Genomic DNA, 72089 nt, shown 5'->3' with positions numbered 1-72089 from the left:
ATTGAACGACAATCAAAATCAAACAGGCTGTTCGAAAGCTTGTGAACAAATTATGAGTAGGGTCTGCCAGTACAAACAGAAGTATTTCTGTTTGTACTGATTTTTTCTGAATATCCTAAATCTAAATGTTGAAATGAAAACTTAATAATCTTAAAAATATCAGTAATGAGTTTCAAGAAAAAATGAAAGCATTCCCCAGAATATCCCTCAGTCAATATATATTCATGACAAAGATTTTTCAACACATATTTCCAATTGTATGACACCCCCCTAGCCATACATGCTAGCGCTGTAGAATCCTTGTCATTTGTTCTAACTTTCCCTGCTCGTTTCCCTACCAACTATTTTTTCAATAGACTGATTGAAGTGTAACTCTTCACTCAAACCAATCTCATCAAACAGAAGAGCGCAAATGTTTTTCTCATCGGCATTTTTGGAAATACTAAACTCTAGAGACTTATTCCAGGGGATACTTTCAAATTGGATTGCCAGTTCCTTAAAGTTCTAGGTGTTGGCAAATTGGGGGCATTTAGAAATTGCTTTGTTGCCCTTTGGTGATGCATAGTACCACAAGAGGCACATCTTTCTCAAATCATCATCATACCGTCGGTTGTTTTTCTTTATGAAATTCGATCGTAACTCATCGGCAAATAATGAATGTGCCTCTTTGGATAGATATCTCTTTGGCTCAGTTTTTAATTTATAAACTGAAGCTTTATTGCTGGACATAACAGGCTTATCTTTACAAAAGCAATGAGGCACTTTTTTCCTGTAGAGCCTACAAGGTGTTTAAACTACTATTTAATTTCTGTATTTTTTTATATGTTCTGGGAGAGTATCTACTATAATTCTTCTTCGAACCACTTGATTAGTTTGTTTTTGGAATTCTCATTGAATGCTTGATACCTATCGAAATTGAAGGTATGTCTAACCGTGATTTCTTCTTTTCAATGTTAGTTATACATGTTACCACACTGGATGTTGAAGGAATATCTGTAGAAAATAATATTATAAGAATGGGTTAAATATCAGAACTATTCATAATATAAAATAGGGGATTTAGTTATCAGTCATGAATTAAGTTTGTTATGTACCAATTGATTTATCACACAATACTCAAACTAAAAAAAAATTATGACAATATCAAAGGTGTGCCGTACCGTATAAGGAAAAAAAATAAGGCAGTTCATAAACTCACCGATACAATTGCTCCGAATTCTTCACAGAAATTGTTCGAAGTGATCACCATTCGTTGATTGGCACAAAGTCTTGACCGGCGTAATAACGAATGGTTTCACACAGCCACTTCACATCAGTTTGCCCACGCATAATTTCTCAAGCATTTTTAAAGGAGTTTATACCACGGGACTTACTTGCCACACGTATAAGGCGTAAAGGAGAAAAGACTGTCAGAATGTGGGGTGGTTAATTTTTTCTGAAGCTGGAATTTTCGTGATGGATGGCCTATATAATTTTGCCAGCATTGAAAAATTTCTCGATTAATTTAATATTAGTCTCATTCAATGGTCTCGTTTAGGACCTGACCTGGTTTTGACCACCAGTCAGCTGTCCCTCTTGAGATCAGCTTCAGAAAGAGCTGATTTGACCTCTGCATTTAATTTGGGTGTCTTCATGAATTCGATTCCTTTTTGGAGGACTTCATTCCATACCAAAGCTATGTTTTTGTTGATAGGAGGCGAGGTGTGCCCTAAAAACGCCAATTTTAATTGGATCTAGCCTGTCTACCTCCTCTTCCATCTGCGGTGGGATTCTGTGCCCTATAGAATTCTACATGTCGTTCTCTACACTAGATAACTATCGTTGAAAGCGACAGTCGCTTGAATTCGTATTCTGTGTATGTATCGCTTACTGTTCGGGTGATTTCGGCATTATACTACTCGAACTGATAAGATTGACTGAAATCTAGTAACTTTTCGTTTCTGTTCGTTGCTCGTTTGTTCAAATTGCATATTTGTATTAACTCATTAGTTGATGCCTGTCTCTTACCTAGGAAATATGTTCTCGATTTCAATGCAGTGTTTTTGTCTGAATATGTACCTTTTGACAATGAAAACTGCACAGTACCATGAGTAAATTTTCAATTTTTCCACTACATCGTAATTTGTCATGATTTTTAACAATCAAAAAAATTTTTTGGAGGATTATAATTTCTGTTTCTCACAACATTTTTTGATGAATCATCATTTTGTCATTCACTTCCATTAAGTAGAGATATTGATTATAAGTACCTTCCTACTGACTATTGTTTTTTTGTTGTGATTTTATGTTTGTTTTTCGTGAAGAAAAAATTGTAACATATATTTTTATATCTACAAAAGAAAATTACTTCTTTGTAATTATGTATTTTGTTTGATGATTCCGTTTTGTCCACACTGTTCTCTTTTAGTGCCTTGAAGAAGTTTATATATTGAACGAAACGTCGGCTTAGTACACAAGTGGTTTTCTTGTTCGAGACCTTCAAACCTATCAAACTTCCCATTGGTTCAAGTTATCGTAATCTGATACTTCTGAAGATTTTACCGGAATTTTCACTAAATAAATTTTGTGTATTAGTCAGATTTACTACCACTCAAAAAAAAAAAAAAACAATCTCATATATAGGAAAAAATCATTTACTCTATGTTTTGAAATAAAATATAATCTTCTTCATCTTCTTCTCTTGATGTTGATGGTTGGGAATCCGAGACGTAGCTCTTATTTATATCTAGGGAACGCAATACATCGTCAGGTATTGCATAGGAATGGCAACACTTTCCTGCCTTCTTCAGTCCAAATCTGATGTAAAGAATGGCATTCACGGTTATCACCGTCATACGATTCCGTGGTTTGCTTTTCACCAAACTCATCTGACTGAATACGCGTTCGATATCTGCATTCGAATAAGGCAATGATAAGAGTGATATTGCAATCTGGCCTAATTCAGCAAAAGGTTTGTTATCAGCTGCATCTTTATACCCAATTACTTCACTCCAGAACTTCTCCATAGAAGATGGGGAATTCCATTCAATATTTACAATGTTGCTCGATTGAGAAACAAGTTTTTCAATTTTTGTTGCATCCACTTTAAATTCTTCGGGTATTTCCACGATGGATGGTTTAACCACCTTCAAGGTTTCCTCTACTGCAAACATAGATAACTTCTGTAGCAGATCAAAATTAACTGGTAACCTTGCACGCAGTTCCATAATAAGTTTAAGTGTGAATCTTATACATCTTCGCCGTAAATGACTAGCGGCATCAGGCTGAAGGTTATATTTCAATATTTGATTTTTTTTCAAAAGCGTATCCCATGTAAGGTCTAGGGTAATATATCAACTTTTACTGTTGGATTTAGAATGCGCCGACTTATCGAAGTTACTAAATTAGTAAGGTCTTTATAGAGTTAACAACTTGTACTTCTTGTAAGATGGGTCTAAAGTACAATAAGTATAAATGATTGAGAGGATCATTATACATGTTGTATAACATTTCCGCCGTGTAACAATGTTCATCACTCCTGACAACTTCAAACAGCAGTTTTAATTCAATCCATTGATCCAGAATACGACAGACGGCTGGTTCAATTGAAATCCATCTTGTATTACACATCTGCGGAATCGTCAGGGCATCGCAGCCACCATTAATAGTTTGATAAATGGTTTTGTAGAGGTGTCTTCTGTTAGAAGAATGGCTAAACCAGTTATAATAAGTTTCCCTTATTAGAAATTACGTGGTAGAGTTACTGCTAAAGCATTACACAAAGCCAACTGAAGTGAATGACATACGCATCTGACTAAAACCAATGTTTCGTTGCCAGTAGCTTCTTTTAAAAGTGCATGCACACCGTTGTTTGTCCCTGTCATCACCGAAGCATTGTCCGTGCCGATTCCTATCAGTTTTTTCACGTCTATATTCAATTCTGTCAGTAATTTTTTAATGCCATTGACAATGCCAATCACAGTACCATGTTCAACTTCAACCAACCCCAAGAATGTCGAAATAATCTCTTTTAAGGAACGACTAAAATATCTTATTGAAATTCCCAGTATTTTGGCAACCGAAATATCTGTTGATTCATCTAGTAAGAGAGTGTACTGCTGATCTTCTGAATCTATCAATATTTCTTTCTTGAAATGTGGTGCGAGCACATTTTTTATTATATTGGTACATTTAGTACCAATTTCAGGTCGCTCCATTTGCTGTCGCCAAATCGGCTCTTACATACTTCCGATAAATAAATCGAGAGCTATAATTGCACAATGTTCACTTATGAACAAAGCTAGTGAAGCTCCTGCTCTTTGCATGCTTAGATCTACTTTAACCATAGGAAATTCTATCTCTTTTTGACCTCTCATGGGTTCTGTTGTTTTTTTGTGCTTGGAAGTCGCTATATGTTGTTTTAAACAATAAATTTTGGCAATAATTTCGCATTTGCAGTACTTACAAAACGCCTTCGTCGTGTCCGAGGTCGTGTCATTCTCTACAGGCTGCAACCACTCTTTAAAATCTGACATCTTTTCCCATTCTGGCCGATAATGTTGATTATACTTGGGTGGCATAATGATGTTTGAATGATAATTAACCACAAACCATATAATAACACAGTATATTGATAATAATAACTATGGTTTAACTTGAAACTTTTAGTTCTCCACGGTCTTCATGAATATTCGTCAACGTCAGCGAATAGCGAAACATTTCATGATTCTGTTATTCCCCAAACTCGAAGGAGACAACTACAAACGGCACCTACCGACTTATCCACCAACTAAGCAAGCATTGCCCATTGGCGGAACCTGTATGTAACAGTTAGGTAGGTCACTACCTTCCATACTAGTCAAAGCAAATTACCAAATCTTTGAAATTACATAGATACCCTTGCTCGCAGAATAAAATATTTTTCGACATTGCCAATTATTCATATTCTCATTACATTTTCCAACTAAATAATTTGCTTAATAAATATGATATCTGCTAAATCTCTAAATTATATGCTAAAGATCAAAAGAATATGCCAAATTAAGCATTGAAAATGCCAAATTGGCAACCCTGCCTCGGTTTTGCACATCCAGTCTGTGAAAGTCTGAAAGTACACAGATTTAAATGATTTCTAGCAATCGTCATCAAATTTAATTAAAATTAACTATAAAAATGAGATTTCAAATTATAGATTCAATAGTTACCTTTCTCCATTCGTCCTTTGTTTTCTCTCCATATCCCATGGAATTCAATTTCTGGCTTAAAGATTGCCAAAGTGCTTTTTTCCTCGGGGCCATTGAATCAATTTGTTAATAATTCCGGATTTTTCTCGCACATTTTTAAGGACACTTGTTAGTGTTCTATCCTTATTCTCATTTTGCAGGTTATATTAATAATAAACAAAAACACCGAACACAGATCAACCGTTGCAACATAGAACACGTGGATAAGCGTTAAATGAGGCAAATAGAAATGAAATCGATACGTCTAGACCTATCGTTTCGGGGCGATTGGATTGGACCACAGATCAATAAAAAACATAAATAGGCCTCAAGCCCGATTTCAATGGAATGAATTTGAGGATCAGATATACAAAGCAATGTTTGTTTATGTTTTGAAATTTGACAGTTCAATATAAACAAAAGGCAGAGTCGTGCATTTTTAGGGGTACGGAAACGAAATAAATATAACTTGTTTATAAACTGAGATCAATAGGAATTTTTTCAAGAAATAAGTAATATATTATACATAATTGGAATTATACAGTTTCAGCTCTCTTGATATTAATTAATGTCCAGATATTTTCTTAAAATTAAGAAATCACATGATTTCTAATAAGAACTTAAGGTCCTGTGGCGAGTTATATATATTTCGAAAAGCTGTAGATATATTTTTCACCTTCTATGAGAAAATGTAACACTTAGAATTACATTACACTGATCACATTTGGTGTTCATCTCCACAAATATTCGTGAATTACCTCAGTGTGTCCAAGTCGAAGTCTTAAAAGAATGTTTCCTATTGATTTGAGCTGTAGATAAAAATATTCTCATCTGTAAGATCAATAATACTTCTTCAAGAATAGTTTTTATAAATGGATGAAAATTTTTTACGATTTATATTTATGTCCAAATAATTCTAATCTGAGCGGAGGAAAACCTAATATATACATAATAACAGACATAAAATTTTATGCAATATTTCATTTTTGTTCAAATTTCATGCCAATTACGACAATAAACGAGACAATTAGAACATACATTCAGGAAATATGACATGATGTATTCATCAAAATATGATATCGACCAATACACCACAAATCAAGCAAATCATGTGTATTATTCAGCTGATCAGAAAAGACATCCGTTTTCCATATAACGATTTATAAATGTTTTTTGTTGAAAGGAGGCCAATGGATATTATGCAGAAAATAAAAATTATTTTATTTATTAATTTAAAAACCCAGCGCCATTTCATTGATTTTTGAAGAGAATAGTTTTTGTTAGCCGGGATCTCACTCTCACAAATTTTTCATCATTACTGCTGGACACTTCGTGAAATATTCTTATTTTAAAATATGCCTGCAGTATCATTTTGGCAAGAGCATAGCCATGATTAGAAAGTGGTTCCTCGTCATAGAAGTGATCTCCATAATTTTTAAAAATGTCTCCTGGTAAATCGATCATTGTTCTCATAATCATCAGTTTCACAACATTGTAATTATTTGAAAACAAATTCACTCTTGACTTCATGAGTCTGAATGATTTTTCACCCTGCTTACAAATATTGATCACGAACATTGAGGCCTTCGTCAATTTTCCACAAGTCTTCCTAATTTGGAGTTTCGAATATGTCTTGTCATCTTCCAATACTTGCAAGCATTTCGAGCACATTACAGATGACTTGAGCTTTTTCACCACAAACCCAGAAATATATTTAACAATTTCCTCTAAGTAGTCTGTCAAGTCCCAAATGTTGGAATTGAGGTAGCCCTCATCAAGGATAAATGCCTCCATGTCAGTTAACTCCTGATTTGGTCCATCTTTTAACAGTTGACTGCTTGTACAGTGTAAGATGGAAGTGGAATCCAGCGAGATGGCATTTGCTGTTTCGGATCCTCTTATATCTGAATGGATTATGAGACGTCTCATTGTAAAAATGAACTATTTTGCACTTGGATTATTGTTGAATCCGCTTTTATTTCTTATGCAACTGAAAAAAATTTCCAGGTGATCCTGCGATAATTTATATGTCAGGAGGTATTTCAAACTTCCGGAATTCAACACATAATAATCTAAGTAAAGGCTCTTCAAACTTTTTATGCAAATCACTAAACCCAAGAATCCTGTTTTCCTCCTGCTTGCAATTAATAACTCTCCATTTATCTTCAACTCAGAAATATATTTAAGTGCCATATCCAAAAACTCAAAATATTTTGATTCAACAGCCGGTGAAAGAGGTTTTTCAAATGGTTTTTTCGTTAAAATATTTCTTGAATTAAAAATATCGAATAAATTATTGAAAATTTTACAAAATTCGGCAGTACCCTCACATCCTTCGAAATCTTTCATTTTGAGATCTTGATTCAAAAAATTTAGTGCCTCTGCAACACTATTGCTAAGTGTTGCAAGCCAAGCTCACTTTCATCTTTTCATTGAACCATAACAAATGTCTCTTCTTCAATTTATTGGCAACATTTAGACCCTGATCTTTCTGAATATTAACTAGTTTTTCAATGTAAGTCCAACATATTTTTTGGCCTGTACTATTTTCTAGCACTCCATTACTGCCAAAAGAATTCCTCACCAATTTGATCATATGGCTAGGATCAAGAAATATATATATTTTATTTTTTGTAATGGGATGGAGGAAATATGTTCTTGAAGATGTCACAGATAAATCGGCTCCTAATTTACTGGCCATACTCCAGTTGGTTGGTGGACCATCAAAAGTAACTGAAGTTACAATCACACCAGTTCCATGAATGAATTCCAAGCAGCTTAGGAGTAGAATTGCTTTCTCATTGGCATCTAAGGCATCCACCAAGAAATAGGCTATTGGTATCTTCCAACGCTGATTCAAAGCAACCAACATGAACACAATAGCTTCTTTTGCTTCCTCCAAATTATCTGAATCCATTCCGGTACCAAGATCAACAAAGCCATAATACTTTTTTCCATCCCATTCAATTTGTTTTCTAATTGCCATATCATCAAATACAATATTGCACATCAATTTATACCCCTGAGACTCTGCTTCTTTTGATTTTTTCCTTAATGCTTCCAATGTCTCCCTAGAGAAACTTGCAGAAGCGTCTATGGTTTCATACCACTTTTTCAACGTTCGTGAGTGAGGTAAATTTTTATTGAATTTTTCCCTCACATATTCATAGGCCTTTTTTGAGTAGAAACTCAGGGTTAGAGCAAATCTCCTCAACTCAGGTGAATATTTTCTTGTTTTCTTCTTCAGCAGCTCCAAAAATGTGTTGCTTGTGGATTCTGGTACTGAGGCCTGAAATTTTATAAGTTAAACAATCATATTATATATAATTTGTAAAAATTCTTACATTAATTATGTTTCCAGCATTTTCAGAAATCATTCTTTTATTTTTTAAATGATTAAGAAGAGATTTCAATGAATGTATTTTGTCTCTCAACATTTTTTCCCTTTGCCATGAAATTTTGCATCTTTTCTTTGGCAACTCCAAATTTTTTTTGATGATCTTCATACACTTCTTTCTTGTACCATGTCTCATATCTTCCATTGTGATATCACCCAAATAGCTCAGCCTTTTTCGTTTTCTAAAAGAAAGAGTGTAGAATATGTTTTCTCCTTTCGATTCGAAATATTACCTTGGATTTGAATTTTGGCTCTTGTTTGTTCTTTTAACACTGGACACAGAAGCAGGAGATCTGAATATTTCTGTGGAATCTATTGATGTGGCTGATGCAGGCGATCTGAAATGAAAAATTAAATATCTAATACTTCATGTCTTCTATAAATTTTCCTTAAAATGTTACCTATTTTCTACTTTCATAATGGCTTTTTCTGTCTCTGATGCTGTCAATGTGGTAGAAGAAGCAGGAGATCTGAAAAATAATTAAATATATTTTCTGCTCTTTCCCGAGTCACAATATGTGAGTTGTGAATAAAATATGAAATAAATTAGTGTGTTTCTACCCCAGTCAGTATAAATAAAACAGTTACCTTTCTGAAGGAGAGTCAGCACTGACATCCATCATAGCCTTTTCAGTCTCTGATGCCGTTATTGTATTAGAAGAAGAAGATCTGAAAAATAATTAAATACATTTTCTGCTCTTCCAGAGTTCAATATTTCTTATTTGTGTCAAAAAGTTAATGTTGTATATAATAATAACGTGGCTATGACCCAATGAACATGAGGTCATAAACTCTATACAAATAGAGGTGAAAACAGCCTCCTGCTAGGTCACAATATGCGAGTTGTGAATAAAATATAAAATAAATTAGTGTGTTTCTACCCCAATTGGTACAAATAGAACAGTTACCTTTCTAAAGGAGAGTCAGCACTGATATCCATCATAGCCTTTTCAGTCTCTGATGCTGTTATTGTATTAGAAGAAGAAGATCTGAAAAATAGTTGAATACATTTTCTGCTCTTCCCGAGTTCAATATTTCTTATTTGTCTCACAAAGTTAATGTTATATATAATAATAACGTGGCTATGACCCAATGAACATGAGGTCATAAACTCTATACAAATAGAGGTAAAATCAGCCTCCTGCTAGGTCACAATATGCGAGTTTTGAATAAAATATAAAATAAATTAGTGTGTTTCTACCCCAATCGGTACAAATAGAACAGTTACCTTTCTAAAGGAGAGTCAGCACTGATATCCATCATAGCCTTTTCAGTCTCTGATGCCGTTATTGTATTAGAACAAGAAGATCTGAAAAATAATTAAATACATTTTCTACTCTTCCCGAGTTCAATATTTCTTATTTGTCTCAAAAAGTTAATGTTGTATATAATAATAACGTGGCTATGACCCAATGAACATGAGGTCATAAACTCTATACAAATAAAGGTAAAATCACCTCCTGCTAGGTCACAATATGTGAGTTTTGAATGAAATATAAAATAAATTAGTGTGTTTCTACCCCAATCGGTACAAATAGAACAGTTACCTTTCTAAAGGAAAGTCAGCACTGACATCCATCATAGCCTTTTCAGTCTCAGATGCCGTTATTGTATTAGAAGAAGAAGATCTGAAAAATAATTAAATACATTTTCTGCTCTTCCAGAGTTCAATATTTCTTATTTGTGTCAAAAAGTTAATGTTGTATATAATAATAACGTGGCTATGACCCAATGAACATGAGGTCATAAACTCTATACAAATAGAGGTAAAATCAGCCTCCTCCTGGGTTACAATATGTGAGTTGTGAATAAAATATGAAATAAAAAAGTTTGTTTCTACCCCAATCAGTATAAATATAGCGGTTACCTTTGTAAATGCTAGAATTAAGAAACTTTGTTTCTGACCATGATGAAAAAAATGCTTTGATCTATTTGAAAAATTCATATTAATACTTATTTATTTAGCGTATGGCCTAACAATCCTAACATACAACAAAATTCAATACAATACGAAATTAATACCTACTACCCATAATCAACCCACGCCACTGTACTCACCTCTGGAATGTTACTGTTTGTAAACAATCATGTTCTTCACGTCTTGCAAATAACACAATATTTCGGCATTTTTCTGAAGTAAATAAACTTCAATATAACGACAAGGCAAATAAAAATGAATTTCGAATACTAGCTCTGATATACTAGCGCAAATATCTTGAAAATCACAGAAACACCGAAGGTTAGGTTAATGTTTATAAACAGAAGGGAGGGGGTATATAAACATTGAGATCTTTTCCTCAATTTTGCCTCTGTTTACATCTGACAGGGCCTATCTATGTTTTTTATTGATCTGAGGATTGGACGCTTCAAAACGACACTGACTGAGCACAGAATGCAAGACGTATAGAATTGACGCGATGCATAGAATTCTACACCTCACAGAATCCCACCGCTGAACTGCCTCTACCAGGTTTTCAGGTACACCTGAAAGAAATATGTTGAATGAGTTTCTTTTCTTTGTGAAGGTTTTAATACCAACAATGACATAAGTATGGATTGGGGACGACCATCTATTTTAACAACAGTCATCTGCCTATTGATAAACATTTATCCTTTCATCGACGGGCATCCGTTATACCACGGGCATCTGTCTGTAAACAGGTATCCATTGAAAAAGATATATCTGTTAACAGGAATACTAGAGGCTTCGGGGTTCATCAGAAACTCAGAGATCTTCGAGATTCCTGTTAACACCAGGAATCCAGGAGGCTTCAGGGTTCCTCTTGCTTAAACATATTTAATTTTTCGATTTATAGATACACACATTATCACTCTTTGGTGACTGTTCTTTCTTCCTCATTCTCTGGGAATGAGAAACTCTCATCTTCTGAGTAAGCGTACTCGCTTCGTTTTCGATTCTGGCGTCATGAGAACGTGACTTTTTAATCCTTCTTAATTCTTTCTCTAATCTTCGGATTCTTTCTTCACCATCACTGCTTTCACTAAAGGAGGATTCGAAGGAATCCATAGCTTTTCTTTTTTTAAAACTCATATTTTAGCTTAAGAGAAAACGAACAATTTTGAACGCGTGCGGTTCTTCCTACACAAGAAAAAAACTATGGCGGCTCAAGTTTCAACTGGCACTGAGGACGCATAGAGCATGCGTGCGCAGCTTTTTAGATTGGAAAATATGATTATATGGTCATATACTTTGAACACTATATATGTTTCATATGTATATTTACTATACATATAAAACAAGAACAGTATAAAAAATCGGTACGAAATATAAACAGTATCAAAATATAACTAGTCAGGAAGTAAACAGCACAAATATAATGAGTATAAAAATATAACCAGTATAATTCAGATCTTTTAATAATAGCGCCCAAACATTTTTGTCGTCTCCTTCTTAAATTAATTTATGTGAAGCTCCTTATGCTGAAATACCTGAAATTCCTTCAGGAATACGAAATAAAACCAACTGCTTTGAACTGTATTTCTTGGTTTAAAGGTAACTATGTTCGTTTTAATGTTTTATTGTTTACGTATTACATTAATTGAATAAGGTAGGTGAGTGTACGCTCCTGCCGGAATCAGAAGGCGTACAGGCGCTGGCCGTTCCGCTGTTCCGCAGACTGTTTCGCCTCTCCCAACAGGATTGCGGTGGGGTACGTTGGCTGTCAAACTTTCAATGACTTTCGTCTCGATCAAATGGCAAGGGGCATATTCGGGGGAATGTCCTCTTGACCGTTCCGTTCTGTGTTCTGATGGATGCCACTCTTGGAACTCCATCAGCTCCGGTGTGGATAGCTTCTATTCTTCCCAGCTTCCATTGCATGACTGGGGTATTATCTTCCTTCAATAAGACCAGAGAATTGACCTTCAGGGCTTCGTGATTGGATTTCCATTTTGTACGTTGCTGAAGCTCGCTGACGTACTCTTTGGACCACCTCCTCCAAATGTGCTGTTTTACTTGAGTAAGGTGTTGGAAAAGCGACATTCTGTTAACTGACAAATGTGATAAATCTGGCTCTTGGAAATAAGCTGATGATCGTCCGATTAAGAAGTGCTGAGGTTTTAGAGGAAGAAGGTCATGGGATGAATCGGATAATGGGGATAATGGTCGGGAGTTTAAGATGGCTTCTATTTCAATAAGTAAAGTATCTAACTGTTCGAATGTCAATATTAAATTCCTAGTTACGCTGCGCAAATGATATTTCATTCTCTTCACTCCTGCCTCCCATAGGCCACCAAAATGGGGAGAATATGGGGGTATGAATTTCCAATTAAATTCATTACGATTAAAGAATTCTTCTAGCTCATCTTTATTATTTGAAATAAATTTGCCTAGTTCAATGAGATCCTGGCTAGCTGCCTTAAAGTTTGTTCCATTGTCGCTGCATATTACTGAAGGTCTTCCCCTTCGTGACACAAATCGTTTGAGAGCTAATAAGAAAGACTCTTTAGTTGAGTCAGTTACAAGCTCGATGTGAATTGCTTTGGTAATCGCACAAACGAAGAGACAAACGTATGCTTTGCTCATCTGAAAACCGCGACCTGACTTACTCTTAATGCTCATGGGACCTGCGTAATCAACTCCTGTCACTTGGAATGGTAGTTTAGGCTCTAAGCGCATTTCCGGTAGGGGAGCCATTATAGGAGTCGTTGGCTTCGGGTTGTATCGAAAACAAGGGATGCATTTATGGACAACGCGTTTGACTAAAATTCTGCCAGATACGATCCAAAAATTCTCGCGGATAACCGCTAATAATATAACGCGTGTTGGGGCCCAGCGTGTAATAATCGCAAATGTGTTTCCTCTGCAATCAACTTCGCTAGGTGACTGCAAGAACTTAATATGGCAGGGTGTTTCTTCTCAAATCTGAATTTCGAATTGCTTAGACGACCGCCTACTCTTAAAATACCTCGGTCATCTAGAAAAGGATTCAGACTAGCATGTCTTCCCTTTGAGACTGGCTTTTGTGCCTTGATTTCAGCAATTTCATCTTTATAATACTGAGATTGTGACATTGCAACCAACTTTAATAAGGCACGATCAATCTCTTCGCTTGTCAAGTTTCCCGATAAAAGCATTAAATTGTCCCTTTTGGACCTACAATTCATTTGAAACATCATGATATATCCTACCACTCTTTTCAATTTGAATAATTTTGAATAATTTTTTATTAGGTACTCTTCTGACATCTCGATTAAGAAGGTTTGAACACGTTTGAAACGCATGTCAGGAAGGTTTTCTATCAACAGGTCATTTTTTTGCCATGATTTACTATCCCCTTTCAGAAAGGATGGACCTTTCCACCACAATTCATTATTTATGGGTAATTTTGGTTTCACTCCCCGAGACAATAAATCGGCGGGATTTTCTTTTGTAGATACATGGTTCCATGTATCGTTTATGGTCAACTGTTGTATTTCCGCTACTCGATTACTAACAAAAGTTTTAAGTTTATTTGGAGGCTGCTTTATCCAACCTAAGACTATTGTCGAATCGGACTAAAGATAGCATTCACTGAATTCAACATTATGAATTGCGTCTCTCGTTTTTTTTTAAAGTTTAGCAAGGATCCATGCTGCCATCAATTCTAAGCGGGGCAGCGTTATGGTCTTCAGAGGAGCTACCTTTGATTTCGCACATAACAATTCCGTGTGAATAAAGCCGTTCTCATCGATCGACCTAACGAATAAACAACCGCCATAAGCTTCCTCGGATGCATCCGAAAAACCCATGCAGTTCAATCCGCATGGGATTGTCGCAAATTATTCTTCTATCGATTAAAACGCTATTAAGGAGTGGCAACTGATCTAGGAATTTGCGCCATGAGATAAACAATGAAGTGGAGACACTCTAATCCTACGAGATTTTTTCTAGCCACAACCTTTGCAACATAATTTTCGCGGTAATGACGCACGGAGCTAAAAGCCCAAGAGGGTCAAAAATTTGCGCTATGTTCGAGAGAATGGTCCGCTTTGTTATCATAGACTTCTCATCGGTATCTTCCGAAATATTGTAAATTAATTTGTCTGAACTGGGTCTCCATGATATTCCTAATGTTTTTGTGTTTTCGTGCTCGTTAATGTTTATGACATCAAACGCAGACTCCTTGTAGTCAACGTATCTCAGAACTGAAGGATCATTCGAATAAAATTTACGCAATTCGAAACCGCCTTGTTTGAGTATATTTTTTATATCTCGACATATACAAGCGGCTTCCTCTAAACTATTGGATCCAGTCAATAGATCGTCTACATAAAAATCGGTTTTGATGATGTTGGCAATTCTTGGAAATTCTGACACGTTATCCGCGGCTATGGTAAACAGGCACCGAATTGCTAAGTAAGATGCCGCTGTCGTGCCGTACGTTATCGTTTGCATTTCATAAACACCCAAAGCTTCATCGCTATTCTTTCGCCACAGAATTCTGTGCAATGGTCGTTGCTCTGGCGTTAACAGAATCTGCCGGTACATTTTGGCTATGTCCGCACAAATAACGAACTTATGGCTCCTAAATCTTATTAATATCGAAAAGAGGCTATCTTGTAATTGCGGTCCTACATTTGATTTAGGGAAATTCCTGAGCTTGAAGGTGCAGACGCATCAAATACAAGTCGTAACTTCGTTGTAATACTATCTTCTTTAAGAACACCGTGGCGAGGCATGTAATAACATATTCTATTTGGTTCTAATGAATCGACTCTTTTCTTGTGTCCTAAGGATTCGTATTCTTCCATGAACTCTCAATATGATCTCTTAAATTCCGGTTTAGTTTGAAACTTCCGTTCCAAGGCAAAAAAGCGTTTTTTCGCGACTTCTAGGGACTCGCCAAGCTTTGTTATAGGTTCTTTAAGAGGCGAAGACACTACGAAACGACCGTCTTAGTGCCGTCTTAGTGGTTTTTATAAAATGCTCTTCGCATCTTGGGACTAAACTGGCTCAGAACCGAGATTTTCGATTTCCCAAAACTTTGATAATGAATATTGAATTTCGGATTCTGGGGAGTACAAATTAGCCACATGAAAACTAGTGGTTCTACCTTGATGGGACCAGAGATGATCTATCCCAGTTTCGTTTTTTGTAGTATTGGGCGATTCTTTCCTAAAGATATTTGACCTACGCTAAGCAAATTCCAAAAAACATCAGATCCCAATAACATGTCTATTCTTCCCGGAGTGTGATAATTGGGATCAGCCAGACTAATTTTTTCTGGGACCTTGAAGTTCGACACATCTATTGGTTCTGACGGTATGTCACCAGCGATTTCATTGATCACAAAGAAACATTTTTGAATGCTAAAGTCATTATGAGTGCTCTCGAACCTTAATACGCACTTTGAACTTATATTGGAAGACAAGTTATTTAAGCCTTGTATAGAGATATTCACAGGTTCAGTTCTGAATTTAAGGTTTTTACACAGCTTTGTTGTTATGAAACTAGATTGAGCACCGGAATCTACTAACGCTCTGACGATGTGAGTGTTACCTTCGTTGTCATCTACCTGCACGAACGCTGTCGAAAGAATAACCTGAGAAATTGAACTACAAGCTGAAAGATTTATTGTTCGTCTGTCTTCGGTGGTCTTTGCGGCGGCGGATTTTTCCTTGTCGTCCGAGCTATTTCCAATATTTTCCGTACCCTTATGCAGAAGAGTGTTATGTTTCGACCCACACTTCCTGCAATTTCCGCGGCGGCACTCTTTCTTGAAATGCCCTTCTTTAAGCAATTTGTACACAACTTTAAACAATGTATTTTCTTTTCACGATCGATGGGTGCTAAAGCTAAGAAGGTTTTACAGTTTTGTATGAGATGACCGTCATTGCATATTACACAGCTAACTGAGTTAGTTCCTGAATCGGTGCTGAGAAGACCTCTCGTTTGAGAATTTCGTCCCGAATTGAAAGCTTCACGTTTGTCTGCCTGATTGTGCGCTACCATCTCAAGCATATCGGAGAGTTGTGACATCTAATTAGGTTGTTATCAGGTATACTAGTGACACAGATTGATTTAATTGTGCTAAAGCTCTTGAGTTTTTGGAAAATACTGTAATGAATCCCAGTTTTCTGAGGAAAATTGGAGTTCATTTCAGTGCATTCCTTTCGTTTCACATTTTCCGCCTTTGAAAATATTCAATTCTCAAATATTACGTACGTTCATTCCGATAGGCAGAGTAAATGTAAAAAACCGTTTATCTGTGTTCAACGTTGTTTTTTCTTGCATGCCGTTGAAGATTTCGACGTTTTTCTGATGTTGATATGCGATAAACCGGAGCTGACGACGTTTTTCATTCTTGTCGCATTCTGGAATTTTCAGATTTTTAACGTGTGGGGGGATTTGCCTATAAAAGCAAATTTTTCCCCGCGACGGTCACTTTTGCTCTTTTACTTCAGTCTTTCACTTGGTGACTTCTACTTTTGATTCTGTTACTTCAGTCGTTTTTACTGCTTTTTTACTTCAGTTAGTTTTATTATCCGTACTTTCTGCGATTCGACGTTTAAGAATAATTTTGTGTTGCTAGCATCAGTGATATTAAGAATTGATATTTAGTTTTTCCTTTGATTTTCGCGAGTGCCTGAAACAAAGGAGGTAGGTCCCCGTCTTTACCGTTCAGTTTCTTTGTTAGACCTACACCGGTTACTTCTTTGACTTTGACACTGCTGTACTGTATCGCTTTCTGTTATATTTTTTCGTTCTTTACCCCGTTTCACGAGTCTGACTTTTCCCTTCGCTATCAGTCATGGTGCGGAAGCCCTTGGGGTACTGAAGGGAAAGTCCGGTCAACCTCCCTGTCCGCGTCATAAGTGTTGAATCCGAAATCCCTTCTTTTCTATCAGTCATGGCGCGTTATAGCCCTTGGGGTAGAGAATAAGAGATACCGCTCGTCGTCAGTGAAATCCCGTAGTTGCGCTAAAAATAGACCATCGAACTTAGGCAAATTTATTTTTGGCAACCTTACATTATTACCTTGAATGAGATTTCCGTTCAACATTTGCGATGGAAAAACACCAGATTGAGGAGCTTCATGCTTTTCATTGTCCTTTAAAATCTTTTTGGCAATTGACACTTGATGAAAGTAATTCGACTCAAAGTTTTCTCTTTCCTCGTATTGAGCTTGAAGTAAATCATCCTCAATTGAGTTTTCTATTACGTTTTGCAATTCACCAAATTCGGATTTTACTATTGGAACCGCGTCAAGTATTTCTGCAATTTGAATCAATTCACTGAAGGTTAATTTATCGCTAACAGTTTTTCAGAATTTCGTGAAGTTAGTTAACCTTGCTTTGATAGATCCACGTTCTTTAATTTCTGAAGTTAAACTAGCCATTATGCAAATCAAAAGGTAAGGAAATGATAAGAGAGGACGCACTTACTGGACGATTTGTTTTCATTCGTTGTGGACGCTCCAGACTCCAGTTCTAATTGTCTGCAGGTGTTCTCTCCGTTCTCGGTATTGTAAACTGCGGGAACGCTCGAACTCGCCTAGACCGTGTCGACTGTGTGGAGCCTTTCCAATCTTGTTGACTGCGTTTGGCGTCTTTGATTCGTTTTTCGGTGAATTGTCTTGTTTGTTGCTTGTTTCTCAAAATAACCACGCTCTGCTACCAATGTTTTGAACTATATTTCTTGATTTAAAGATAACTATGTTCGTTTTAATGTTTTATTGTTTACGTATTAAATTAATTGAATAAGGTAGGTGAGTGTACGCTCCTGCTGGAATCAGAAGGCGTACTGGCCGTTCCGCTGTTCCGCAGGCTGTTTCGCCTCTCCCAACAGGATTGGGGTGAGGTACGTCGTCTCCCGTCTTTCTTCTCTTTCGTTCGTAACAACCAACACTGTCTCTATTTCCTCGGCCTCCACATCCAACTACACCACAAGAGAATGGCATAATTATTCACATCCTGCTAAAATACTATGTGACTTGCCAAAGTTATTAAAAACTTTTATTACCATTACTAACGTAAATTCAACACTGTAAGTGGAAGAATCAATAGGACTAGCACCACCAGAACTCGCAAATTGAAAAAAAAAATGCTATTTCAATGTATGATTATTAATTAAAAGTAAAATAATTTTCCACATTATGCTTTGTTTGCGTACGCAACACCTATGTTTGTCTTCCACAATTTTAGTTCAACGTCTAACTGTCAGCCATTGTAAACTGTGTAGTTTGTGCTATCAAAAATTAATATATCAATATTGTTTGGTAGTCTATTTTGCATCTGCTTGCAATCAAGAAAGATTTGTATCTTTCTCGGATATTGTCAACTTCGTTTTCTCCTATTCCTATGCCTGTTTCATTAAATGAATATCCAACGTGAAAAAATGCCGCTCTCATTAGATATTATCCGATAAATTTAACAACATGATATCTTTCTCTACAATTTTTCCTAATCGCATAGGTGAAGTAATTTTTCAATAAATGCACTGTGTTCTTTTCATCCACCAGCAAATCGAAAAAAAAAAAATTATACTCGGACTGCCACGTTTATTAGAAACTGATCTAATGTTGCATAAAGTATGAGCCACTTCTGCTCGAAATTGTGCTTGGTTCTGGGTTCAATAACTTGCACCCTGGCTGCTTTTTAGAATGCACTCTTTTGTAAAGTAACCAGGAGTTGACTAAACTCATATCTAAAGCTCGTTTGCAACAGCCGAGAATTCTCTGGAGAATTCTCTACAAAATTCTCGCAAGAAAAGGGCGGAGCTTATTTAGTACGCAACTGAACAGAGAATTCTACCGAAAGTGCATATGTAACGGTACATAATTCACGGCGCATGAAATCTCGAGTAAATTTTCTAGAGAATTCTCGGCTGTTGCAAACGGGCTTAAGAGAAATTTCTGATGTACCACTTACGACTCTTCATGTATTTTTTATATCTTCCCATAAAACTATCCATCAGATCTATACCTCCAATGTGTCTGTTGTACTCAGTTATAATATAAGGACAATCCACTTCTATCATATCTTCTGACTTTCAAAATTGGAGTTTTTCCAGCAAATGGGTATACTATGGTTACATATTTATGGTCCTTTCAGATAACAGATGAAACGTCTACACCATCAATTGTTGTCACAAATTCATGACTTGTTCCTCGGTCAACATTTTTCATTGTTGATTCTGTGGATAATATACAATTTGGTACCCTTTTTTGCCTATTGTACGCAAGGAATAAATTCCCTCCTTTGCCAAATGTACCATTAGAAGAATTGATGTGTAATAGTTGTCATGATAGAGTCTGTAATTTTGTTGTCGTGGAGTAATGCTGGGAAGAATTAACACCAAATTAGATATTACTTCAAGGTCAAGTTCGCCAATGGGCACATCTTTCCTCTTTTTGACCAGCATAAATTACCAAATTATAGGCAAGTCCAGAAATACCTGACACAACGAAGAATTTGAATCCTGTAAGGGGTGGATTTATTTAGTCGAAGTCACTTTTACCATTTATTTACATCCTTACAATCATTATACAAAATATACAGAGAAAGTTTCTTCAAGCTTTTCGCGCACTGAGTATCCACGATACAGCGACACTGTATTTTAACGCATTAGTGAAGCGGTACGTCCGGTCGGGAACTTGAATCCAACCAGGTTGCTCCGCAACGGAGGCGATCGGTTTGGATCCCGGGGTTGGTGGAGTTGGGTTAAGTTTTCTCAGTCTGTCTTATTATTTGTGTTCTGTGCTGTCAGGCTTGTTCCGCAGCGGAAGCTAGTTGGTGTCGAGCTGACAGCTTGTTTGTGGAACTATGATTTTTTAGAACCCTCTTTCAAAGGGCTCAGAAGATGTGGCCGTTGCCGTGCGCGCGTCTACCGACGCGCCCTCTATACAGTACTGGTGGTGAATTTGCATACTACTGGTAGTCGCTGGAGTATCCACTTCGGGCGAACTCCTTCCCTGCGGAGCGCTGGTGAACTTTTTTCGGGGTGTTCGCCTTACAATCCCCATTTGTGATACTTCATCGGCATATATTGCTTCATATAATGTCCTACTTTGCCTCTATCTGAGAAAGTCATTAGATCGAGAATAGGACGACCCATGGTCATAGGAGGAGTTATCATTTGTTGATATAGGCCGTTGTCGTTCTGTTTGTAGGCTACGTAGTTTTTGTTGACCTGTTTAACCTGGTGGTCCTGATGAGGGCCGCGTTCGTGTGGTCTGGACTGAAGTCCGTGGAATATTCAAACATTGCGCAGTCTGTTGGTTTGACAAATTTTCTTGATGTAGGGCTATTATTCTTGCCCCGTCAAACTGAGAAATTGGATGTCTCAGCATTTTCCACAGAATATTCTCAATATTACAACTCGCGTTATTCGCTGAAAACTGATTAACTTCCAATACACCTGTATTCTCCAAAACAAGAAACATTTTTCGATGGTTTATTGTTTTCATTTAACTGATAAGATAGTGAAGATTCGACACACAAAAAATTGTCATGTTACATTCAACAAGTTGAGAGTTGATAGGGAGGGCCAAGACTTTTGTCTTGGTTGTTTGGCTTTATCAACTTGTGTCTGGCTTCAAATATGTGACCTGCTACCGACGTAGTTTTTGTTGATCTGTTTAACCTGGTGGTTCTGATAAGGGCCGCGTTCGTGTGGTCTGCTATCAACTGGCCTGTGTTGATTCTGTAAAATATTCCTGTCGGGCCTTAAATGAAAGCCACGATGGTGGAGGTTGTTTGGCTTTATCAACTTGTGTCTGGCTTCAAATATGTTACCTGTTACCGACGTAGTTTTTGTTGATCTGTTTAACCTGGTGGTACTGATAAGGGCCGCGTTCGTGTGGTCTGCTATCAACTGGCCTGTGTTGATTCGGTAAAATATTCCTGTCGGGCCTAAAATGAAAGCCACGATGGTGGATGTTGTTTGGCTTTATCAACTTGTGTCTGGCTTCAAATATGTGACCTGTTACCGACGTACTTTCTGTTGATCTGTTTAACCTGGTGGTCCTGAAAGAGCCGCGTTCGTGTGGTCTGCTATCAACTGGCCTGTGTTGATTCTGTAAAATATTCCTGTCGGGCCTTAAATGAAAGCCACGATGGTGGATGTTGTTTGGCTTTATCAACTTGTGTCTGGCTTCAAATATGTGACCTGTTACCGACGTACTTTTTGTTGATCTGTTTAACCTGGTGGTCCTGAAAGGGCCGCGTGCGTGTGGTCTGCTATCAACTGGCCTGTGTTGATTCGGTAAAATATTCCTGTCGGGCCTAAAATGATAGCCACGATGGTGGTGGTTGTTTGGTTTACGAACTTGTATCTGGCTTCAAAGATAGGACCTGTTACCGACGTACTTTTTTTTGATCTGTTTAACCTGGTGGTCCTGAAAGGGCCGCGTTCGTGTGGTCTGCTATCAACTGGCCTGTGTTGATTCTGTGAAATATTCCTGTCGGGCCTAAAATGAAAGCCACGATGGTGGTGGTTGTTTGGTTTACGAACTTGTGTCTGGCTCCAAAGATATGACCTGTTACCGACGTACTTATTGTTGATCTGTTTAACCTGGTGGTTCTGAAAGGGCCGCGTTCGTGTGGTCTGCTATCAACTGGCCTGTGTTGATTCTGTAAAATATTCCTGTCGGGCCTAAAATGAAAGCCACGATGGTGGTGGTTGTTTGGTTTACGAACTTGTGTCTGGCTTCAAAGATATGACCTGTTACCGACGTACTTTTTGTTGTTCTGTTTAACCTGGTGGTCCTGAAAAGCCGCGTTCGTGTGGTCTGCTATCAACTGGCCTGTGTTGATTCTGTAAAATATTCCTGTCGGCCCTAAAATGAAAGCCACGATGGTGGTGGTTGTTTGGCTTTGTCAACTTGTCTCTGGCTTCAAAGATATGACCTGTTACCGATACCGGCTTCGCCGCAGCGGGCTGTGCAATACTGCGGATTCGTGTGGGGCTCTCACCCACCAAAACCCCCTCCTCAACAACAAAGTCGAGGTCTCAGGGACACTGACCTGTACGACTAAGTTGTTGCGCACTAGGGCAAGAAACGTTTCCACCAAGGCGATTGGTATTTACGGTATCTTCCCTGCGTGGAATGCCACTCCCTCCTTACCCCTCTTGGACGTCTGGGAGGAGGGGAGGAGTTAGGACCCCGTCTCACGGATCTCACAGTCTAGTGACTGGCTTGAAACGTTCCGTAGTATCCCCCTGGCTCTGGTTACGGAACTCGAGCTGTCCGGGGTAGATCCTCGGAAGTTCTTGACCCGACTCCCATATAGAATCGCAGTTCTGTGACCTATTTATAGGGAGCCGTTGGCTCTGGTCCCTCGGAGATTGCGCAGAGAGGTTGTGGTATCTGTCAGACAATAACGGTACTCCTTGGGTCTCCTCCGGATCCCGAGATACCGGGGGCCAAGCGAGTCATAGTTTCTCCGACGTATCACCACGAACTATGTCCACCTGGTGGTTCCGAGGGGGAAAGTGAGACGTACTCCTTGCGGCCACGCTCGGATTCCCACCGAGATAGACAAGTCGTAGATCCGAGTCGAAGCGCTAACATCACTCCCCGGGTCTTCCCCGTGTCCGTGGACTCGAGGTGCCAGGAAAGCCATAGTTGCTTCTTGCAGGTGGTACTAACGGTACTTCTTGGATCCACCTCTTGTCCGCGGACTAGAGGGGCCAAGAAAGCCATAGTTAACCACGCCACTTCCTCCTGCGAATCGTCCGAAGCCTTTTCTCGATAGCTCTGTATCCGGCGAGTTGGTCGCCTAGACTTAAGCCCTTGGAATGTGAGAGGAATTGGGGTCGGGGTCGTCGTAATCGGGCTGGGTCGTCATCTTGGGCTGCATCATTCCGTCGTCTCCGTATCTGGCTGTTTCCGGGCTTCCTGAAACACACTTAGCCTAGGGTTTATTATTATTTTCGTGGTCGGGTGGGGTTGTCTTCTTCGGGTGTTTCGTGTCCTCATCTCGGTATTTGCTTTGGGGGTTGTTTCCTGAAAGTCTCAATTTGGGGTTCGCTAATCATACCTTCCGGCGTTTTCTCGTTCTCTCTCCTCTTCTGCCTTCGCCTTCATGACGGTCCGGATCCATTCTGTGATAAGATTCCACTTATCCTCATTCTCGAGCATCTTCGCTACGATGTTGTGCTTGGTGTATTTGAAGTCCGGGTTTCCTTCTGTTGCCCTTGCCAGGTCTTTCCTGGTATCTTCCCACTTTCTGCAGAAGAGGATGTGGTCCGGCTTGTCCAGTCCTTGGCAGTTCCAACATTGGGCGCTATTACTCTTTCCTATCTTCTTTCTATAGGTCCCAAAGCAGCCATGCCCACTCAGGAATTGGACGGTTTCGTACTCGAGATCTCCGTGTGCCCGGTCCATCCATTTCAACGGGTCTTGTATCAGTTCTTTAGTCCATCTAGCGTCTCTGTGGCTTCTTATTTCTTCTATCCATTTTCTTCTTGTCCTTTCTCGGGCTTCTTTCTTGTCGGTTCTGTCGTGGTAAATCTCTCGTCTTTCTTCTGCGAGGAGGTCGGCTGGTATCATCCCAGCGATGATGAGCGCTGCTACACCTGAAACAGTTTTATGAGCTCGGATAGAACTTACCACGACTCCTCTCTGCGCCTTTCTAATCTTATCTCTGGCGGTGGTGTAGGTACTTAGGCTCTCTGCCCATATTTCAGCCCCATACAGCAATCTTGACATGGCTGCGGCTACCAATACTCGTCTCTTTCTTGATGCGGGTCCTTCTATTCTGGGCATTAGTTTTCTTAGGGCGTTCGTCGTCTCTCTCGTTCTCTCTACGGCATAATCTATGTGCCGGAGGAAGGTGAGGTCTTTGTCCAAAATTACTCCTAGGTATTTAAGCTGTCTCTTTGCCTCCACCTCTACGCCTTCTATAGTTGGCTTGTTCTGTTCTATTGGCCGTCTTCCGGTTAGCGGGAGTATTTCCGTTTTGTGTGGAGCCAATTGCAGTCTTCTGCTTCTCAGCCAGGCTCCAACACGAGCTGCCATTTGTTCGGTTTTCTCCCAGGTTTCTTCTTCTGTTTTCCCCGTCGTTATCATTCCTAGGTCATCTGCGTATACCACCAGTTTTGTATCGGGGTCGTCGTCGGCTAGCTCTAATACTCCGTTGTACGTTATATTCCATAACATGGGACCTAAAACAGAACTCTGGGGGACCCCACATGTTAGACATACCTTTTTGTGCGCTGTCCTCAGCGTCCTATTCTGAAAGTAGCTTCGTATAACATTCTGCAGGTGGGCTGATATTCCTTTATTCTTCAGTTCTTCGAGGGTCTCTCTCCATCCAACTGAATTAAACGCGTTCTTCACGTCGAAGGATGTTAGGATAGTTACTTTTCTGGTTCTATGTGTTCCTCCTCTGGCCCATCTTGCGTAGTTAAGGACTTCTTCTATGGCCGTTATCGTGGATCTGGCTTCCCTAAAACCGTGTTGGTTATCGGAAATTATGTTCTTACCTTCTAGTTCCTTTAGCAGCCTTTCTCTTATCAGGTGTTCGTATAGTTTTCCTACTACACTCAGGAGGCATATGGGGCGGAAACTGCTGGGCTCCGTATCTGTTTTTCCCGGCTTCCTTATAAGGACTAACTCTGCCTCTTTCCATATGTCCGGGAATTCTGCCTTTTGCCATGCTCCGTTGTACATTTCTAGTACTTTCTCGCTGTTGTCCTCCATTATTATCTTGAGTATTTCTGCCATTATACCATCGGGCCCTGGTGCTTTCTTCTCCTTCATTTTCTGGACAGCGAGTTGTAATTCTTCCATTGTGAAGGGTTCGGCTTCGGTTTCTGGTCTTCTGTCTTCTATCTCTTAAACATCTCTTGTGGGAAATAGAGCACTTACTACGCGATCCTCGTCGAGGTTTTCTCTTGCGTGTAGGCCCATTCTTTACACCAGTATTCTGTATCCTTGTCCCCATATGTCATCGTCCAGGTCATTGATGAGGTCTTTCCATTTTCCTCTTTTGCTTCTTCTTATAGCATTCTTTAGGTTCCTCCTGGCCTCTGCGTATTCTTCATCATTGGCTCCGTGTAGCCTCTTATTGAGCTTCTTTTCAACATTGCATATTCGGCTGAGTTCCCTGATTTCGTCATTCCACCAGTAGGCCGGTCGTTTGCTGCTCCCCTTGTCTTTCCTAGAAGCAAATTCATTAATTGTGTCACTTACCAGTTGGTTAAATAGAGCTGCCTCTAGCTCTGATGCTTCGGTCCTCAATCTTGGGTGATCTTTGAATCTGTCCTTCAGGTCCTTGAGTATGGCCTCGTCTAGCTTCCAGGTGCCTTTATTTTCCATTTTCTTCTTGGCGTCTTTGGTACGGACGGTGAATCGGATATCGGCGTGGTTGGAGAACGTCTCTTGCCATGTGACTCTCCAGTTCTCAATTCTATCGACCAAGTCGTCCGTGGATAGGGTTAGATCTATTCTGCTTCGCTGCGCTCCTCTGATAAAGGTCGATTCTTTTCCCACGTTGTGTATTACCAGACCGAGCCTCTCTATCCATTCCATTACCGCCTTTCCTCTGTCATCTGTGTACTCCGAACCCCATTGTTCGGATTTCGCATTGATCTGTTTAACCTGGTGGTCCTGAAAGGGCCGCGTTCGTGAGGTCTGCTATCAACTGGCCTGTGTTGATTCAGTAAAATATTCCTGCCGGGCCTAAAATGAAAGCCACGATGGTGGTGGTTGTTTGGCTTCATCAACTTGTGTCTAAGTTTGAATTTCTGATCACCGTGACAAATTAATTATTGCATTTCTGTTTTTCTCATTTTTGAACTTGGTCATCAGCTGTATATATTTCTTGACTTGGAAATAACTGTATGGTTTTCTGTAATTTAGATTATTGTAATAAATTCGGTTTTAAAGTACTTGTTATCGCTACCACCTTAGATAACCCCGAACTCTGTCTCCGACTAGTAGGTACCTGGGTGGGTTTGCTATTTCTCCCTATTGAAAGAATAGCTGGCGCTCGAGATTAAACCCTTTTGCGAACTAAACCCGTTCCAAATATTATTATTATTATTATTATTATTAATTAAATGACAAGAGCTGAGGCTATGCCTTTTAAGCTCAGAAACAGAAATAAAAAATGAGCACAATACAGTAATACGAATTCAATCACTCAATCAGGAAACATGTGGGCGAAATCTTCCCGAATCGAATCCATTTTTGAAGGCGTTCACACTGGGAGCACAAACCACGTCCGCATGCAAACCGTTCCAGGTTGAAACAATTCTATTGGACAGGAATTCCAGTGTAATTTACTACTTTACTAAGTAGGCCGGGTTTCTAGTTTCTTTCAATTCGTAAATGTTTTTGATATCAACGTCGCTCTCCGATAATTCCGCCTTCAGATCTTCGAGGTTAAGTTCTGCTGTCAGAATATATAACATGGTGTCAGGTGTGGCTGTAAAATCTAGCTAGTAGAAGATTTTACAGAGAAACCAGCAAGTGAGGTTGGGTTTACAAGTGCCCTGGAAAGAAGATATTGGAAATATTACAAATCTAGTTAAAATGGAGAATTATTTCAAGCCTCCAGACTCCCTCAATTTAGATGGAAACATTGCAGAAAGTTGGCGGAAGTTCCACCAGAAGTTCAAGCATTTTGTGGATGCATGTGGTCTAATTGAGGAGTCCGAAGACAGGAAGATTGCAATACTGTTGAATGTGATAGGAGATGATGGTCTTGATTTGTTCAACACTTTTCCACCGCTCCCAGATAGTGATAGAACTCTAGACCGGAACGGAGTTACTTAAAGATACGCTTCTGATGAAAGTCTAAATGGAACTAAAGCTAATAAGTATCTATTTTTACATGTTAACATCGGATTCTGAAAGAATCCGGCGTATCATCATTTCTCGCACTACACTTTCCGCGAATTCAAAGCTGGCGTCAGCGGTTTCGTACGAGGATCATCTCGTGATAATATAATATCAAATTTCGTAGAAATATTATACACACAGTTTTGAATCAATTGAAAAATGTGAGCACTTTGGGGTGGATACTTGATGTTCAATGTATGGTACGATTTAAATAACAAATCAAAAGCTTCTGTGACAGACTGAAACTGATACTTAACTTTGTCGAATACAATATAGGTAGTTCTTATATTATGGAGCGTTTCACCTTCCACAACCAAGTATGGCTGGACAAGGTTAGCTTGCGGTCATAGGCTTTTTCAATACAGGCATCGACTTTCGCCTGGACGTTTCCAGAATTCTGGAATAATTGAGAAGTGGAATTAATGTCTGTGAATATTCAATCAATAAAAAAGTTAACTGCATGCAGGCAATTATTGAATTCTGAAAAAGTACACCTCTGGGCAGGATTCGAACCAGCGACCCTCTTGATTACCGGTCATCAGTCAAAGTCAAAAATAGTTTATTGAATGTTCATATGTACAATTTGTGATATGGTATTCACTTCTAACAATTCATTTTACAACAGTAGTTCCTACTTTATGTATCCACTACAATTCATTAAATATGTGAACTAATTCTATTGACAATTGGTGATATTTCTTTGTTTATGGTATCATAAGGTTGATAAAATCACAAGTTAATTGTTACAGGAAAAATAAAAATACCTGTTCGAAATAATTTTGAATGAAATTAAACTATGTACAAGTGGTATGGGATGTAAAACTATGTACAAATGGGTATGGGATATAAAATTATGTACAACTGGGTTCAAGGAATATGGGAAGGAATTGGTAGGGTAAGGGGTGGGTGCTCTGTGGATTAATATTATTAATTCGCGTTTTCGTAATTTTTTTGAGAACATCGTTCACACGACCCAGGTTTTCGTAGAATTTAATTGAAATTTGGACCAGGTGGCGAATGGTGGGAATTTCAGTGATTGCATGGAGTTCGTTAATGCGAATGTATCTATTCTGGCCTGTGATTAAACGTAGCCATCTATTTTGAAAAACTTGCAATGGTCGTAGTGGTGTTGGTAGAAGATGACAGAAGGCCGGGGCGGCGTATGTTATCTGGGGTCTTATTATTGACGTATATAAGAGTGTTTTATTCTTTTGATTTAAACGACTGTTTCTGCGAAAAAGGGGGTATAAATTACGCTATGTTCTTTATATGTTTTTGGAAGTTCAATCTTTCATCTAACTCAATTCCGAGATATTTCACCCCTTTTACGGGTTGTATCTGATGTTCATTGATTTTTAATTTTTTGAATATAGTTTTATCGGTGGTCCGTCTGCTAAACACGATTTGTTCTGTTTTATTTGCAATTATCTTAATTTTCCACTTTTCATAATATTCAGATAACTTATTTACGTGATATTGGATTTTGGAATTTGCTGCGGCCACCCAAGCGGAATGTGCGTAAATGGCCGTGTCATCTGCGAAAAGTTCACGTTGTGTGCCTGGAAATTCGGGGAGGTCATGTATAAAAATGTTGCATAGTTTGGGTCCTAGAATGGATCCTTGAACTATTCCCGCTTCTAATTCAACTGTTTTCGATAGAGTTTTATTTACTTTCACTTTGATTTTTTGGTTGTTCAAATATGAGTGGATAATTTATATCATGAATTCGGAGAATTTTAATTTTATCATTTTGTATATCAGACCTGCAACCCAGACTTTTTCAAATGCTTTTTCTATGTCTAAGAAGAGCATGACAGTGTGATTTTGTTTATTGAAATTATTAACTATGTCTGTAACAATACGGCATATCTGTTGGCTTGCACTGTGTTTTTCCTTGAATCCAAATTGATGATAATCCTTCATCTCCACTTTTCCTATTATATTTGTTAATCTTGTTGCCAAAATTTTTTCCGCCATTTTGCTTATTGTCGACAACAGACTGATCGGTCTGTAACTATTGGGTTCTTTTTTGTTTTTTTATTATTATTATTTTTCCAGATAATAAGATGAGGCCGAAGCCTATGAATCTTATACATAAATGACACTTTAGACATAAACAAACTGAAAACTATTCTAACAAAGATAAAGAGTCTAGTCGGTTTTTGAAGGAATTAACACTTTCCGCACTCACTACATCTTCCGGCAAAGAGTTCCACCTAGTGAATACCTGGTTGGGCAGGAAAAACTGTCTCGCACGAGTTCGAAACTCCTCGTGATAGAGTTTGAACTGGTGACCACGAAGATTATTGTCATTTATAGTGAAGATGTTGCCGAGGTTGCCACCAATAAAATTATGAAGTACGCGAAAAGTCATTATGAGGTCTCCACGCATTCTACGGTCGTGAAAACTGCCAAGCCCGAACATTTGAAGTCTCTCCTCATAAGATGGCCGAACTCTACCAAAAGGGATCCTAGTTGTGGCGCGCTGTATTCGTTCCAAACGGTGTTGGTCAGAGAGAAGGTGTGGGAACCATGCAGGGCCAGCGTATTCCAAAATCGGTCGTATATATGTGATATATAGTTGCCTACATGTATCCACTGAACATCTAGGTTTCTTTGGTTTGTGTACAGGAATAACTATTGCCGTCTTTCATGGTTCTGGCCAATGTTGTAATTCAATGATGGCATTATTACCGGTCAAGTGTTCTTCCCAACCGAGCTCCAGAGGTCACGACTTCCATCTGCGTTGACTTATCTATTCTGAACCAGAATTCATTTGTTAGTAGGGGTCTCCTTGCGAACGTTTTATTGTTGGAGATTGTTTGTTGGTATAGGAACAACATTCACTTTCAGTGATCATCAAGATCTTTTTTACTCATTACCCATGGAATCGTCGACATTTTAGCCACATATGCAGGGAGCGGATGCGGATTCTCCGACCACTAAATAGAATAAGCCGAAATTTTAAATTGAGAAGTGGAATTAATGTCTGTGAATATATAATCAATAAAAAAGTTAGCGGTTTCCTACGAGGATCGTCTCGTAATAATATTATATCAAATTTCGTAGAAATATTATACACACAGTTTTGAATCAATTGAAAAATGTGAGCACTTTGGGGTGGATACTTGATGTTCAATGTATGGTACGATTTAAATAATAAATCAAAAGCTTCTGTGACAGACTGAAACTGATACCTAACTTTGTCGAATACAATATAGGTAGTTGTTATATTATTGAGCGTATCACCTTCCACAACCAAGTATGGCTGGACATAGTTAGCTTGCGGTCATAGGCTTTTTCAATACAGGCATCGACTTTCGCCTGGACGTTTCCAGGATTCTGGAATAATTGAGAAGTGGAATTAATGTCTGTGAATATTCAATCAATAAAAAAGTTAACAGCATGCAGACAATTATTGAATTCTGAAAAAGTACACCTCCGGGCAGGATTCGAACCCGCGACTCTCTTGATTACCGGTCAAGTGCTCTTCCCATCCGAGCTACCAGATGTCACGACTTCCATCTGCGTTGACGGACTGTTGATATTTAGGTGGAAATAAAATAATGATTACTATGAAAATGCAACGATCGTATATTCTTGGCACATAGGTTACAAAAAAAACTGAAGTGTATTATTACCAACCATATGCACACAGTAAAGTAAAATGATCAATGTTGCCAACTTACAAAATAAACATGGTTGCGTTCTTATTTGCCAACACTCCCCACAGAACGCAGACCCATTTTATTTATACAGAACAAATGTTTTTCATAAGTAATGCCTTTAGTCAAGTTATCAGCTACCATGTTACAACCATTAACAAATTTAAATTTAACTTTAGAATTAACAATGTTTTCTCTAAGAAAATGCAAACGAATATCAATATGTTTGGTTTTTGGTTTATAACAGTCTGTTGATGCCAGTCTTATTGCACTTTGGTTGTCACAGTGGATAAGTAGCGCGCTGGCTTCGCCTTGAATGAGTTCGGCCTGCAGCTGCCGCAGCCACAGGGCCTCCTGGGTCGCCGCCGCCATCGCCATATATTCGGCCTCCGCCGTAGAGAGTGCCACGGTTTGCTGTCTACACGAATTCCAAGACAAACAGGCATTCTGAAACAGAAAAGTATAACCCGTACACGATCGTCTGTCTACAGGGTCACTCGCCCAGTCAGCATCACAATATCCAGTTATTTCCATTGAGTCATCTTTGACAAAGCATAGCTTTAGGTCCTTGGTTCCTTGAAGATACCTCATAATCCTTTTTATTCCAAGCCAGTGTTGATTCCCTGGATTATTACAGTATTGACTCAATTTATTAACTGCATAGGTGATATCAGGTTTCGTGACATGTGCCAGATATATCAGACATCCCACTGCTTCCCTATATGGGATATTTTTGTTTACATCTCCAGGATTTTTCTCAAATTTCGCATTTACCTCTATCGGGGTACAAACTGGTTTGCAATCAGACATATTAAAGCGGTCCAATATCAGGTTGATGTACTTTTCTTGATCTAACATGATCATACCTGCCTCTCGGTTCCTATTTATGTTTATGCCAATACAAGTCTTCATTTCACCTAGGTCTTTCATACTGCATTCTCCTTTCAACTTGTTTTTAATCTCTGTTGTTTTATCCTCATTATTTGTGAATATCAACAGGTCATCCACCCACACTGCAATGAATATAGTTGTAGACTCATTTACCAAATAATAAATACATGGATCTACATGTGATCTTTGTAAGCCAATTTTTAATAAAATATTGTTCAATTTAAGATTCCACTGCCGGCTAGCTTGCTTGAGTCCATAAATTGATTTATGTAAAATGCATACTTGATCATTTTTTTTGTAGTATTCTGGTTGTGACATGTATATCTCAGTATCTATGTCACCTTGAAGAAAAGCACTTATGGCATCCATCTGAAACATTTCTAAATCATACTTTGAAGCCAGTGAAAGTAAGAATCGAACAGATGTGTATCGTACAACAGGAGCATAGGTCTCATCATAGTCACATCCCTTTCTCTGAGCATACCCTTTGATAACCAATCTTGCTTTGAAACGGATAATCTCACCTTTTTCATTAGTTTTCGTTTTATAGACCCATTTACATGGTAAGACTCTTTTCCCAGACGGTGCATCAACCAGTGACCAAGTTTTGTTTTTGATCAGAGAGTCATACTCTTCTTGCATCGCCCTTTTCCATTGGTCAGCATGAGACGATGATAATGCTTCATCTGCTGTTTGAGGATCATTTAAATTAAGTATTGGACAGAAGTAACTTACATCATGTTCATCTGTTTCTGCATACCGAACAGGTCTCCGTGGACGTAAATTTATGTCTCTTATCAGTGACTCATGATCAATCGATTCCTCTGGTATGTAAGATGGATCATCATTCTCGCCAGACTGATAGCCTTTGCTTGACTCGCCAGTAAAATGGTCCGTGCTGTCGTCTAATTCTTCTTTACAGGCTTCGAGTGACTGTACCTCTGGACTGCTGCTGTTGGATGTACAAGGTAAGTATATATTATTATCATACTTTTTCATATTTTCTAAAAATACCACATCTCTACTTTTTATGATTCTATTGGTAACTGGATCAAATATTCGGTATCCATTGGTAGATTCACAATAACCAACGAATAATAACTTTCCGGATTTGGAGTCCCATTTGAGGCGTTTTTCCTTTGGAACTTGTGTCATTACTTCACAGCCAAATACTTTTAAATTAGACAAATTAGGTTTCTTACCAGTCCACATCTCCATAGGGGTTTTACCATCAATTGATTTTGTAGGTGACCTGTTAATTGTATATGCTGCCGTTGCAAGGGCTTCTGCCCAGAACTGTTTTGCAAGCTGAGCATCAAACAACATACATTTTGCTCTTTCCACCAGGGTCCTGTTCATTCGTTCAGCAAGACCATTCTGCTGGGGTGAGTACGGAGCACTTGTTTGATGTTCAATGTTCAATGTTTGTTCAAAAAGTTTTCAAATTCTCTATTGCAGTATTCTTTTCCATTATCAGAACGAATTACTTTTATTTTTCTTTCATGTTCATTCTCTACTTTGTTTTTGTAATCCTTGAAAACTTCTACAACATTCAATTTATTTTTCAAAAAATAGACATGAACTCGTCTTGTGTAATCGTCAATAAAGGTGATAAAATATTTCATACCTCCCAAAGATTCTTGCTCCATTGGTCCACATAAATCAGTGTGGACCAGCTGCAGTGGTTGTGAAGATCTTGAACTGATGTTGTTAAAGGGCAATCTGGTCTGTTTCCCCGAGAGACAGGTAGCACATGTGATAGGTCCTTTATTTTTGTCTGAGAATGGCTGAACTCCCTCTGCACAATCCGGAAGCTTGTTAACATCTGAAAAATTCAGGTGTCCCATGCGTCTATGCCACAGGACAAAATCGTTCAAGTTATCTGAACAAGACAGGTTAGAAAATACTTCTCTGTGTGTATTTAGTAAATATAAATTGTTTACTAGTGTGGCTGAACACAGGAGCTTGCCATTTTTATCATAGATATCACAACCTTCATCTCTAAAATTGACATTACAGCCACTTTTCACCATAGCACTGACTGACAGGAGGTTTGCAGCAAGTTTAGGTATGTATAAAATTTGTCTTACCTGAATTTTACTTTCTTTATTACCATTTAGCAATAAATTGACCTTTCCCATACTTTCCACAGGTAGCGGTGTCTTACTGGCAACAGTTATGGTGGGTATCGGTGGATTTGTAACATCATACATCCAGTCACATCTATTTGTCATATGCATGGAGTCGCCTGAGTCCACATACCACAGGTCCGGATTCATTGTCTGAGGAGATGCTGAAAAAGCTGCAACAAAACCTTTATTTTCTTCCTTATTTTCTGTATTCTTCTTTTTCGGAGCACGACAATTCCTAGCAAAGTGTCCATGCTTGTTACAATTATAACATCGGGGTCCTTTGTTGACCTTTGTTGATTCATTTTGATTTCTTTGAGTGACCTTTTTCCTTGTGAAGAATGCTGAACTATCTGAGCATTGTACTTCCTGCAGGAGTTTAGATTTAATAGAATCAGCACTTATCTTAATGCCAGAGCTCTCCAGCCCCATGATCATGGGCTTATAGACTTCAGGGAGGCCAGCTAACATGAGCGTACCAAGCCATTCGTCATCAATGTCAAAGTTAATATTCCTGAGCTTGTGGGCGGTCGACATTATTTTATTCACATAATCATCTACGCTTCGAGAAGATTCCAATGTAGTTGTTATCAGGTCTCTCAACAAGGCTACTCTCCTGTACAACCCGCTGTCATCAAAAGCCTGTTCCAAACTCTCCCAGACTTCTTTACAAGTAGTTGCATTCTGTACATGTACGTAAATGATAGGGTCCAGTAATAAAATCAACTTAGATTTCGCCTTGGTTTCTTTTATCTGATCGGTATTGGTACCTGTGACACAACCCCATAAATCGTCGAGTTCGAAATATGCTTGGACTGCAAACTTCCAACTGGCATAGTTATCTCTTCCAACTAGTCTGTCGATATGGAATGGATTGTACCCCGAATTCGACATTTTCTATGCGTATTTGTGGCTTTTACGTGATTTCTTCTGACCGAGCACGCCGCCCCGGTAACCTCAAAATGTATGACAGACAAAAAACGCCGGTCGGTTTTCTTAGTTTTCACTGTTTTTACTTTTTTTTTTTATTTCCACAAGTGGCAATCAACCACGCTCTGCTACCATGTTGATATTTAGGTGGAAATAAAATAATGATTACTATGAAAATGCAACGATCGTATATTCTTGGCACATAGGTTACAAAAAAAACTGAATTGTATTATTACCAACCATATGCACACAGTAAAGTAAAATCATCAATGTTGCCAACTTACAAAATAAACATGGTTGCGTTCTTATTTGCCAACACGGACCTATACTGAACCAGAATCCTGCCCGGAGGTGTACTTTTTTAGAATTCAATAATTGTCTGCATGCCGTTAACTTCTATATTGATTCTGGAATAATGGTAAAAACGTGAAAACATAACGTTACTGAATGCATTTTTATGAATTTCGTATCAACTCATTTATACTCATTATCTAATTTATTTTCTTTTTTGGTTTGGTTTTGTTTCATTTTTACCAATGATACATCTTCGGAGTATGGCAGAATATTTATAACTATTCCTGAAAATTCTATGAAATCTATTCTCCTTAAATGTTTTGAATTTATGTAGCCGACACTTGCGGAAAATAATTGAATTCAAAGCAGATCATACGATTTTCACAAAATGAGTTCTTAAATAACGACACGTGCTTCGCTATCACAATAGCATCTATTGTGCTATTGGTCGCATTCAGCGGACGAAACAGTTGCGCAACTGTTACCAAACGCTAGCGTAAACGTTCGGTGACATATGCGCTACATTCTCAACACGTTCTGGAGCGGACGCCACTTTTGGGAGCGGATTTGATTTGTGCTAGGTAGCGGTAGCGGAAAGGAGCGAAAGTTGGACTTGAACTGAGTAGGTAGTTGTTATTTAGTGTGGAAGATGCACGAGCTTGAGTTTGTTGAGGAAAATGAAATGAAAATTGATAGAAGGTAATAAAGAAGGATGTTAAATAAGTTATAGGAAATATACTAGAGCAACAAAAAAATTCGTCAGAATTCTAGGTTATGTTTTTCACAAAAAAAAACTTACTTAACCAGCACAAGGTTAACGAAACTTAAAAAATCCGTTTGTTTACGTCTTTCCTACAGACTTCTCAACTAATCAGCTGATAGTGACAGCTCGTTGGACTGCCTTATCCTATCTCGGCTTGCCAGCGAACGTTCAACATGTTCCCGACCGCTACCGCTACCGATGGGTAGCAGAAGCGTTTTGCGCTCCGTCCGCTGAATGCGACCATTGTGATATAGAGATATATAATAAAGTCGTGTAATCTGTTTTGAATAAAATGTTTTGACACATGCCTAGGTGTTTTTTGCCACGACGCTTGACGTTGTTTTCGTTTGAGTTTTCATCTTAAATTTACAAAAATATTAATTTGCGCTGTTTTGATATGCAGAAACGATTGTAAGGAAAAATTTCCGTACACTGCCCATACTTATTCTTGGAAACAGGTGGAAAAAAATTGTTCGATTTGCAAAAAAAATTCGCCAGATTTCAAATGTTGAATATGAATATCGAGAAAAAAATGTTGTGATTTTAAACGGAGTATAACATGAATTATTTTATTAGTTAAATAAACAAATAGTCATTTACTTATACTCTGATGTTACTGCATAAACAATTGTACACAACGGAACTCTTTTCATTGTGTGGATTTGGCTGAATTCGGACTATGTAGGTTTGTAACAGGTTTTACGGTGTTTATAAATCCTATCACTCAGTTCTAGTCTCGTTCAGCTCATTATGATTATTTTTTCCACTGAATAGTTTGTAAGGGAGACTAAAAGATGAATGTGTGAAATTTGGCAGATTTTTTTATGTCAGTATGATCAGTGAGTGCCCACTAACTGCTTTTGCCGTTAATGGGGGCAGCTCCACACCACTGTGATTTTTTCACAAGAATTAGGGAATAAACTATATTTTATAGTTTTCAGGAAAGCGAACTGAGGTTTTTTGTAATTTATTGAAAGCCGCATTTGTCTAGGCTACATCGTTTGATATTCATGTTTTTCAGACAAGAACTGCCATTTTTGAAACATTCCGAAGAGACCGCCGTACTATATCACGCATGTGCTGGATTGTGTTTATATATTTATGCTTGTACCTGCGCCTTCCACTGGAAGGATCCAAGATATGTACAAAGTATCCAATCATCGAAAAAAAAAAAACCATGCACAGTTCAATCAATGCGGAATACCGGCGTGGTTTCTTGGCCCATGACAAATGACGAATGCTTGTGCCATAATATGTATGTGAAAAAATTGCGTTGGAATTGGGTGTTCTAATATAACGCTTCTCCTTCTGAAAACTGAATTTTCCTAATGCATCTTGTGCATATCCTGAAATAAAAACTCTATAAATTTCACGCATTGTTTATAAGCCCCTCCATTTCAAATCAGAGATGAATGAAACATTTCAGATTCGATTTATCTGTTACAGACCTCATAAAATGGAAAGCTTCAATACAAATTTGTTGATGATTGCTGAAAATCAGTCCAACCGTGGCCGTACGTACCTCGATTTTTCTACAAAGTTTCGAGTGTCTTATAATTTCCGAGAAAAAGCTTGGGTTGTGGATGGAATAATTTTTTTCAATCGTTATCCAAAATCCACTTTTACAAACCGTGCGAATTTCAGGAGAAATTTGTATTTTGTTAATCGTGGATATGATCAAATAGTTAATTTAATGAGATGAAAATGGATATTCTGTCACAGGCTTTATGAATAAGTTGAAATACTATCAAATGTTCTCGCCTTTTTTTGCGAATCTTTATGCTCAGCTTCATAATTTAATTTCCATAAAGTGTCGGTGGGCCGGTTTATCACTTAACCTAAACATGTTGAAATGCAAACTGAGGAAATTTCAGGTAAATCATAATATTTTGCATTTCTTATCGAAAGGTGTATTATCGGAAATGATTAAATGAAAACGAAAACCAAAGACAAAGAATTCGGATGAAAATCGCACAAGATTGTGCCAAGGAATATATGGTACCCTGCATTCTTTTGAACTTCTAAGGTCATTTTTATACAATTCTTGTTCTACGAGGAGTGAGTAGGGGTATCTGTACTTCTGTGTTTTCTTCTGATTCAAAGGAAACATCTACTGAAAGGAACAATATTCATATGATTGCCATTATGAATTTAACTTTCTAGAATATAGGTTTACAATATAGTTTATCTACAGTTGAATCTTCAAAAAAGAAAATATAATATTTCTCTGAGTATAATCTGATGAATCAAATGATTCAACGCGAGTTTAAATCAGTCAGAAGTTTATTGAACACAAGTTATACAACAATGGTGGCAGTGACATAACTAACTACATAGACGCTTGAAAAGCGGACTGAATTCACAATGACATAAATGTGTCGCAGATGGTGACAGACAAGTGATAGAGTTGCCAACACAAAGGCAATCGGCAAATAAAATATTCCCACATAATCTACTCCATATATTTGTGAACAAAATTAATATGCCAATAAACTCACCAGAATTACATTGAAATACATTGTCAGGTGTTCCCATAGCTCGTTACGTTCTAAAATTTAATTTTAAAGGCTCTGGATTCAATTAGCACTTTTATACTACTGATCATCCCAAGGATAAAAAATACGATTTCATATTTGGACCATTTATTCTCACCATGAGTTGTATAAAATAATAAATTTGCTTCTTTAAAAATTACAATCAGCATTGGGCCCGAGGGGGTAACCACTCTGTTAAAAATGTACATTGATTTAGTAAATCAAGATGATTTCGACGATGATTTCGGGATTTCGGACGATGGTTTCGGATTTTCGGATGATGATTTCGGGATTTCGGATGATGACTTCGGTCTTACCTAACCCCCACCATTGAGCCCTGATTTGAGATGGTGGAACAGCCTGTGTTCTTGGGTGGACCTCAAGAATTATCCCGACTGAATCTGGTTCAGACGTGAAGAATTCCTTCGATTAGTTTTCTGGTATGATCCCCCGTAACGATCCTTCCGGATGATATATACATAAGCTGAAGAAAGATTAAAATGATTAACATTGACAAGATCGTCGCACATCACGTCTATATTTTAGAATCGACTCTTACCTCTCGGACTCAACGAAAATAACTCAATATCCGCACTAATGGCGATTTGTTATCCTCCTATGTGAGATTACCACTTGATAGGTCGGTTTCCACAACTCCAATGAATAATTTCTAACTACATTTTTAGTAGGTATGTATGTATTTTGAAAATCTCGTAGTATAGATATAATCATGAGCCAAATGAAGAATGATCTTCCATTCAATACCGGAGGTGAAAATATGTGCGACGACCCTATCGATATTTTTTTTCGTGTGGACTGTTCTGGTTTATGCTAACCCGTCTTTATATCAGGTTATGATCTTCAAAAGGGTCTTGTGGAAATGCATGGATATTGGATTATCGTTAGTCTTGTTGCACATGGCTTCCCGGTCCCAATTTGCGGAATGCTCCTCTCTTCTTAGTTGCAGTATTACTATGAATAATTTCCTCAACATGTTGAAGTACCCTTCGTCTCTGGAGTTCCCAATTGAGGCAAACAAGACACCCTCAGTGAACCTTTCCGTAAACTAGAAATGGTGCCTCTCTCTAGCTTCACTTATCACGACATACATCCTAGTGTGTTCAGTAGATAGATAGATAGATAGATAGATACTTTATTGTGTCAAATACATTTAGGAAAAATGTTTACACTCGTCACAAAATCATTAACAACGGTAAAAAAAAATATCACAATGTATAAAAAACATACTAAGCTAACTAGAGGGCCAAACTCCCGCGAAATCGAAACTTAAATACTCATCCATGTTATAAAAGGCACACTTCAATAACAGCGCCTTTACGGCATTTTTGAAAACCTTTGGATTGAAGGCCCTCACGGTGGGTGGAAGTATGTTATAAAGCTTCATTGACATATAAAATGGCCCATTTTGCGTTTTAGTGAGACGACAGAAATCACTGCGGAGTAGATGCCTGCCTCTCGTAGGGTAATCGTGAAAATCTGCATTCAACGCAAAATGGCCAACATTGTTGTGCGCAAAAATTAAGGCTTCCAGAGTATACAAACAGGGGAAGGTGAGAAAACCACCCTGAACATACGAAAGTCTGCAATCAGCTCGATAATTAAGGCCAGAGACGACTCTTACGGCTCTCCTCTGAAGACCAAATATTCTATCGCGTGAAGAAGAATTCCCCCAGGCAAGAATTCCATACCTGAGGTGGGATTCTATTAAAGCGAAATAAGCTGTTCTAAGAATACCAGGAGATAGGCGGTTTGACAGACTCTTGAGAAGAAATATACTCCTACACAATCTCCCTGCGAGCAGGTCAGCATGGACATCCCACCTGAGAGTACTATCCAGTGTAAGGCCCAGAAACTTCGTACTACCATATAGGTCAGGAGAATCAATCTCTCTCAAAGAAAAAATTAGCCTGATGGTCTTCTGCTCATCTATCACCAACCTGTTGGAGGTAAACCAGTCGAGAGCCCTCGACTGAGCAGCCACAACTCGCTCGAGCAAGGCAGCCAGAGAATCAGATGCCAGGGAGACAGTTGTGTCATCAGCAAAAAGAATTGTTGAATAGTTGCCCATAAACAATGGCAGATCGTTGATAAAAATCAAAAATAATAGAGGTCCAAGAATAGAACCCTGGGGCACCCCGTAGTTAATTTTTTCTCGACTTGACCAAGTATTATCGCTGAAAACATATTGGAATCTGTTTGTCAAGTAAGAGCCGATAAGCTCACAACTGCTCTCCGAGCATCCATAAGCCCTCAACTTACCAAGCAGAACACGGTGATCCACACAGTCGAAGGCTCTCGCTACGTCCAAAAATAAGGAGATGGAGTACTTACCCTCCTCAAAACAATGAAATGCGTTCTCAATAAATTTCAGTATTGCATCAAGAGTATTTCTACCCTTTCTGAAACCAAACTGATGACCACTGAACAAGTCATTAACCTCAAAATAAGCAAGTAACTGAGAGCATAGGAGCTTTTCAAAGATTTTTGAGAAAACTGGGACTAATGAAATTGGTCTATAGTTTTTGATATCACCAACTTCACCCTTCTTAAACAAGGGTATGACCTTCGATATCTTGAGGCAGTCGGGATAAGTACCTTCCTTAATACATAAGTTGAATAGTTTGGTAAGGGGTTCCACAAAACCATTGATATTTCTTTTAATCAACGTTGGAGAAAGTCCATAAAAATCTCTGCTCTTACCAGGTTTCAAGGAATTAATCGCATCCCTGACATCATTAAATGTAACCTCCGAGAAGGAAAAAGCAGTATTCTCCACCACAGGAATTATACCTACAGGGTCGAAAACCTGATCACCCAGATCTTTCAAAGTTTCATGGGCAGCGGATGCGAAAAAGCTATTGAACTCATCTGAAGAAAAGTTCAGACTGTTTCCATTTCGCGAATCATTTTTACTCCCTATCAGCGACCACATAGTCCTAGCAACATTATTAGAATTTTTGATAATATTATCATTAGCCTCAATCCTGACCTGTTTCACTCTTCGCTTATATTTTAACCTAAAATTATTACGAGCTCTTTTTAACTCATCAGTTCGAAAGTGGGAATACATATCATTTAGCAAATGTAGGTCATCGCGCATACTCTTTAGTTCACGTGTGAACCAGCGTACACCCCCATCCTTGCCCCTAGATTTCATCATCCTGAAAGGAAAACACAATTGGAATGCATCGGTAATGACATCAACGAACACACCAAAACGGTCATTAACGGTACCACCGCCATCATACAAAAAAATCCATGAGAGAGAAGACAACACATTATGAAAAGAAAACATACCCTCTTCAGTCAAGGGTCGAAAAGACTTCACCAAGGTATCATCCACCATTCCCGCCGGAATGTTCACCTCCAGCAACTGGGCACGATGATCGGAAAATTCGAACTCCACCACCCTGGAAAAATAACCACCAGAGTCCCCACCAAAATTTATAAATATGTTATCAATACAGTTCGGCCCCCTAGTTGGCTCAAAAATGGTACGAACAAAACCGTTACAATTCATAATATCACAAAAAGATTTACAATTCTTGTCAGGAGAGTTAAAAAGTAGATTGAAATCCCCAAGGAATGCAACTCTGCACTGTGTAGTACTAAGTATTCCAAAAATCTTTTCAAGGTTATCAAAGAACATATGAAAATCACTCTTAGGTGCTCTATAAATTGAAATCAATATCAAATCATACTGTAATAGCTTTATTGCAGAAATTTCACAATGTAAATCTAGAGATAAATTATTTACCTCATCTAGACAAACAAAAGGTGAATGGGAACGACACAATGTTAAAACACCACCCCTCTTAAAATGTTTACGGTTGTAGCTGTGAGCCAGCTGCCATCCCTCTAGCGAAAAAACTTCAGCTTCTTCCTGACTCAGCCAGTGCTCGGTTATTGACATAACTTGAGTATTTTCGTGAATATGAAGTAGCATTTCAAAAAAGGATTCTTTTCCAGCAACACCCCTAGCATTTAAATGACACAGAGTTATTTTTTCGTTCTTGAGTAGTGATTGAGTTTTCTCTCGTGTTTTTGGGTCGAAAAAATTGCTTAAGTAAAACTCCACTAGGCCATTTAGTCTCATCCAACACGCTCTGTCTATGTGATAAGTCAAAACTTATTTTGAAGCTACTGTTTTTACCCTTATTGGCTAATTTGGAACACTTTATAATAATATCAGGCCAAGTAGACATGAGAAATTCTTCCATATCCTCCTCACTAACATTTCCAAGAATTCTACCAACGTAGATATTGATAAACTTTGGAGCTCCTTTCATTTTAGAGTTTGAAACTGAGGCTTTACCAGTAAAAAGTTTATTATTGTTTACTTTTGTTCTTGTTTTTAACCCTGAAATGTCAGAGTGTGTCATATCAGGTTCCACCCTGACATACTTGTCAGAATTTGACATCAGTTGAATCGGTACATCAGGACTACGCCGATTAGATCCCCTAGATTCAAATTTGTTTATATTCATGCGCATGGCCGCATTTCCAGATGAACTACTCATCTCAGGGTCAAGGCCATCACGGATATTTATTACTTGAGAAGGAATATCCACAGTAGCAATGTTGTTTATGTTTTTTGTAGGAGGTGGATCAACATTGTTATCAGAATTTGGACTTAGATTAGAATTACCTTTCAAATCACTGTTTTGTAAGAGTTTGATTATAAGCTCTTGATCCTTGATTCTTTTATTCAACTCATGATTTAGTTGCTGGCACAATTCAAATTGTTTCGTCAGATGCTCATTTTCCATATTCATCCGCCACTCATTTGTTAGAACAGGCACGTCACCAACCGGGCGAGAGGAGGTTTCGTGTTTGCTCGTTTCCTCGAAGAACTTTTCGAAAAATTTTTTAACTACTTTATTGGTAACACTATCCGGCACTGATCGCTGCACCAAAATGTCGATCAATATACTTTTATTAATTTTATTCAGCTCCGTTGTGAGAGCTTCACTTTTGTCAACCGTACTAGTCGGCGCCATATTTTGGAATTGGAATATTTGTTCAGACGTATATGGCGAAAGTGCAATAGGATGTGTCTTCTTTCATGATGCAGTTTTGTCTAATGAGTATAAGTATAAGCATGTCAGTTGCTTCAAATATCAATCCTTTGTTTATGTACTTTAGGAATTCGGCGGTCTTCTCTACATTTCTCTGGTAGAGAAAAGAAAGTTGTTCAGCATGTGAATGTAACGCTCTGAATTCACAGTAGTCGTTTCTTCATCTAAGGGTCCTTTCGCACCAAGCCAGTCCAGTTTAGTCGCATCCAGTCAAGTCTTTTCAAGTCAAGTCACGTCAAAATTTGCTTTCGCACTGGTCGCATCAAGTAGCGTCAAGCGTCAGTATTCTGCGGAATCTGTATCACGATGGATGCACTACTTCGGGCGATAATTTTACGGCGGTTACACAGAAGAAGGCGTATGAAGAAAAGACATTTGTATTGGGTTCATCCAATACACACAAGAAGACCACTGTTCGATTCTTTCAATCATTTATTTCAGGACTTACTGGATAATCCAAAAAAAAATTATAATTACTTTCGTATGAGCCCGGAATTGTTTCTGCAACTAAGAAATTTGATTGCTGAGTGTATTCGAAAAGAGAATGCCAACTATAGAGCTGCCATTTCACCAGAAGAACGACTAGCCGTTTTCCTCAGGTGAGATAATTATTTCATGCTGATTCTTATGAAAACGTATAATGTTACAAGAAAAAAAAATAAAATGAGATTCTGAACAATAATCATACATGAACTATAGGTAACCATCTACAAGTTCTGAAGTACATAAGAGTCCACAGAATCATCCTCATTACCCTGTCCTACCGAATATTCATTACCAATGGAATAATGAGGCAAAGTAGAAACGGCATTAAGTAGTGTATGTATTTGTATTGGAACTTAACTTTTTTTGAAATAAATTTATCACTTCACCTTTAAATTGTAAATTTTGGAGAGAGTTCAATTGTTTGATCGATGGGAGTAAGCTGCGGAGAAACAATAAATCAGGGTCTTTGTCATCGTTCGCCTTATCAGCAATTGCACTTAGGTGCTTAAGGTATTCCCTATCTATTTCATTTTCGATGTCAGCTTTTTTTTTTCGTTTTTTCCCTCGAAGTAGCAAGTCATCAGAACGTGTAGAACAACTTGGCGAAAGAATATCTTGATACCCCCTCTGATGGTCCCTCTGAGACTCACGTTGAAAATCTTGCATATTATTTTCAACTCCCTTTGACTGAATAATTCTTTGTTGATGAGAGTCCCCTTCTTCTTGAAGCGACTCTTGGCTTTCTTCTTGCAGCTCATAATCAAATTCTGTGTTATCCTCAGCAATTTCACTAGTATTGAAATTGGCGGATTCTGGAACGTTTCCTGAAGTTGCTTTATGTTTCAATGGTGGATCGAGAAACCACAGTGACTTGAAGTACGGCCATGTAATTTTCGCCCTTTTTGCATCGGCCCCAGAAGGGATATTTTTCAGCTTCCGCTTTTCCCTCATATAATTGCTTCTTAAATTTTGCCATTTTGCCTTGACTTCTGCTTCTGAAACAATAATCAGGAGTACAATTGTTGATTTTAACAGACAATTATTTCAATAAAGAGTTATCTATTTTATTTAAACAGCAACTAGTTGAATAAATGACGTCGATTTCTTTTTTAGATATCTCGCAACAGGAGAATCATTCACATCCCTCAGCTACACTTTTCGGGTGGGAATCAGTACAATTCATTATATAGTGAAAGAACTGGCTGAAGTAGTTGGGACTCTTTTGCAACCATTATATATGCCTGTGCCTACAGCAGAAAAATGGATAGACATTAGTCAATCATTTCGCACAATTTGCCAAATGCCGAACTGTATCAGGAGCATCGACGGTAAACACTGCCGAATAAAATGTCCGCCAAACGCTGGTTCCCAGTTTTACAACATTTTCATTCTGCAGTTTTAATGGCTGTCGCCGATGCAAACAGCAATTTCATTTTAATCGACGTAGGAGCCTATGGTAGAGACAGTGATAGCACAATTTTCTCAGAATCTACAATGGGCAGAGCATTTAAGGCACACGCACTGAATATATCTAGCTCCGAAAACATTTCTAATATAGACCTTAATATACCTTTCTACTTTGTAGGCGATGAGGCTTTTCCTTTGAGTGAAAACCTTATGCGCCCTTATGCTCGTCGCCACTTAAATTTTGCCAATAGAATATTTAATTATCGTTTATCCAGAGCACGAAGAACGTGCTTTTGGCATATTAACTAAGAAATTCGGTATGTTTCAAAAAGCTATAGAAACGGATGTTCAATTAACAGAAAACCTAATCAAAAGTGCTTGCGTATTACACAATTTTATACGCCAAACTCGAAATGAAAGTGACAAGATTCTGGAAACAGAATTTTTGGAACAAAACTCAATTAATCTTGAACTTCAGTCCTTGAGACCTACAAGTATACACAGGGCAAATACAAAAGCGATGCAGATCCGAGAAAAATTAACAGAGTATTTTATTTCTCCAGGAGGTTCGGTACCATGGCAAAACGAGAAATGTCGAGATGTTATATAGACTTTTGAGATTTGTATACTTTTACCTTTCATAAAAACATATATTAATAAATACCAATTTACTTACCAGTTGTGTTTAATTTTCTGGCTATGCCTCCATATAGCAGCAATAAAATCCCGATCTCTGTGCTACGGGTGTGAAGGCAGCAACGGTTTTTTCATTCTCGCTTTTACCATACAGAATGTAAAAATACCCGTTTTTCGGGGTTTTTTGATACGAATGGGTTATTAAGAACATTATAAACACAGTCTATAGGGTGAAATAATTTGTGCATCGAAAACTACCCCCACCAACCCCCCGAAATTGAACTATCTTGATACACCCCGTTGCTCGGGGTTTTTTGATGGAAATGGGTTGTTACCCACATACTGAACACGATCTATAGGGTGAAATAATTTGTGCATCAAAAACTACCCCCCTCCAGCCCTCCGAACTTGAACTAACTTGATAGAGTAAAAAGTGTAAAAAAAAAAAACCGTTGCTCGGAGTTTTTTGATGGAAATGGGTTGTTCCCAACATACTAAACACGACTTATAGGGTAAAATAATTTGTGCATCAAAAACTATCCCTCCTTCAACCCTCTGATGTTGAACTATCTTGATGCAGTAACAAGTGTAAAAAAAACCGTTGCTCGGTGTTTTTTGATGGAAATGGGTTGTTACCAACATATTAAATACGATCTATAGGGTGAAATAATTTGTGCATCAAAAACTACCCCCCTCCAACCCTCTGAAATTAAAATATCTTGATACAGTAAAAAGTGTGAAAAAAAAACCGTTGCTCGGTGTTTTTTTATGGAAATGGGTTGTTACCAACATACTTAATACGATATATAGGGTGAAATAATTCGTGCATCAAAGACTACCCCCCTCCAACCCTCTGAAGTTAAAATATCTTGATACAGTAAAAAGTGTGAAAAAAAAACCGTTGCTCGGTGTTTTTTGATGGAAATGGGTTTTTACCAACATACTGAACACGATCTATAGGGTGAAATAATTTGTGAATCAAAAACTACCCCTCCTCCAACCCTCTGAAATTGAACTAACTTGATACAGTAAAAAGTGTGAAAAAAAACGTTGCTCGGTGTTTTTTGATGGAAATGTAGGACCTGTAGGGTGAAATAATTTGTGCATCAAAAACTACCCCCCTCCAACCCTCTGAAGTTGAAATATCTTGATACAGTAAAAAGTGTGAAAAAAAACCGTTGCTCGGGGTTTTTTGATGGAAATGGGTTGTTTCCCACATACTGAACACGATCTATAGGGTGAAATAATTTGTGCATCAAAAACTACCCCTCCTTCAACCCTCTGATGTTGAACTATCTTAATGCAGTAACAAGTGTAAAAAAAACCGTTGCTCTGTGTTTTATGATGGAAATGGGTTGTTACCAACATACTAAATACGATCTATAGTGTGAAATAATTTGTGCATCAAAAACTATCCCCCTCCAACCCTCTGAAGTTAAAATATCTTGATACAGTAAAAAGTGTAAAAAAAATCGTTGCTCGCTGTTTTTTGATGGGAATGGGTTGTTACCAACATGCTTAATTCGATCAATAGAGTGAAATAATTTGTGCATCAAAAACTACCCCCCTCCAACACTCTGAAGTTAAAATATCTTGATACAGTAAACAGTGTGAAAAAAAAACCGTTGCTCGGTGTTTTTTGATGGAAATGGGTTGTTTGCATTATACTGAACACGACCTATAGGGTGAAATAATTTGTGCATCAAAAACTACCCCTCCCCCTACCCTCTGAAATTGAACTAACTTGATACAGTAAAAAGTGTGAAAAAAACCCATTGCTGGGAGTTTTTTTATGGAAATCGGTTGTTACCAACATACTAAACACGATATATATGGTGAAATAATTTGTGCATCAAAAACTTCCCCCCTCCAACCCTCTGAAGTTGAAATATCTTGATACAGTAAAAAGTGTGAAAAAAAACCGTTGCTCGAGGTTTTTTGATGGAAATGGTTGTTACCCACATACTGAACACGATCTATAGGGTTAAATAATTTGTGCATCAAAAACGACCCCTCTCCAACCCTCTGAACTTGAACTAACTTGATAGGGTAAAAAGTGTAAAAAAAACCGTTGCTCGGAGTTTTTCGATGGAAATCGTTGGTTACCAACATACTAAACACAATCTATAGGGTGAAATAATTTGTGCATCAAAAACTACCCCCCTCCAACCCTCTGAAGTTGAAATATCTTGATACAGTAAAAAGTGTGAAAAAAAGCCGTTGCTCGGTGTTTTTTGATGGAAATGGGTTGTTACCAACATACTGAACACGATCTATAGGGTGAAACAATTTGTGCATCACAAACTACCCCCTCCAAGCCTCTGAAGTTGAAATATCTTGACATAGTAAAAAGTGTGAAAAAAACCCGTTGCTCGGGGTTTTTTGATGGAAATGGGTTGTTACCCACATACTGAACACGATCTATAGGGTGAAATAATTTGTGCATCAAAAACTACCCCTCCGCCAACCTTCTGAAGTTGAACTAACTTAATACAGTAAAATTGTGGAAAAAACTCGTCGCTCAGAGTTTCTTATGGAAATCGGTTGTTACCAACATACTAAACACGACTTATATGGGTGAAATAATTTGTGCATCACACTTTTACTGTATCAAGTTAGTTCAACTTCAGAGGGTTGGAGGAGGGGTAGTTTTTGATGCACAAATTATTTCACCCTATAAATCGTGTTTAGTATGATGGTAACAACCGATTTCCATCAAAAAACTCCGAGCAACGGGTTTTTTTCACACTTTTTACTGTTGAAGCTGGAAAGGTTTTTCAGCAAGCATTCGTTTATTTTGGTTCTATGATAATTATATATTTCATTTAATATCAAAATACATAGGACTTGTCAATAAAAAATAAGGTGTCAATCAATTTGTCAATAATAATATTGTAAAACTTTATTTAAACTTTATTTTGAATAAAATATACTTCAACATTTACCTTATCAAGTTAGTTCAAGTTCAGAGGGTTGAAGGGGGGGTAGTTTTTAATGCACAAATTATTTCACCCTATAGTTCGTGTCAAGTATGTTGGTAACAACCGATTTCCATCAAAAAACACCGAGCAACGGTTTTTTTTCACACTTTTTACTGTATCAAGTTAGTTCAACTTCAGAGGGTTGGCGGAGGGGTAGTTTTTGATGCACAAATTATATCACCCTTTAGATCGTGTTCAGTATGTTGGTAACAACCCATTTCCATCAAAAAATACGGAGCAACGGTTTTTTTTTACACCTTCACTGTATCAAGTTAGTTCAACTTCAGAGGGTTGGCGGAGGGGTAGTTTTTGAAGCACAAATTATTTCACCCAATAGGTCGTGTTCAGTATAATGCAAACAACTCATTTCCATCAAAAAACACCGAGCAACGGCTTTTTTTTTACACTTTTTACTGTATCAAGATATTTTAATTTCAGAGGGTTGGAGGGGGGTAGTTTTTGATGCACAAATTATTTCACTCTATAGATCGTATTTAGCATGTTGATAACAACCCATTCCAGAAATTATTTTACCCTATAAGTCGTGTGTAGTGTGTTGGGAACAACCCATTTCCATCAAAAAACTCCGAGCAACGGTTTTTTTTACACTTTTTACTCTATCAAGTCAGTTCAAGTTCGGAGGGTTGGAGGGGGGTAGTTTTTGATGCACAAATTATTTCACCCTATAGGTCGTGTTCAGTATAATGCAAACAACGCATTTCCATCAAAAAACACCGAGCAACGGTTTTTTTTTACACTTGTTACTGCATCAAGATAGTTCAACATCAGAGGGTTGAAGGAGGGGTAGTTTTTGATGCACAAATTATTTTACCCTATAAGTCGTGTTTAGTATGTTGGGAACAACCCATTTCCATCAAAAAACTCCGAGCAACGGTTTTTTTTTTACACTTTTTACTCTATCAAGTTAGTTCAAGTTCGGAAGGTTGGAGGGGGGTAGTTTTTGATGCACAAATTATTTCACCCTATAGATCGTGTTCAGTATGTGGGTAACAACCCATTTCCATCAAAAAACTCCGAGCAACGGGGTTTTTTTCACTGTGTATCAAGATAGTTCAATTTCGGGGGGTTGGTGGGGGTAGTTTTCGATGCACAAATTATTTCACCCTATAGACTGTGTTTATAATGTTCTTAATAACCCATTTGTATCAAAAAACACCGAGCAACGGCTTTTTTTTTCACACTTTTTACTGTATCAAGATATTTCAACTTCAGAGGGTATTTTTACATTCTGTATGGTAAAAGCGAAAATGAAAAAACCGTTGCTGGAAACCGTTGCTGCCTTCACACCCGTCTCTGTGCTTTGGGTGTTTAGGATCATATATTGGCTCGTTTCCTTGCACCAACACAATTAATGCCCCCACATCCATTGTACATGTACAAGCGACTGTCACGACTGGCATAAAAATATTCAACCGGCTGAGTCGCAATCAGTCTTAACAAGTCTTGACGTGATTGGACTTGACGCGACGCGCCTAGTGTGAAAGTAAATTTCACATAGCATTTGTTTTTAACGGTAAGTTAATGATTCCAATCCTGAAGCGTCCGACTTGACTTGAATCGACTGGACTGGACTGGCTTGGTGCGAAAGGACCCTTAGGGCTAGTTTGGAAGTACCGACGTACAAACACGCGATGCTCGAAGTTACAGACCATGTTGAAAACTGAAACAGCACCTCTTCCTCTATCCAACACACCCATCCCCACCACCTTTTCCTCTCGAAGTAACAAATTTTTGAAAAACATACGGTCTTTCTGACGGAGCCTCTATTTATCTTGAAATAAAACTATATTTTGAACAGTGATTATACTACCATTTTTCAAACGACAACAGTGAAACATTCTCAAATGGAAATGCACTGAAATATTTAAATCTCTCATGATTTTTTACATCCAATGTTAAATGCAAAATATTGTGCACGATATGGGTTACATTTTCAGATCCATTCAATATTTTGAAAGTTTTTACAAAGTATTTCAAAAGTTCATAAGCATATTCTATTTTATCTGATATTTTTCAAACGACAACAGTGAAACATTCTCAAATGGAAATGCACTGAAATTATCAAATGTCCCATGATTTTTTACATCCAATGTTAAATGCAAAATATTGTGCACGTTATGGGTTACATTTTCAGATCCATACAATACTTTGGAAAATTTTTACAAAGTATTTCAAAAGTTCATAAGCATATTCTATTTTATCTGATATAAGTCGTGGCTGAGACAAAACGCTAAAAAATTAGTGTTTCTGTTTTTGCTGATATTCTTTTTCAAGACTTAAGGTCCTCTATAGAAAAGGAACTGGCGAAGCTCTGTTGCTTTCCACCATTTAATTTCACCCAAACTTGTTTCCTGTTGAATTCCTTTGGAATATATGGGGACAATTATTAACACAAAAAGGAAGAAACAGCATGCATTTTTTGGAAGCATACTTTTGTTGATGGTTTGTCACAACACCAGTGCAATAATAATTTTTTTACCACTCCTAAACAAACAAGGTGCATATAGGCCAAAGGAAAACTTTGAACCAAGTCTATTCCTGGAATTTTCTCAATTATTGAAGTGCCATTTTGGTGGTTTTCATCTAATTTGGACCTAAAATCTGAGTCTGTTATTAAGCTAACATTTTCATCGCATTGGGAAAACATACACGGTTTTCAATATACACTTAGTACATGATGAATAGCCTGTATAATTTTTTATACATTTAATGAATGCTTCACTGAGAAAAATGTTTGCTTCTGTCAGATAAAATTTTGATCACCCCATATAAAAAATGTACTTGTATATATCACAAGAACACAGAGTAATAGAGGTGTATAAACGAGTGTACCTGAAGCTTTTCATTTGGGACAAATGGTTTTTATGCTTAAATTTAATCAACTACAATAGACCACTTGATAATTTCCCCTAAATAAAAAGTTTCTCACGCCATATACAGCAGAATAATTATGGCAAATAACTTTTTACTCAAGGAGGATAAACTTTTCACCTACCATAAGTGAAGTGTACACTAACGATAGATAAATTATTCATTTGAAAAGATGAACTTTATTCTTAAGGCAGATAAATTTTTCACCTGTGAAAAATAAATTGTTTTTCTACAACAGATGATGGGTCCACTTGAGCCAGAAAAAATGTTAAGTGGGGCTTATAGACTTCTAGCTAATAGAAGATGAACTGTTTACTTGCAGCACATGAATGGTTTATCTACCATAAATGATCTGTTCACTTACACCAGAAAAACTTTTCAAAATAACAAATAAACTTTTTATCTATGGTGCACATCAATTCTGATATATTTAGTGCATACTTCCTCATTGGAATCAGATTTGCTGCAGCCAGAATAGAGATAACAATTTTTTTCCAGAGTTCCTGTTTAGAAACTGCAGCAAATTTGAATCAAATGAAAAAGTTTTCTGTAATACCAGAATGGGTGCGCACCATAATAGTGAATGAATGCTAGGATATTCTTTATATATATTACATATGTATATAAGCGATAATAACTTCAAAATAGTATCAATTGAATGAGAGTCATCTATTTTTTTTATATACCATGTTTAATTAGAGTACCAATCCGTTAATGGTTTATGAAGAGAAAAAAAACACGACATAATAAAATAAAAATTTATTAGGACAAAAAATTTCTCTTTACACTGCCTGAGGTAAAAAAAAATATGTTCTACAATAAAGTAAAAATAAGTGTATTTAAGTCATGAAGTATAAGAAAACAGAAAATAAAAATCCTTCGCATATGCTTGAATAAATAAATATTTCATTTCAATCAACAAAAATCTCCTTTTAACACAATCCATTAGGCAAAACTGAAATAAAGGTATCCTAAAATATTCTAAAAATCACAGTTCATTAAAAAAGTATCTTATAATAAAAAAACGCTTTTCATAACAGCCTCAAGACATCACATTAAATTCCTATATGTACTACCATATCAATAAATAATCAGTTTCATCATAAAGATTTTGAGCAACTGGATTCAGAAATTAAATTTATGTCCGCAGAATTTGAATATTCATAGCTTGGTCAGCATGTTTTTTCCATTCACTTTTTTCAATATGATATGAGAAGTGAATATAACTTTCTCTAAAAGGATGCACTTTTTTTTTGTGGTGAACAGAACTTCGTGAGAAAAAAAATGCCTATTAAATGAGATAGTTTTCACGTCATGATAAATGAAACAAATTTTGTTATTTCTGTTTGTGAGAATGAATACAATTCTGCCAAAAAGAGGAATATCAGTATTTTCTAACAAAATAATATCTCCGTTATGATATGTATAATTTCCTACTGTAATCTTCTCCAATTTGGCACAATTTTGAAAATTTACATGATTCACGCCTGAAGAGATACAAATTTTCTCGAATTCATCAATGAGAGAGGCTGCATCAATATGATCACATTGAAAGGCACCATTGAAAGAAATTAGATTTTCGAATCCTATTCCAGACACAAATCTTGAATTCAAATTCAGCTGATGCTTGATAGCAAGAGATTTTGTAATGTTGACCCTAGATGAAATCACATTAGCAAAATGTTTGAATTCTCGATGCTTACTTTCATATTTAAGGGATGATAAGTTAACTACAGGACCAATTTTTTCCATTATAAATGGATAATGAATCAAAATATGATGTTTAGGCTTAAGATGTAGTTTAAAAAGCTTCATATATAAAGAATGATGCTCAGCTATCTTTTTCTTCAGTAAAGAACACTTTTCGACTGTAACATATTCCGATAAAACAATATTCAAATTGAGTAATGGAATTAATGTCTGGAATTAAATATCAATGAATATATTAACGGCATGCAGACAATTATTGAATTCTGAAAAAGTACACCTCCGGGCAGGATTCGAACCCGCGCCCCTCCTGATTACCGGTCAAGTGCTCTACCCAACTAAGCCACCAGAGGTCACGGTTTCCATCTGCGTTGACGGACCTATACTGAATCAGAATCCATGTTAGTACGGGTCTCCTTGCGAACGTTTTATTGTTCGCAAGGGTTAGAGATTGTTAGTACTCAATTTAAAAATTTCGGCTTATTCTGTTCAGTGGTCGGAGAATCCGCATCCGCTCCCTACAGATGTCGCTAAATGTCGACGATGCCATGGGAAATGGGTAAAAAGGATCTTGATGATCACTGAAAGTGAATGTTGTTCCCTTACCACCTTCTAACAATCTCTAACCCTTGCGAACAATAAAACGTTCGCAAGGAGACCCGTACTAACATGGATTCTGATTCAGTATAGGTCCGTCAACGCAGATGGAAACCGTGACCTCTGGTGGCTTAGTTGGGTAGAGCACTTGACCGGTAATCAGGAGGGGCGCGGGTTCGAATCCTGCCCGGAGGTGTACTTTTTCAGAATTCAATAATTGTCTGCATGCCGTTAATATATTCATTGATATTTAATTCCAGACATTAATTCCATTACTCAATTTAAAAATTTCGGCTTATTCTGTTCAGTGGTCGGAGAATCCGCATCCGCTCCCTACAGATGTCGCTAAATGTCGACGATGCCATGGGAAATGGGTAAAAAGGATCTTGATGATCACTGAAAGTGAATGTTGTTCCCTTACCACCTTCTAACAATCTCTAACCCTTGCGAACAATAAAACGTTCGCAAGGAGACCCGTACTAACATGGATTCTGATTCAGTATAGGTCCGTCAACGCAGATGGAAACCGTGACCTCTGGTGGCTTAGTTGGGTAGAGCACTTGACCGGTAATCAGGAGGGGCGCGGGTTCGAATCCTGCCCGGAGGTGTACTTTTTCAGAATTCAATAATTGTCTGCATGCCGTTAATATATTCAACAATATTCAAAATCTGTCTAAGCAGTAAATATATCTCCCACAATTCATTTTTCTCAGGAATAGTATCCCCAAACATAACTCCTGCAGTAAGAACCAAAGTTTTCATTTCTGAGCAAGACATTCTAATTTTTTTTCCTTTCAAATGATATCATAGTAGGTTTGTTAATATTGTGATGTCCATAATCGAAATACTTCAAACGGGAATTCAAATCATCATTCGTTTGTCCACGAAGGCAAATCTATAAAAAATTTCAGCTAAATCGAACATGGCCACACCTTCAAAAAAATCATGTGCAATATCTACAACAAAATTTGTCGTGCAATGAAAATACATCACTTCGTTCCATATACATTTCTCTTTTATACCAGTTTCTGACAGATTTTCGAGAGCCAGATTAGTATTATAATTAGATGGGTTCCGAAGTGATTTGTCTAATTGGTGGAGCTGAGATGATGTTCCATCTCTTGATGTCTTACAGAACCTACAGAAATATTTCGCTCTAAATGATTTGGTCATCCCTAACAAGTTGTCACCTTGCAAAAGTGCAAGACAAAAATAAACTTTAACAGATCCCTGACTATTGCATATATTTCATCCATTTCTAGATAAATTATTACATGAATCAATTACTTTACCAAATATTTTTTTGCTTCCAAAATCTTTCAAATCTGAAGAATGAAATAAATTGATCAAAAAGATGTTGTCTAGCTTAGATTGGAACTGGGGTGGTATAACTGGTAGGGGAGGGTGGGCCACAGTGAGACAATTTCTACTTTTTTGGCGAAAAAAATTTCAATTTAATTTTTTTAGCAACATAAAAACAAAAAACAAACGTTTATAAAATAGTATCACACAACTTTATGATCAATATAACTAAATAACAATATATACTGAGCTTCAAACAAAAAATGGCACTAACGGATTTCGATTCCGTCGAATTTAACTCCAAAATTTATGTAAGATTGCTGCCGTTTCGTTCCAGCCACTTGGCTACTTGCAGAAAGCAAACATTTGATATCGGTTTTCTTTACAAAAGAAATATCTTCCACAGCGGGATAAATAAAACAGTTTTTTTGTTTGACACTATGCCTCAAAAAACTTACTTTGAAATCATCCTCAATGATATCTATGATTTTACCCACAAAGAAAACAGACTTTTTGTCATGAAACTCAACCAAGACATAGGAGTTGATATCTGGGTTGAGATTGTCCTTACTTCCGTTCATATTTAACTCATCAAACGACTCTGCGTCTGAGGAATCAGAAATGAATGAGCTATGTTCACTTTCAGATGACGAAGCATATTGTCGATTTTTTTTAGCTATTGGCAAATGGACCAACATTCGCTTGGTTCTCTTGGCCATTCTAAGTGACTCCTTCCGCTTCTTCTCCAAAAATTTATTTTCAATTTCTAATTTCTCGGGTGTATCAGTAGCTATAATACTTTTACCCCTCTTTCTGGGATTAGAGGTTTTTCTTGGTTTGGCTTTTGGATATCCAAATAGTTCTTCCGGGGATTTAAAGTTAATCGCTTCTGAAGTATTTTTTTCAGGAGTTCTGTTTAATAATTCAATTTCCTTATTGCCTGTATGAGCTTCTAAAACTTCGCTTTTGTCAGTAGGTGTTTCAACAGTAATTTCTCCTTGGCTTGTTTTTGAAGGTTCCTCCCTATCAGTGACGCTGCTCATTCGGAAATCGTCATCTCCAAAAACGTGGCTATCAAATGGCACAATGCCACATTTTTTGAAACCTGCTTTGATGTTGTTAGGGGTCATGGATTTGTCAAACGCATATCCAACGCACTCGGCAATCTGGAATATTGTAACTGGAATTCCAGGATTTGTCATCATCCATGAGTCCAATGCACTGTTATAATAGGTCTTGAATGGCCCAAATACTGATACATCCAATGGTTGTAGTTTATTAGAACAATGGGGCGGCAGTGTTAAAATAACAACTCCGTTGTCTTTAGCCAGGTTCAGGGTTTCAATTGAAAGGTGACTTTCATGATTATCGAACAGTAGCAAGGTTGGATTCAACTTTGAACTGCCAGAGTGAAAAATAAAGTGCTTAATAACAGATACGAAAAGCTCAGAATTCATCCAACCCGATGGGGTAGCGAGGCCTAAGGTTCCTGATGGAGCTCCGTGTAACATGTGAGGCTTGAAATTAACCCTGGGAAAGATCATAGCTGGTGGTAAAGCATTTCCTAAAAGAGACATAGATATGCATAAAAAAATTATTAACTCAATAAACCAAACACTGTACCTGCAGAACTTATAATGCAGCAGGTGGTTACCAATAATCCACGTTCTCCACTAGTCACCTTGTTTATTTGCTTCACTCCTTTTTTCGCTAAAATCCTTGAGGATTTTTGGACTGTGGTTGTGGAGGTCTCGTCCAGATTATAGACACGAGTTCCAGCGGCAAAACCATTGTAGCGCTTCAATACATCTTCTAAGTTTCGAAAAAACTGCTCGACGTTGTTGCGATTGAAGGATGTAGCTCTAGAAAGGCTGCAGGCTTCTGGTTGCCTAATACTCAGTTCTGGGTGACGTTTCATGAACCCCTGTAACCAGTCCACCCCCGCTGTCTTATTCTCTATCCATTGCTTTGGGATATGAATTTTGTTGTGGACGGCAAGTTCATAAGCTAACTGTCTAACATCTTTTGTGGACCTGCCGTAGCACATTTGGCTACATTTGATAATGAAATCCTTCAGAATATTTTCCTGTTCGTCGGAAAACACTCTCCGTGTATCATAGTGGGGGCGGTAAGATAATTCTTCTTTATTACCTTTAGTATCTTGTGTTTTTTTAACGTACCTAGCTAATGTCTGGTGTTTAACGTTGTTTTTCTCCGCTGCCTTCCTTAAACTCAAGTTATGTACAATTACATCTTTGACAGCCTGTTTCATCGAGTCTGCACTGAACAGGCCTTTGTCAGATTTCCTTTTTCGTCCTCTTGACATGCCTTGAACGAAAAACTTATTCAATAGGAATCTTTACTTATGGGCCACCATGAGACACGTCTCAAGGAGGCCCAAAATTCGTGTCTCATGGTAGCCCATCTTATGCCTGACTTTCAAACTGTCGTATTTTGGTAAAAAATCAAAAAATTGGCTAATAATGAATATCAACGATAAAATGGATAATTACCTGTCTTGTTGAAAACTTCGGACCAATCTCAAAGTATATCAGAAACCACTTATGAGATACTGAATTGATCTTAAGGAAAAATTTCACTATGATGAATACGAATCGGGACTGGCGAATATTTTGTTAATGCACGTGCGGCTTCTTCGGCAACATAAATAAGACTAACATATCTTCAGCCTAACGTTTCTGTGGATCGCGACAAATTATGGCGCGTAATTCAAGAATAATGGCGACTGTCTCATGGTAAACGCTTCTCATGGTGGCCCATCCTCCCCTATAGACAGATATAGTGCCCCTAATTTGTGAATTCCGCTATGAGATCCCAGAGGGTTTCCAATTTCGTATTCATCGAAGTACAGATTATAAGGAATGATAATGGAATTTTCGCCAAATGTTCTTATCTTACTTTTCCAATAGTCAGTTTGAATAAGATTATATAGATTTTTTTGCTTTCTGCAACTTTCCATATATGACATTATGGTAGGAAGAACGTCAGGCAATTCAAGAAAACACTTTATAACTGTTCCCGCCGCTTCAGAGATCTTTCGTCCCCTAGCAACAACCATGGTATTTCCCGCCCCAATACGACTTGATGATGGAAAAAGACCAGATCCAACGAAGGGGACATAAATACCAGAGTCAGTCGTCAAGTTAACATTCACCCACGCACACCACCACAAGCGTGACGATATATTCACATATGTATCACTATCTATAAAATTTCTTGCTTTTCTGTAAATAAATAAGTTTAAAATCAGTGCTCAACAAATCTATAATACAGTCCACCTATACCATCAAATTCATGGTCCATCGAGCGGATACTCAAGAAAATCAAGGAATTACAATAATTTCCATACGTGAATACAATACAGCCGAGAATTGTGCGACGCCAAGTCAAGTGCCTGTGTCTGGATTTTGAAAGCAGGGCAATCGTCCAACCAAAGAGACGTCCCGAAGCCGCCACTCCAGCACCTATAATCCCTAGAGACGAGCAAGGTTTAGCAGGTCCATATTCTGAGTGAGTCCTTTCCTTTTCACATACCTTCCTAATCCCTATAAAATTGCCTCTATTTCGTCTTTTCTATATTTCTATTTAAAATCAATATTTCTATAATGGCAGAATTAGTCGCATTAGAAAGAAAGCGAGCTCTGATTGACGGTACGTTAACTTCATTTCAGAAGCACCTTGATCAAGCAATAAGCAAACAAAATTTAACAGATCTTGAAATCGCTATATTTGAGGATAGGTTGAAAAATACTTTGTACATCCATAACAATTTCAATAATGTCCAAAACGAGATTGAAATGACATGTGCGTTAACTGCCTTACCTGAGCAATCAGAGAAGAGAGAGGCTTTCGAAGAAAAATTCTACGACTTAACTAATAAAGCCAAGCTATTTTTGAAACGATATGAGTTTCCCAGTCCTCAATTAAATGTTCAGTCTTCCTATAAATCCGAATCAGTAGGAATAAAGTTGCCAGATATTCTATTACCTAAATTTAACGGCAACTTTGAAGATTGGTTAGAGTTCAGAGATACTTTCAAAAGTTTGATACATGAAAACGAATCTCTCACATCAGTACAGAAGTTTTTCTACCTACGGGGTGCGCTAGAAGGCACTGCTGCGGCATCAATAAAGAAAATTCAACATACTGCAGATAACTATACAGTAGCGTGGAGTACTTTATGCGAAAGATTCAATAATACAAAAAAGTTATTGCACGACCATTTAGGTGCATTGCTATTTTTTGAACCTATTCACAAGGGTTCCTGCGATAAGCTACAGCAATTAGCTGACAATATTTCTCGACATTTAGGCGCTATTGAGCAGTTAGGACAATCAGTCGAAAATTGGGATTGCTTATTAATTTTCTGGATATCACAGAAAGTCGATAACGCTTCACTATGTGATTGGGAGCGGCACCAGCGAAACAAAACGGAATCGCCAGATATTGACGAGTTTTTAAGTTTTTTACGCGAGCGTGCGAATTTTGTGGATTCATTAGATTATAAGAGCAATCAATCCCGCGATAGAAACTCCAATAGACCAGGTAAAGATTTTATGCGTAGTGCTAGAAAGGAAACATCTAGAGTTTTAGTTTCCAACCACTATACGTGTACCTTTTGTCAGGGAAATCACTCAATATATACATGCAATAAATTTTTAAATTTGTCAATAATAGAAAGGAACCAATACGTCAGAAATAATCCTTCTATATGCGCTAACTGTCTGCGAGAAGGGCATCCTATAAGCAAGTGTAAAATAGGGCCATGTAAAAAATGCAGGTCTCGCCATAACTCTCTTTTACATGACGATAGTATTAGAAGAGTGCAATCGAACGAGAACGATAACGAGCCGTCCAGCGCGAATGTTCTGAGCAGTGGCGTGCTCCAATGTTCAACAGGGCAAACAATACTGTCAACTGCTCGAGTATCAATATCGGACAATTTTGGTAAATGGCATTCGGTAAGAGCCCTTCTGGATTGCGGTTCTCAAACATCATTCATTACGGAACGCCTGCAAAGAAAGTTGAACGTTATTGGCCAATCCAGCAATCTTGAGATATACGGCATAGCAAACAACATTTCATCTGTAAAAACTAAATGCAATATCGAACTCAAGTCCCAAGTCAATAGATTTTCCACAAATTTAATTTGCTATATCCTACCAGAGATAACTAGTCAAATGCCTAGTATTGCAATAATATCTCATATACTGTTAGCGGATCCAGAATTCCATAAGCCCGGTCCTGTCGATATGTTGATCGGTGCCGATCTGTTTTGGCAGCTCCTAGATAACAATAAATTGGTCTTAGGCAAACGCGGTCCCTACTTACAAAAAACTAAGCTAGGATGGATCGTATCCGGACCACTCGGTATAGTTAACCCAAAAACTGTTTCGTGTAATCTAAGCTTAAATCGAGAACTACTTCAAGCGCTCACAAAATTTTGGGAAATTGAAGAATTGTCCAATGAGAAGATTCTTTCCCCAGATGAACTTTTATGTGAAAGGTTATTCGCGGAAACTACGACAAGAAATCCCGATGGACGGTTTGTAGTCAATTTGCCGCTCAAGCAAGAACCTTCAGTTCTGGGAGAATCAAGGTCTCAGGCAAAGCTTCGCTTTCTAGCCTTAGAAAAGCGTTTACTAAGAAACGAAAGGCTAGGAACTATGTATAGAAAGTTTATGCACGAATACATCAATTTAAACCATATGACAATAGTAGACAGCCCAACCATTGATCAAGAATACTATATGCCTCATCACGGCGTGCTAAAAGAGTCAAGTCTAACCACAAAGCTGCGAGTAGTATTTGATGCTTCGGCTCCGACTAGTAACAGTATATCTCTAAACAATATTCAAGCTATAGGGCCGGTTCTACAAAATGAATTATTCTCCATAATATTGAGATTTCGTAAATATAAATTCGTCATATCCGCCGATATAGCGAAAATGTATCGCCAGGTTTTGGTCAACCCAATACAGCGACCACTACAGCGGATACTATGGCGCGATAACCCTTCAAAGGAGCTATGTACATACGAGCTCAACACCGTCACCTACGGTCAAGCTTCGGCCAGTTTTCTCGCCATAAGATGCTTATTCGCATTAGCCCAAGATATTCATGATATCAAACCAGACATAGCTCGTATAATTAAGCAAGATTTTTACGTAGATGACTTGCTCACAGGCGCGGATTCTCTTCCAGATGCGCAGCGAATATGTCGCGAGGTTTCCGATGTTTTGACAGGCGGTTGTTTCGAGCTCCGAAAATGGTACTCCAACTCATCCGAAGTTCTACACAATATTGTTCAATCTGACCTAGCTCGCGATAATCTCGAATTTTCTAAAAATGATAAGACAAAAACATTAGGTTTGACTTGGTCATGTCAAAACGATAATTTGATGTACAATATCAATATCAATCATGAGCATCAAGATTTCACAAAGAGATCCATCTTGTCCATTGTGTCAAAAATATTTGATCCTCTAGGATTACTAAGTCCTTGCATAATCTTAGCCAAAATTCTATTGCAAGAATTGTGGTCAACTAAGACGTCTTGGGACGATCCTATTCCAGAATCTATAAAATGCACTTGGCTCGCCTTTCAGCACGAATTGCCTATACTGAATAACCTGTCTATATCGCGGCACGCTATAATACAAAATTGTATAAGGGTCGAACTACACGGGTTTTGCGATTCATCAGAGAGAGCCTACGGCGCGTGCGTCTATTTACGTAGTTTGGACAAAGATGGCAATATACGTGTCTCATTACTTTGTGCTAAATCCAAAGTGGCACCAATAAAAACTGTCAGCATACCAAGATTAGAGCTTTGCGGCGCAGTACTATTATCACGCCTTACACATAAGGTTGTAAGTTCAATGAATTTAATGAGCGATTTACCCAACGCCAGAGTAATGCCTTCTAGCATCAACAATATCAAAAGATTCTCATCTGAACAATATATTGATTGGCAATTCATACCGCCCTATTCGCCACATTTTGGTGGACTCTGGGAAGCCGGAGTCAAAAGTTCCAAGCACCGCATTAAAAGAGTAATATCCAAAACACCTCTTTCGTTCGAGGAATTATCCACTTTGTTGTGTCAAGTGGAGGCAATTTTAAATTCCCGTCCACTATCTCCCCTTAGTTCAGATCCAAATGACCTAACTTCTTTGACTCCTGCTCACTTCATAATTGGCAGGCCACTAATTGCTGCCCCAGACGAGGATGTCACTGATGTCAAAATCAATAGGCTAGATCGTTTCCAACTAGTCCAACAAATGACACAGCATTTCTGGCGACGTTGGAAGACAGAGTACATCTCCGAGCTGCAACTTCGCCAAAGATGGAAAAAACCCAAGGCGCACTACAGGAAAACGCTTTGGTTCTATTAAAAGATGACCATAACCTGCCAACCCAGTGGCAGCTAGGACGAATTACCCATCTACACCCAGGTCCCGACGGAGTTTGTAGAGTGGCCACTATAAAGACTTCCTCCGGAGTGGTCAAGCGAGGGTTCCAGAAAATCTGTCCTCTCCTTATAGATGTTTGAAAGAGGGTACTTTCAAGGTGGGGAGGATGTTCCCGCCGCTCCAGAGATCTTTCGTCCCCTAGCAACAACCATGGTATTTCCCGCCCCAATACGACTTGATGATGGAAAAAGACCAGATCCAACGAAGGGGACATAAATACCAGAGTCAGTCGTCAAGTTAACATTCACCCACGCACACCACCACAAGCGTGACGATATATTCACATATGTATCAATATCTATAAAATTCCTTGCTTTTCTGTAAATAAATAAGTTTAAAATCAGTGCTCAACAAATCCATAATACAGTCCACCTATACCATCAAATTCAATAACTGACTCAAAAGGAACAAATGCTGCCCTATAAGTCTTAGACATTATAGTATTATTAGCAAACAAATCAGGTTTCTTTCCCACAACATATTCAATAGGTTCAATGAAATTCCCCATATCTTTGAACTGCTTGAAACTTTTATACTGAGAAAAATTACTGAAAATCTCCTTCATTTTTTTGAAGAACTTATTTATTTCTTTTGGATCTGAAAGTGAACGGCCTTCCTCGATTAGATAAGACTGCAAAATATTCAATGGTTCATTTAAGAGTTCCGATATGCTGATCATAATATTCTGAACATCTTTTCTACATAAGGTTTTATCTGCATAAAAATTTGCTAAAAACAACGACATATTTCCATCCATGCGCACACAAAAATTTTTGAAAAAATCTGGTTTAGAAATATTTTTTTCTTCCATTTCTGGACTGTGGATAATTCTTTGTGAATATTGATCATTGGCATCTATCAAAGGTGATAAATTCAATGAAGAAATTTGTTCACATCTAGGCGAATATGAAATGGGCTTACAGCTATGTTTTTTGAAAAAATGCTGTCTAAAAGAATGTATAGTCTGATAGGTTCTATTACAGTTCTGTTCACCACATTGAAATGCATCTTTACATTTGTGGATTATTATGAGATGGTTGACCAAACCTTTTAAATTTTTATAGTCTAACTGACATTTGAAACATATAGGCATTTTTTAAAACCAAGTACCTTATGAATATGAAATAAAGACACGTTGTTAGTGCAAATTAATTAATGCAATGAAGATAATATAACTCTGGAAATGACTATTTTGCGTTGAAACTAAGATCAGTACTTAGATTTGAAATTATACTGTATGAACTTTGAGATCATTAAGGAAGGTAACGACGTTGCTGCTCTTTCCACTGATAGGCATTTTGAATATTGCATCTTGAATAACTTGCCATACATGTTTTGACTCGGCTGGGTACTCCAAGTTAAGAGAGTGGTAGATTTTATATAAAAGCTCCAAACTTCTCAAACTCGAATCAAGTTTATATTGCATTCCGTAGAAGTAAATGAAAAAATGATTCCCTACCTCTGCCATAAACGGTTGAATTGGTATTTCTAAAGGATCCAACAACTTTGATCTCTTGGAGATGAGATCTTCTATTTCTTCAAAATTCTGAAACAAATGAATGAATTGCATATTGTATGACCAAACTACATTTTGTTCTTACCTCAGCTTGTACAAAAAAGCTTTCCTGTACTTCCTTTCTTGTAGGTCTATATATTCCAGAGTTAGACTTTCCTTTTTTGATGGTTACTGGTGAAAACATGTATGGCAATAGAAAAAGAGCTTTTTTATTTGTATCTTCTATATCTTCTTTGAATGGTGAAACCTTACGTTCTTCACTTTCTTTAATGATTGCCCTACATATTTTTGGGCCCTCTGAATGAACAATATCAATTTTCTCAGGGTATATCCGATTGAAGTCTGCTTCAAACTGAAATTAATAAAATATTTTAATTGTTATATTAACTAACGATGAATAAGAGAAAGATGAGAAGGATAATAAGCAGTGTTTATAAATTTACTTAGTTAAAAACACAAAAAGTTTTAAGGCTAACTCACCAATTCTAAGGCATAAGGCATTTTTGAACATGGGAACTTATTAAAAATTTTATCGATTTCAAAGCTTGGTTCTTTGAAAAGATTTTGTCTGTAATCAAAAGTTCTTTCCCATGATTCCAAAATTCTAACAAAAGGTTCCACTGCACTCTCCAAGAATATCAAATCATTTTTCAATTCATCTGAATCTTCTCTTTCTCCCTCAACTTCAGATTCAATTTTTTTTGGATCAGACGTCATTCTTAAAAGAGCCCTTACATTTTGGTAACGAGACCATAACTTCCCCCTTGCTGCTTGTTTTCTTAATCCATGTTTGGATGAAACATACGGTATGTAATATGTTTCAGTCACTTCATTGGGAAAGAGCTGTACTATTTCTTCGCACACTTTTACAAATGCCTCTCTTTTTATACTGAAACATATATAATGCTTTCTTAGGAACCATAATAATACACAAAAGAAGTAAATTGGGAAATGGATGTAAACAGTAAACTAATAAATTACCTCTTCCCGGTAGCAAATATCAATTCATTTACTAATATTTTGGAAAGTTTATTTCTATAATCATTGTTTAATTTGGCCCTGTTATACAATAGGACTGGTGTTTTCTTGAGAATTGATTCCATATCCTTAAAAATTAGAAGTTTTATAAATAACCCTCACTAACATGAACCCACACTCACCAATGGATAAAAAATGCTAGGAATTTTTGCCATTTTATTAAATGGTTCATCTCCAGTGAGTGAAACTTTTCTCTTCGATGAGTTCTTACTATGATTTAAATTATCTTCTAACTCATCAAACGACTCTAGGAGCACTTTCAATTCTTCATCTGGATTCATTATCAACATAGAATTTGCGGTTTCAGTGGAACACGTGCTCTCAGTCTCTTCGAAATACTAAAATCCAAGATGATTATATAAAATTTTCATTGTTTGAAGAAACAAATATATTATACCTTATAATTTCTAACAGTTGTTTCAGGACTTTTTTGCAATTTTTTATTTACATGACTTTCAAACTTTTTTTTAAAAATGAGCCTCGGGCCTGCCTTTGGAACCATCACCTTTATAGTATCATCGTCCAATAAGTCGAAACTTTCGTCTGTTATACCCTCTTCTGTAAAAATGAAAATGGGATTACCTCTCTAGACTCTCTAGACTCTAGAGGCCAATTGAGGAAAAAGAAATGAAAAAAATGCAATGGTTAGTATGAATATAGGTTGTGTGTACCGCCTCAAATATTTTGAAATTATTTTTTCCATAATGATTTCCATATGAACTACAGTTTCAATTTCAGCCCTGTATGGAAAATAAATTTTAATTATGAGGTTGTACAACCCTTTATAATGCAAGGTTCGGTAATCTGATGGTTGTGTCTTGTACCCAATCCTCAATTTACGAAAAAACATTGAAATTCAAAAATATGAGGGGGGCTGTAAACTGAATAATTCTAACGGCTTTCAGTAATATTGGCGGCAAATCCCTTGAAAGATGTTAGATGTCCGACTTATTATCCTCCTATCCTAAATAATACCAGAAAACATACGCACTTACCTCTGAAACTTTCTGAAAGGAAGTCTAACCCCCAGCCAGCGAGTAATTTTTCATACTCCATTTCCATTTATCAGAAATCACGTACTTAAACTCACTAAAAACTGTAACTGCATTGACCAATAAAACTAATGATAATGACCAACAGAGCAGCAGACCACCTAGCACCTAGCGAATGTCGGTTGCAGTGAGATAGCAGGGCAGCAGTTGATAGCAGTTGCAAATTCAAATTTCACGAAGACAGGCACAGACTGGCACTAACCCTAGTCATGCACGGTATTCGGCCACAATCGATCATTTTCGATCGCTTTCGCGAACAAACAGATTTTCTTGTTTTGAATGAATTTATTAATTGACTGAAAATGTTATATATGGATGAAACTTATTTTTTGTGTACCACAAATAATCAATTTATCTATTTTAATAACTTTATTTTTTAATAGTCAAATTACTTGGGGTACGCAAACTTTTCATGTATTGCGAATGAAACGGTCATTTGACTTCGTTCTTACTAAACATTTTATCTGGCTTGACTAAATTTGAATTATTGAGCTACTTAAGGTCCATCATTTACCATAATTGATGTAGTTTGTTCAGATTTTATTCCATTTTTATTTATTGTACGCAAACTGTTTATGTGTTGCAAAGATTCGAATGTCAATTATCCTGTTTATTCAATTCATTTTTCTCAGTGTTTTGCTGGTGCATCGCAAAGATTTTATTTTGACATTATACAATTCTCCCTGAATGAAAATGCCATTATCAATAATATTTATCGCATCATCTACAAATTCCGCTAAAACTTCATTAGAATTTTTTGGTTTTTCATTTCCGTGATAGATACCATTTCAACATTGCTGGTACCAACAAGTGAAAATAATATTGGATACCCTCGATTTTCTTGTTGAATAAAATCGTAGTATTGGGTAGTGGAAGTTACAGCTATGGGTGGGCAGTTTTCTAATGCTCCCAATGACGGTTCTATTGGAGCGATACATTTTTTTATGATGTTTAGGTCCGCCATTGTTTTCACATTGGTTCATGATTTCAAAAACTGTTGTTTCACTTTTTCCAATTCTCTTGTAACTGCTGCTTCCTCATTTTCTTTCTGATTTGAAATAACAGGATTTCCTGTTCTCTGTTGAACTCTTCTTTATGATCAAACAATCATTTTCTTGATTCTGATGAGTATCTACAGCTGATAAAATAAAAGCATTGTAAAAGAGGGCAAAAAATTAGTTCACCTACCCAATAGATTGGAAATATTTAAACCAATAACTAAAGTTCTACACATATCGAAGTAATTACAATATATATAGGGTTAAACGTACCTGTTTATCTCTTTTTAAAATTTTTGTTAAATTTTTACGCCATGCTTGGTCAACATGCCAGGAGCAGTAAATTCCGAAGGACTTCCGAGAATTCCGAAAGACTTCCGGAAATTTCGATAGATTTCCGAAAGACTTCCGGGAATTCCTTAAGACTTCCGAGGTTTCCAAAGGATTTCTAGGAATTCCAAAAGACTTCTAGGATTATAAAGCTGTCTTTGCTAAAATAGCTCCTGTACTATTGAAGAAATTCTGCGGGATAGTGAAAAATGTTAGATGAAAATAGGTTTTGTAATACTCGAGGAAGAATAAAACAAGGTGAATGGAATTGATCCAATTAGGTTTATAGGACCATTAAAAATATATTTTTTATCTACTGAATTGAGAGATGCTATTTGACATTGGTTTCTTCAAAATTCGTGCTATATTCAGCCGAAGCTCTCCAGGTAGACGACTGTTGATGAGCCTCTGGTTTAAGTGGGGCTCTACGAGAGACCTAGCAAGACTTTTTGTGAATTTGAGTCTCGTTTTCACAGCATTTCCAGGAAAACTAGAAAAACATATGTGGGAATTGACGAGGCTAATATTGAGCAATGTAAAAAAAATTGCTAAGGGCCAACGGTTGGTTCGACGGCTTGTGGAGTAAACGGTACACTTTTCGTCTGAGGCATCAACTCCTCCTTTTGTTGCATTATAAAACATAATGATTTCTGGCTTGCCAGTCTCAGGATCAGCACGTTTCTCATGATGCATAGAAGAAATTAATAGAACAGCACTATTTTTTTTTGGAACGAAAGAGACTAAGGTCAGATCATTGGTGAATCCATAAGGAGCAGAGTTCTCTTCCCTATTTTTTCCCTTCAAAAACTCCTGCGGTATCTCTTTCTTATTCTTCCTCAGGGTACCTACATATGTCAAGCCTCTCTTCCTCAATTCCTCAATGGGTTGAATTGAGGAAAACCAATTGTCGGCCGTTATATTCCGATTCGTTCCAAAGATAGGGGCAGCTAACCGAAGAACGCACTGAGTGGATTTTCGTTATTTTTTCTCCTCAACCGAATGTGTATTTCCATCAGAATCCTTACATAGATATAGGCGTTCAGAAAATAATGGGTTTTCGCATCATTCATCACCAAGATTTTCACGCCATATTTTCTAGGTTTATTCGGAATGTACATCCTAAATTTGCATCGACCTCTGAATCCCACCAACATTTCGTCTATGCACGCATATTCTCCAATTGAATAACATGCTTGGCAGTTTCTGATAAAAGTTTGGAACACCCAGGATATTGGAGCTGTGGCATCAGTTTTCTTCCTTTCGGTTCTATCTGAAGCATTGTCGAAGCGAAGGCATGTAAGAATGACCAGAGCTGGTTTCAGGGATATAATACAACGGAAAATATCCCGTCCAGTGCCATCTGTAGCGAATAATGCTTCAAGATCTTCGTGATTAGATTTGAAAATTGAAGAATAGATCAACATTCCCAGAAAAGCTATAAACTCTCCAATCAGTATGTCTTCATATTCAGTTCGGTTTTTATCAGACAGTCGCTCTCTCACTTCTGACAATTTCTCATTTGTTTGAAGAACTATTTCACTCAGTATATCTTCACTGAAAAAAAATTACCAGGAAGAAAGATGACTGCAGTTAGCTCCAATTTGTTTTGCAGGGCCAATTACACCTGGGGGATGTGAAATTATATTATGTTTTCTTGTTCAAACGTTGGGATTCGGCGGTACCGAGGACCACTTGAAATTATTCTTGCCATAATAGTATTTTTCAACTTTTTTTTCAGTAACGTTGAATCTTCATCTGAAGATGAATTTTCTACTGACTGTTCCAAATTCACTCTATCGTTTTCTTCGTCAGAAAGGCTTTCTTCTGAAGAACCCTCATAGTTATATCGAAATTCAGGTGCAACATCATTATCATCACCACTCATCTCACTCTCCAATTGGTAAAAAACATTTGTAGCCCATTCTTCGAACGAGGATCGTCCAATTTAATTTTATCATTAGCAGTGGTTCTTTTTGTATTACCTTTATGATGAATTCGCTGTGTTGTATAATATTATATAATTGAAATTTTGTATTCTGAGGTATTGATGGTAATTTAATTCGAACAGGAAAAAATGATTTCAATTTTGAAATAAATTCGAGTTTTCATTGTAATTGTAATATGAAGAATATACCGGGTGTCACAGAGCTTTTAGGCCAGCAGATATCTCAGTTACCTGCGGAAAAAAAAATAGAAAAAAATATAATACTTGTCGTAGGAGACCATACGCTCTTTCATGCAGCATAGCAAAATCCACCCCCTGACAAACAACCCCTGAGAAACAACCCCTAACTTTTGTTTTTCAAATGGCACCCCCATGTTTGTTTGGCTTCAACTGACAGCTCTTTTTAATTCTCAATCAATGATATATCATAATATGTAGTTGTAAAGATAGTCACTCGATAAAATTGAATTCGTTAGTGGGTACTGTTAATTGGACTGATCGAATTAGTCCACATTGTAGAGACAAGAAAAAGTGGATGTTGAAAAAAAGGGTCAATAAAATGTTAGAACTTTTTGTGCTTTGTTTTATTCCTACGGTATCTGGATGACAAATTGGTATCATTCGTGATATTGTTGTTGTATATCAAAATGCCTTTTACCTTCACTCCCAACGAATACGTTGATATGCTGTTAATTTTTGGTGAATGCCGAAAGACTAAACGTGCTGCGGAGAGGCTGTATGAGCAGCGCTTTCCTGATCGTCGACAACCAGGTCGCAATACGTTTTCGTATGTAGAAAATACCATGCGAAGAGGATCATTTCCCGGAAAAACAGATCAAGCACATCCTTCTCCTGTGCGAACTGAGGAAAATTGCATAAATGTGTTGGCCTACGCCGAAGCACATCCTCATATTTCGGTTCGTGCATTGGCGGTGGAGGTTGGGATCAGTAAGCCGTCTATGCAACGAATTTTCAAACAGTACAGATCATCCCTTTAAAATACATTTACACCAAGGACTCAGACCTACAGATTTCGAAAGACGACTGGCATTTATTGCTCACATGCAAGTGTTCATCCACGACAATCCCAACTTCCTCAATCAAATCTTGTGGAGTGACGAATCCCGCTTCCATAATAATGGTACTGTTAACCGACATAACATCCACTATTGGTCACAGGACAACCCTCACTGGATTAGAGAAACCAATTTCCAAACAATGTGGTGTGTGAACGTGTGGTGTGGTTTACATAATGGACGACTCATCGGCCCTCATTTTTTCCAAGACACTTTGACGGGCCACCGATATCTACATTTCTTGGAAAATGGCATGCCTGCACTACTAGACGATATTCCAATTGAAGAACGACAACAAATGTGGTGGCAACAAGATGGTGCTCCTGCACATAACCATAACATAGTTACGACATTCCTCCATAATACTTTTCAAGACCGTTGGATTGGAAATGGTGGACCTGTGCGATGGCCTGCACGTTCTCCAGATCTCACGCCACTGGACTTTTTCCTATGGGGATATTTGAAACGAGTTGTCTTCGAAACTCCACCAACAAATATTGAAGATTTAACCCAGAAAATTTCAGAGGCTTGTAATACCGTTACTCCGGAAATGATTCGAGCTTCCTGTACTCGCGCGCTGATTCGGCGACTTGAAGCATGTGTGGCAAGTGCTGGCCAACATTTTGAACATTTTCTTTAGTATAATGTTACAGTAACAATACAGCTGAGCGTATAAATTCGTATTTCATTTGTATTTTTATTTTCCATAATTCTGCATGCCATTCTAGCTACCATGATACATCATTGAATGAGAAATGAAAAAAACTGTAAGTTGAAGCACAACAAACATGGGGGTGCCATTTGAAAAACAAAAGTTAGGGGTGGTTTCTCGGGGGTTGTTTGTAAGGGGGTGGATTTTGCTATGCTGCATGAAAGAGCGTATGGTCTCCTACGACAAGTATTTTTTTCAATTTTTTTTCCGCAGGTAACTGA

The 72089-nt window shown here is 37.6% G+C and overlaps 4 protein-coding genes across 4 annotated transcripts; 1 reads left to right on the top strand and 3 right to left on the bottom strand.

Moving 5' to 3' along the window:
- Positions 1–12289: 12289 nt before the first annotated feature.
- LOC123320987 lies at positions 12290–13255 on the bottom strand. The gene has a single exon (XM_044908487.1). It carries the CDS (start codon positions 13253–13255, stop codon positions 12290–12292), a length of 966 nt encoding a protein of 321 aa, XP_044764422.1.
- A 26981-nt stretch (positions 13256–40236) lies between these two features.
- On the bottom strand, positions 40237–58461 carry LOC123320985. Its single transcript, XM_044908486.1, has 5 exons — positions 57329–58461; positions 55980–57269; positions 44834–45178; positions 41320–41487; positions 40237–40307 (listed from the first exon to the last, which is right to left on the bottom strand). The coding sequence occupies exons 1-5, from the start codon at positions 58029–58031 to the stop codon at positions 40237–40239; spliced, it is 2577 nt and encodes an 858-aa protein (XP_044764421.1). The 5' UTR covers positions 58032–58461.
- Positions 58462–59331: 870 nt separating this feature from the next.
- LOC123320984 lies at positions 59332–63123 on the top strand. Its single transcript, XM_044908485.1, has one exon. The coding sequence runs from the start codon at positions 59332–59334 to the stop codon at positions 63121–63123; it is 3792 nt and encodes a 1263-aa protein (XP_044764420.1).
- A 1235-nt stretch (positions 63124–64358) lies between these two features.
- Positions 64359–65434, bottom strand: LOC123320983. The gene is made up of 3 exons (XM_044908484.1): positions 65198–65434; positions 64803–65069; positions 64359–64747 (listed from the first exon to the last, which is right to left on the bottom strand). The coding sequence occupies exons 1-3, from the start codon at positions 65432–65434 to the stop codon at positions 64430–64432; spliced, it is 822 nt and encodes a 273-aa protein (XP_044764419.1). The 3' UTR covers positions 64359–64429.
- Positions 65435–72089: the final 6655 nt, after the last annotated feature.

This window comes from Coccinella septempunctata, chromosome 9, assembly GCF_907165205.1.
Source record: "Coccinella septempunctata chromosome 9, icCocSept1.1, whole genome shotgun sequence".
Taxonomy (NCBI): domain Eukaryota; kingdom Metazoa; phylum Arthropoda; class Insecta; order Coleoptera; family Coccinellidae; genus Coccinella; species Coccinella septempunctata.
This window is presented reverse-complemented; position numbering and strand designations above follow the sequence as displayed.

Excerpts from the sequence above, each read along its gene's own strand:
- LOC123320987 (XM_044908487.1), bottom strand. The coding sequence starts at position 13,255 with ATGGCTCCCCTACCGGAAATGCGCTTAGAGCCTAAACTACCATTCCAA.
- LOC123320985 (XM_044908486.1), bottom strand. The coding sequence starts at position 58,031 with ATGTCAAGAGGACGAAAAAGGAAATCTGACAAAGGCCTGTTCAGTGCA. Across the intron at positions 57,270-57,328 it reads CTGCATTATAAGTTCTGCAG|GAAATGCTTTACCACCAGCT; the intron begins GTACAGTGTTTG and ends TGTCTCTTTTAG. Across the intron at positions 40,308-41,319 it reads GATTAATTCCTTGAAACCTG|GTATGGAATTCTTGCCTGGG; the intron begins GTAAGAGCAGAG and ends ATCCCACCTCAG.
- LOC123320984 (XM_044908485.1), top strand. The coding sequence starts at position 59,332 with ATGGCAGAATTAGTCGCATTAGAAAGAAAGCGAGCTCTGATTGACGGT.
- LOC123320983 (XM_044908484.1), bottom strand. The coding sequence starts at position 65,434 with ATGACGTCTGATCCAAAAAAAATTGAATCTGAAGTTGAGGGAGAAAGA. Across the intron at positions 65,070-65,197 it reads TGCCTTATGCCTTAGAATTG|TTTGAAGCAGACTTCAATCG; the intron begins GTGAGTTAGCCT and ends TATTAATTTCAG. Across the intron at positions 64,748-64,802 it reads GCTTTTTTGTACAAGCTGAG|AATTTTGAAGAAATAGAAGA; the intron begins GTAAGAACAAAA and ends CATTTGTTTCAG.